Source organism: Magnolia sinica, chromosome 1, assembly GCF_029962835.1.
Source record: "Magnolia sinica isolate HGM2019 chromosome 1, MsV1, whole genome shotgun sequence".
In the NCBI taxonomy this organism is placed as follows: Eukaryota; Viridiplantae; Streptophyta; class Magnoliopsida; order Magnoliales; family Magnoliaceae; genus Magnolia; species Magnolia sinica.
This window is the reverse complement of record NC_080573.1, coordinates 94,035,399-94,107,487: the sequence shown is the minus strand read 5'-3', so window position 1 is coordinate 94,107,487 and position 72,089 is coordinate 94,035,399. Positions and strand designations below refer to the sequence as shown.

General features: G+C 40.4%; 1 protein-coding gene and 1 long non-coding RNA gene across 2 annotated transcripts; both read left to right on the top strand.

Moving 5' to 3' along the window:
* The first annotated feature begins 59,322 nt into the window (after window positions 1–59,322).
* On the top strand, window positions 59,323–61,645 carry LOC131247802 (DNA-directed RNA polymerase V subunit 1-like). Its single transcript, XM_058247746.1, has 2 exons — window positions 59,323–59,382; window positions 61,049–61,645. The coding sequence occupies exons 1-2, from the start codon at window positions 59,323–59,325 to the stop codon at window positions 61,643–61,645; spliced, it is 657 nt and encodes a 218-aa protein (XP_058103729.1).
* A 5,670-nt stretch (window positions 61,646–67,315) lies between these two features.
* On the top strand, window positions 67,316–68,002 carry LOC131252715 (uncharacterized). The gene is made up of 2 exons (XR_009174664.1): window positions 67,316–67,406; window positions 67,495–68,002. It is a non-coding gene; the product is annotated as an uncharacterized LOC131252715 (long non-coding RNA).
* Window positions 68,003–72,089: the final 4,087 nt, after the last annotated feature.

The window sequence follows — 72,089 nt, the reverse complement described above, 5'->3', positions numbered from 1 at the left end:
AATCGGTGTGGCTTACACAATCTTCTATTCCGCCGTCCATCCTGCATTCAATGGTTAGGATTTTACCATGGACTGCATGATGTTAAAATATCACCTAGGCGAGGTTAATACCCCTCCTTTGTACATAATGGACGGTCCAGATTTATGATTTGGATGAGGAGTGGGCCCCACTGTATGGAATCGATGGACGGTGTGAGGACGTTGTGTCCTTTTTTGAATTGGAGAAGAAGGAGTCGGTCAGCGTGCGTTGAACGACTTTGAAAAATTCAATGCACGGCTAGTGCACTTGTGCATCGTGCACACGTGATGTACATGAGGTCCTATGGAGATGTTTGTGAGAAATTCGCTCCATCCATCCATATTGTCAGCTTATTTAACACGTTGAGACCAATTTTGAAGCACATCCAGATAGCAGGTGGGCCCAAAATCAATGGTTTATGGTATGATCTGTCCGTTGGGCCACTTTCACAGGGATCAAATTGATGAAATTCAACGTGTACGGTTAATTTATGGTCTTCAGGCCATGTATGAAGTTTCGAATCGAATGGATGGTGAGAACCCTGTAATCTTACATTCTGGACAAATTTTTGGCCTCTTTAGTGTGAAATATTGGATTTCCTCGAATCCTGGGCATGGAAACTCTTTAATCTCTGTCCCCTGGAGTCCGTCCCTTGCCTTAGTGCTTCTTGAGCGTTAAATCCATGCCTTTAACATTCTTTTCAATCCATGCTCGTAAATCCACCTTGCAACACAAACACGATTAAAATAAGACGTTTAAATGGTATCATGCTCGTAAAATCAGGTAATAACTAGGGTCTAATATGCAATATTTGACCCTCAACACAACTCCCAACCAGCATTTTGCTAGTCCCGAGCAAAGTATGCGAAAAATAAATGGAGAATTACAGGACAATTTCTAAAAACTCGAGCAATTTTTGAAAACAATCTAGATACTAAAAGTCTAAGATTTATGAATGCTGGGCATTACATTCTCCTATACTCAAGCACACGGTAGACAACATAATCAAGATCAAAGTATCAATCCATCAATTAGAAAAAATTCTAAACATTTGGATCCATGAGTGTATAGTGTAATATCGGCTTATCATTAAGGCTCACTTCTCTATTTCATGATATTATTGGTAACCAATAAGAGAATTCATGAAAACCAAAACCTACACCAAAACTTGCCTCACAGATCATCTTTCATTAACCAACCTCTGATTTTTTTCATTACAATTACGCCAAGGAGAGGAATCAAATCTTCACCTATAGGGAGCAAACCTATGGTGAAGACCATTGCCCACCCCTTTCCGAATGGCTACCTTAGGAAATCGAACCTTCACTTATAGGGAGCAAACCTATGGTAAAGATTATTTGCCCAATCCTTTCAATTTTCTCAGGCCGGTTCCTTCCATGCTTAGTGAGTACCAAGTTAATCATTCAATATCGAATTGAAACCTCAATGTGCACGCGAGATGTGTCTTGTGAATTCATGACTCAATCAATATTTAAAACTTCTAATCATGGATTAACTATTCGAATGTACTGTGAAATCTAACAGATATTGAATATAAGAGTTATAAATTACCAACATCACTTATCTTGTAAATCTAAATCCAAGATGGCCGTCAAAATCACATCGAATTTACAAGAAATTCCAGAAAAAATTTGAAAAGTTTTCACAATTTTTGCTCAAGACCAATAAAACACTGATTAGGTAACCTAATCTCCCACCCCCAACCTAAAATTTACATTGTCCTCAACATAAAAGAACTAAGCATATAATGCACATGAGACAATGAAAGTAAATGAGAAGTGATGTGAAGATAATACCTAGATAACGAATCGAGAGATACTTTCCACAATGATCTTAACATGAAAGCAGGTCATCAAGAGAGTGAAAACAACTGAATCACACTATCCTAAAAAAATGTAGGAAGCAAACTAACCTAATAGCATAAAACCATCTAACCTAGAATAGCATAAAGCAAACTACCCTAGTCCTACGAAAGAAGAGAAAAAATACTTGATCATGCTACAAGGTTCCTCTTCCGGCCAGTTTCTTGATAAATTTCTCAATAGGTTCCTCAACATGATCATCCAAAAGTGCTTTTTGTAGTAGGCTTGGATGCCCTGGAGTATAAAATTCTAGATAAATTTATGTACCTCATTAAAAAAATTTCATTGAATCACTTAAGGTATCCAAAGTATATATGATTCAACTGTGACAGAAGAAGTTTCAACGTTACTATCCCATGGTAAATCAGAGACTACAATTAAATAAAGTTCAAAAACTTCTCAGTAAGTGATGTAGTCTCAACACATTCCAAAGTGTCAGACTTTGGTTCAATTTTCAGCTCCTCCTCCTTTAATGGTAAACATTTAGGATCTGTGGAAGAAGGGGCTTCAGAGTAAGGGTTCTCTCGGTCAGTGATGACTACCGAGATGTCATCTTGTAAGGCATTCACTATGTCTCTTATCATGGGATCGTTTGAATTTGCAAAGTGTGTTAAGCAATCATCCAAATAGTTAGGGAATTCAGCTGAGAGTGACTCATTCTTCACATTGAAGTTTGTGATGTGCTGCCTAAGGAGTCCATCGTTTCTAAAAGTAGATGGACACATGCTCTCTTGTTCTTGCCCTACACAAACAGATTGAGGGTCAGTAGACAAAGTATTGATGTGAGGACTCTGTTCATTGAAACTACTCAAAAGAGACATTGAATCATTAAATTCAAATGGTGGCCTCAACTGGGTGGTTTCAAATTCCAGAGTTGTATCGAGCAACTCGTCCATCTCCCAAATCATATCATCATTCAATTCAGGGGAGTGGTCTAAACATATTTCATAAAAGATAGAAGGGTCGGTTGTAAGGATCTCATCCACTTTTAGATCAGACATGTCAGATGAGTAGAGTAGCTCATTATGACCGTTCACTTCGTGTACTTCTCGATCATTGACCTGGAGCAAACTCGAGATTAATTCTAGGGGAACTAGGACTGCACATTCATGATCGTCATCCCAATCCTCATCATATTCTAGTTCAATGCAGTGCACACTTGGGATGGAATCACTTTCCTCACATTCTATACCTAGAATGGGTTGAGGTTCGCATAAACTAATCTCTTCTTCATCATTGAAATCTAGTGTGTCATGTGAGTGAAGTATATCATTATCATTATATTTGAAAGACACCCATGAATCTTGACCATTCTTTTGAACAGTCATTGAGATCGACTCATTGAAAAATTGAACCATATGCTCATTAATGGAATCCAACTCATCATTCCAAATTCCAGAGTTCTCCACAATCGCATCATGTGAACTCCCCTGTTGAATATCTTTTATAAGTTCTTGTAATCTTTGGAGTGTATTTTGTTGGTTGAGCTCTAGAGTTTGGAATGAATTTTGAATTGAGTTCTCTTGAATTATTTCTAGTTGAATTTTAAAGGTTGAGGACCTAAGAGAATTATCACTTGAAATAAGTGCTTCCAAAGTTTTTATACTTTCTACAAAACAGGCTAAGTTACGCTGAAATGAATCCTATTGGATCGTTTCTAGTTAGATCTCACTGGTAGGGTATCCAAGAGGATAATCATCATAACATATTGTTGGTTCATCTTCCAAATTTTGATATTTCCACTGGTTATAGTCATACTAATCATACATGGGAGAATATGATGGTTGCTAATAATCCTCATTCCCATAATTACGATCGTATACAGCCCTATTAACCAATGGAACATAACGTTCTAGTCAGTTCTCAATGTCGGTTCTCGATGGAGAAAAATCTTAAGGTATACGTTGAATTTCACAACCCTCAGGCATTCCCTAATATCTCTTATCCATCTCAGCATATACACGTACCCACGCTTCCATGGTAGAACCATAACTCTGAGTCTAATCCTAGAATAAAAGAAAAATCTTACAGCAAAATGGAACGTAAGCAGATGAGAAGTTAGAAGGATGTTACCAAATTAGAAGTTAATATGTTAAGATCCTGCAAAACAAAACAAACCAAATTAGTATCTAAGAGATAAGACCTAATCTAAAGAATGGAGAAAGTAAAAACAAAATAAAAAAAAATCGGGACGAAGTTACTAAGTTAGAAGATCTATCAACGACCTTACAAAACAGGAAAGTTAGTTCTAAAAATCAAATAGAAAAAAAAATCTAAAACTAAAATTAGTAAAATCCTAATCTTAAACTAATTCAAAAACCAATTAATTTCATAAAAACATAGCCATCAGTCCCCGGCAACGGCACCAAAAACTTGTTCACTCCCCAAGTATAGGGTTGTGATGTAGTAATAAACTCGGTAAGACCGAGGTAGAATCCACAGGGACTAAACCTTGTACGTAATCTGAAAATAACTTGAACTATAACTATGATAAGATGAAATTTAAATTAGGTAAAATGAAAGGAATAATTGTGAATAGATTAATTAAAAACTAATAAAAATAAAGATGGAAACTAGGATGTCAAGGATCCACTTGTAGCAATTGGGAAGCAACCTTGCATAATTCATGGACACAACTGGAATTAGAATCCTATCTTATCCAGTTGGTAAAAAGAGATTTGTCAGATCTCTGAACTTTTCATGGATCTAATCATCAACGGATAAGATTGGTGAAGATTTGGAAGTGATTCTGTCACCTAACAATGCCTAGGAGACGATGGCAAACAACAGCAAGTTACCAATCTCACAGCTAATCATAAGAGAAGTGTGAAGATTAGGAAGGATTCTGTCACCCAACTATGCCCATGAGACGATGGTAAACAACAGGGTTCCTAAGTTCACAATTTCATAATGAAAAGAATATACTCAACACTATTGTAGATCTACTATAATTTGAGTCACAATAAATCATTAAAAACTAAAAGTATTCCTTAAAAATCAAATTTGAGTCACAATAAATCATTAAAAACTAAAAGTATTCCTTAATAATTAAACTAGAATTGATAAGAGTTCAATAACCATGAATCATAACAAAGTCACCTTCCTAATCATGCTACAAGCTTCACCTCTTAGTCCTAGCTAAGAGGTTTAGCCTAACAACATGATTAGGCTAAATCCCTTAAACAAAAAAAAAACAAATATAAAAAAGAAAAGGAAAAAAAAAACAACTCTACTCTCTCTGTCTCTCTGCTCCACGTCCAGCCCCGGATCAGATGATGCTCGTCTCCCTCTTTTCCTTTTCTTTTATAGCAATAGGGAGGTCGGTGGGGAGTGCGTAAGAGGTTACGCCCTCCCTTTCGCAGCGGGAGAAAGCTCCTGACTTACGCTGATTTCTTGGTGGGGGGCTAGGCTTGGTGTAACTTGATAAATCCAGTCTGTTAATTGGATTGTGCACGGAAAAAAAGTTAGACATGACCGTTTTTACTCTGTTTTGGTGCGGCGGACCGCACTTTCTATGCTACCGTTTATTCTCTGTCAGACGGTTGAGATCATCCCAACGGTTTTGCTCTCGAACTTTTGACACATAGGATTGGATGAAATGGCCCTTGTGCTCTTAATGGACGGTCCAGATCGGACTGTTGATGCATGATGGTGGCCCACAAAAATCCCTCTGCAGGCTCTATTATGAAACAGAGCCTACGCAGCGGCGCTGTGATGTTTGGTGGCCCACTGATTAATATCAGGTGAAAAATCCATGCCATCCATTGAAGTATCCTCGGAAAATTGTTAGGAATGAACAGTTTTGGAGCGAAATTGGTGTGACCTACACGATCTTCTATTCCTCTGTCCATCCTGCATTCAACGGCTAGGATTTTACCATGGACTACATGATGTCAAAATATCACCTAGGTGAGGTTAATACCCCTCCTTATACACAATGGACGATCCAAATTTATGATTTGGATGAGGAGTGGGCCCCACTGCCCGGAACCGGCGGACGGTGTGAGGACGTTGTGTCCTTTTTTGAATTGGAGATGAGGGAGTCGGTCAGCGTGCGCTGACTGACTTTGAGAAATTCAGTGCACGGCTAGTGCACTTGTGCACCATGCACACGTGATGTACATGAGGTCCTATGGAGATGTTTGTGAGAAATCCGCTCCGTCCATCTGTATTGTCAGCTCATTTAATGCGTTGAGACCAATTTTGAAGCACATCCAGATAGCAGGTGGGCTCAAAATCAATTGTTTATGGGCTGATCTGTCCGTTGGGCCACTTCCACAGGGATCAAATGGATGAAATTCGATGTGTACGGTTAATTTATAGTCGTCAGGCCATGTATGAAGTTTCAAATAGAATGAATGGTGAGAACACTGTAATCTTGCATTCTGGATGAATTTTAGGCCTCTTTAGCGTGAAATATTAGATTTCCTTGAATCTCGAGCATGTAAACTCTTCAATCTCAGTCCCCTGGAGTCAGTCCCTCACCTCAGTGCTTCTTGAGCGTTAAATCCATGCCTTTAGTATTCTTTTCAGTCCATGCTCGTAAATCCACCTTGCAACACAAACACGATTAGAATAAGACGTTTAAATGGTATCATGCTCATAAAATCGGGTAATAACTGGGGTCTAATATGCAATATTTGACCTCAATAAGAGGGATAGGAAATAGGCCACACATAGCCTCCTCTATCCCTTAGGAGGCCATGGACGTTGGCTCTCCCTTGGGGTTGCTTGGGAGTAATGAGAGAGAGAGATGAGAGAGAGTGATGTAAGAGAAGTGAGGGATGGGTGTGATGGGTGAAAGGGTGAGTGATGTGTACTTGACTTGTAATGGTAAGAGTTGACTTTAGGTAAAGTTGTGTAAGAGAGGGATGTGTTGGGTTACTTGTACTTGATTGATGGATTAATGTGGCGTGTCATAGAGATTCCATCGGGATTGTAAATGTGTAGCGTTTCCCTCGAACTGAACACGGCCCCACATCTCCTGGCCCGAGTATCTCCTCGGCGCGTAATACGTGGCGTAGGAACCACGGTGACGGTGTGGTCATACTGGTACATGTCCTAGGTTAAGCCAACTTAGGAATACATGATACGACTCACGGTCATGCGCAACTGCCGATTATAGGTCGCATGTCGCCAAAATTCGATTGGGAGGACTGGGGAAGCCTAAGGAATGGTACGGGCTAGGATACGGGTCTCACAGCTCTCCCCTCCTAATAAAAATTTCATCCTCAAAATTTAAACCACAACACAACCAATACAGAGCTTACCAAGGGAGGGAAATCCTACCACTATAGATATAATCATCAAACACCTAAGAGATGGGGGCGATGCTCACGAATCTTAGCCCCTTTCTCCTAAAATGCCTCATCGGCACTATGATGACCACACTGAACCTCGGATCCCAGATCAAAAACAATCGAAACTAGAATACTATGAAGACTCACAATCTCAATGGTAGGGAGCTATATCAGAAGATCTCTAAGTTATTCGAACTTGGGGATCTAATCATTCTAAGTTCTCAACAATCATATAGTGTAGGCTAGCTATCAGCAGATATGTGATGTTATCTTCAGGTATTCCCAAGTTATGCTATGATACTAACTTCTATCACGCCCTAAACTTGGAAACCGGGCTCACAAAATTCCCGATCGCCAAATCCGATGTGACACCCTCCGTAGTATCCCATTCTTGGTTCCCAGCGTCCATATGCCAGATTCTGATCCTGGGATCTTATAAGGAGGATTTTCCAACATACATTTAACTCGTAATAAGCATAACCACAAGTTTACCCAAGTCACAAAGGCAACATCATCATCACATATCCACTAATATAAACATTTGAATATAATGCTGAAAGGAAAATACATATGAAAAAAACAAAGCTCCAGAGGTCCGCTGCATGCTCCAAGCTCAACGCTGCTGCAACCTAATGCCACTTGAACGCATTTATCGTGCACAAGCTTATAGAAAGCTTAGTGGGTGGTGAAAGTGTGTGCACAAGGTAAGTGCCAAGTAAGCAATATCAGAGTAATCAGATTAAGTGGAAATATTGATAAGCCCATAAATCATACGATATTAGAGTAATGCGAAAACATACTGATAGGCCCATAAATACCATCAGCCTTATCCAGGCTATGCGATGTAAAAATATAATAAAAATAATATCATATGCTGATGAAGCAATGTAGATCAGCTATGCAATGCAAGAACAGTAAGGCAGATATCAGATGCTGATGATGTAATGCAATATGCGGTGCAAATGAAATGACCAAGTTGGAGTGAAGTCGGACGATAGTACGTAGTATTGCTGGCTATGGGGTCCATCACAAGGGATTTCTATCCAAACCAGTCCCATACCTAAATTTGGATAGCCAGACTCAATGTAGTAGACTCCTGATCTTAGGTTAGTCACGCGCCCAACCGAAATCCTTGCCATTACGAAGGTACACAATAATTAGTTGTGCACCACCAACCCGAGTGGATAGTGAATGAATGAATGAATATGTAACTCCTACTCGATAGGTCCATATATCAGTACGGTTTCTTTCTGGGATCGTCACTGGGGTCTAGTACACTCTACATGCAAATCACCGCCCACTGATGCGGGACCATGCAAGTGGAAGAGACCTCACCATCCGCTTAGCTAATAGTTAGCCAATATCTACCCAGCATGTCGATAGCGGACCCATTCATGAGCTGGTCAAACTCAGCCTAGTAATGTAAGGCTCGTGTCCTAGCCCGTACTATTCCGTTGACTTCCGCGATCCTTTCCGACAAATTTTGGCAACCTGCAACCTATAATCGACGTTTGTGTGTGACCTTAAGTCGTATCTCATAGATTTGAGTCAGCTTAATCTAAGATGTGTACCATTACAACCGCGCCGTTGCCACGGTTCTGACATCGCGTATTATGCACTGATCCAATACCCTGGCAGGGAGATGTGGGACGGCGCTTATTTCGAAGAAACACCATGCATTTGTAATTCCAAGAGAATCTCTACATCATGTCCCATCAATCAATCAATCAATCAATGCTTTCTTTCTCCATAAGTCAAGCAACCACCAAGTCAACTCTCTCTCACCCTCTCTCTTACAGACCCATACATGTCAAGTACATCACTCACCTCACCCATCACTCACCTCACATCCATCACTCCTTACAACCCTCTCTCTCTCTCTCTCATTTCTCAACACATTCCAAGCTAAGCAAAAAAAGGGACGTCCAAGCTCTCCCATGTGAGAGAAAAGTGCATGTGTATGGCCCCCTTTTCCCAAATCCTTCATCCTAACCATTCATCCCTCATCATCTTCCATCAAAGTGAGACACAAGGAGATCGACTTTCCATCGGACCAAGAAGATCAAACGGTGGGTGCTTTTATAGGCTAGTTTTCATGTTTTTATGATGGGCCAAGTGAGGCCTACCAATCGATGGTATGGTTCTCACTTTGGACCCTAAGATGTGGCCGATGGCCCACCTTGATTATCATGATCATTCCATGATGGTGCCATTCTCCATGGAACCCATCATGATGTTTACTTTCTAAGTTTGAAAGAGGTCATCTAGACATTCCATTTTGGTGGAGGAGGAATCTCCAACGTTGATCTTTGATTTGATGGGCCCATATGTATTGGGACCCACTTGATGTATGATTAAATACAAGAGAGGGCTCATAGTGGCGGAGCCCTCCATCACACGTGTCCTTCTCTCTTTCTATCTCTCTTTCCCTCTCTTTTTCAAAAATTTTTTATGTGTGTTATGATGTGGCCGTGTGGCCCACTTGGATGGACCCCACCATGAGGCACGTATTTTATCCAAGTTATTTATAGATGGGGCCCACTTTATGAGTGTTGTATCCTCACCACCCATCATTTGGTGGCCCATGTGGGCAGCCCACTTGAAATGCACAACCGTCCAGCATCCCTGGATGCTGGATGTTGAATGGAAAACACAAATATTAGCTTGGTGTAAAGCATTTGGGGTAGGCCACTTGCGTAGGCCCCACTCTAACATATGGATCCAATCCACGCCGTCCATCCCATTTCCCAAATCATTTAAAGCGTTGAGCTGAAAAATGAAGCTGATCCAATTTTCTGGCAAGCCATACCTTTGAAAAAGGGTGATTTTCATCGTTTAAATCCACTTTAATTTTTCTACATGCTGAAACACGTCGAATATGGGGCTTGTTTGATCTATCTTGAGCCGTTGAGTGCAATGGCTGGAACGGATTCTTCCGCTGTTGGCCCCACATATGAAAAACCATGGAAAAACTGATTTCAAAAAAAAATATAAGAGAGAGCAGTAGCAGTGCCTACTGCTGCCGCTGACTGTCCAGAGGACGTGCACAGTCGGCCAGGGACCATGGGTCCTAGCTATGGGCCCCTCTGTGATGTGTGTAGAACATCAAAGCCATGCATTTGGTGGGTCTCCCTCTAACCAGCGACCACCCCAAAAATTGACCCTATACGCAGCTTAGGGGGCCCACACAACAGGAAACAATGTGACTGAATGTTTGCCATTGAAATCCCTTTTGGGTATCAGAGAAGTTTTAGATTAATATGAAATTTGTTTTTCCTTTCTATCCTGGTCTGTGTGACCCTACCAACGGGTTAGATTGTAGATAAACATTAAGGTGGGCCCCACGTTGGACCCACAATGATGTATGTGTTTTATTGTCATGGACGGTGGAACCCACCATGTATGTATTTTATTAATGTCGTCCAAGCATCTGCTGGATGACCAGTAGGCCCCACCCTTGATGTCTGTTATATCTAAGCCGTCCATTTAATTGGTGGGCTATGTGTGTGGACCCCACCATGATGCATGTGTTGCATCCAAACTGTCCAACCACTTTGAAAGCTCATTTATGGCATGAGTTAAAGAATGAGTTAGATGTAAAGTTCAAGTGGACCCCACTATTTAAAATAGTGGACAGTGACCTCCACCATTCAAACTTCTTAAGAGCCATAGCAGTTTCCACTCATCCTTGGGTATGGCCAATGTGATATGCATGGGGCCCAATTGGTGTGGCCCATTTGATATACATATGGCCCATGCGAGGTGGCCCACTTGTCATATTTATGGCCCGTTCGTTGAGGCCCACCTCGATGTGTATGAGGCCATTGTTGAGGCCCACCTTGATATGAATGTAAGGCCCATGTTATGAGGCCCATCTTGATTTATTTTTGGTTGTCCATTGAAGCCCACCTTAGTATATATATGAGGCCCATGTGATTAGGCCCATCTTGATGTATTCGTGATCCGTTGTTGAGGCCCACCTTGATATAAATGAGGCCCAAGTTATGAGGCCTGTTTGATGTATTGGAGGCCCGTGGGTCAAGGCCTAATGGGATGTACATAAGGCCCATTGAATGTGATTCCACCGTGGTTTATGTGTTGACCTTTATGGCAGGTTATGCCTTGGGAGTAATGATGGTTTGACATCCACATTGCAAGTACAATGTTGGTTAAATGTCCGCATTGTAACTCTCCTTAGGGCCCATTGATAGGCCCATGCTTGTTGATAATTCGTCACTTTATAACATGCTTAGTATAACTTCATGATTCATGTCCATACGCATCATATGTATGCTTGATATGAGGAATGTTTGATCAAAGCTTAAGTCATTAGGCTGAGACATTTACGGGACTCCTTATAAGACGGAGTGCCCCATATGATCGCATGGTACGTGCATGCTTGTTGCATGACTGACAATGTGACTCATGCATTTCGCATTGTGTGTCGTGATCACTACATGCCCTAGTGACATCAGGGCCATGGCCCCACAGGCACATCGTGGATGGTTGTATCAGATATCAAAAATATTGGATCTAGCATTGTGGGCACTTAGGATGTCCTTGGGTGAAAATTTCATAACCTTTTTGGTAGCAGGAGATGCTCCAATATCTAGACCGAGTGGATACACGAGCGCCCTAGTGCCGAATACCAATGGGCAGCGTCTCCCACTGTGTCGTGGTCGGTTAGAAGGGGGTGTGGCCTTATCCGCCCGAGTGAAGGGGCTATAAGCTAGGCTAAGTTTGACCAGCTCGTAAATAAGTCCGCTATCAATGAGCCGAGTAGGTATTGGCAAACTACTGGTCAGGCGGATAGTGTAGTCTCTTCTACTTGCTTAGCTGTGCAGCTAGGGAGGAGGCAGTCAGTGTGAAGTGTATTAGACCCCGGTGATATCCAGAGAGGAACTATACTGATATGTGTACTTAATGAGGACTGACATGCTTACTTTACATCTTGCATATGACATTTGGCTACATAGGCCTCGCATCGCATGGCCTTGGTATGGCTGATAGCATTCATGCCTTGCATCATATAGCTTTAGTACAACTGATAGCATTCATGGACTTACCACATATTTTCGCATTACTCTGATATTGTACACTTGGCGCTTGTCTTGCACATACACTTACACCACCCTCTAAGCTTTTGTAAGCTTATGCACGACTGTTGCGTGCAGTTGGCATTGGATCGCATCAGGGCTGAGGCAGGAGTGCACATCAGATTATTTTGGAGTTTTTGATCACCCTGTATTTCCCTTTCCGCATTGTACTTAAAAGTTTTTGATATAGTGGATATTTGGTGATGTTGTTTTGTGACTTGGTTATGCTTGTGGTTATGCTCCATTACAAAAAAAACATACTGAAAATCCTCCTTATAGGATCCTAGGATCGAAATATGGCATGTGAGTGCCAGGATTTGAGAATGGGGCACTATGGAGGCTGTCGGTGCCGGATTTGGCGATCGAGAATTTTGTGAGCCCGTTTTCCAAATTTGGGGCATGACAAATAATGCCCCCTACCCTCGGGTGGGTAAGGCCACACCCCCTCCCAACCGACCATGACACAGTGGGAGACGTGACCTCCTGGTATTCGGCCTTCATAAGCTCATATATATCCACTCGGTCTCGACATTGGGGCGTCTCCTGGCCACGGAGGTTTAGGGATTTTCACCCAGGGACATCTATGGCACCCGTATGCTAGAACCAAACATTTTCGGTGATCCATCTGGCCATCCACGATATGCCTGTGGAGGCTATGGCCCTGATATCGCTAGGGCATACAGTAGTCACAACACACAATGCAAGATGCATGGGTCATACAATCCAGTCATGCATCAATCCTATGCATACCGTGTGCTCATGTGAGATAACCTCCGCCCATCAGGGACTCTCATAACAACTTGCCTAATGACATATGCAATGGTCAACCATGTCTCATAACACACATGCAGATGATGTATATGGGCATGTATCATGATGCTATGCTGTCACATACTCATAATCGGTATTAATAACCAGCATCAACAATCAGCCTTGACAATGTGGACATTTAATAAACATTGCCCCCAAGGAATAGCCCACATAGATCCTAACATATAATGGACTCATGGCCTCTCACAAGGGCCTAATATACAACACCATGGGCCTTACTCAAGACCTTAATACACATCACGATGGGCCTCTCACATGGGCCTAATATACATCACAATGGGCTTTATCACTTGGCCCTCAAATGCATCATAATGAGCCTCATCACATAGACCTCATATTCATCACATTAGGCCTTAAACACAGGCTGAATACACATCCCAATAGGCCTCAAATACAGGATGCATATACATCACATTAGGCCTTAAACACGGGCTGTATATACATCACAATGCTATGCTAGCTCATACACAGTGCATATATTAACTCAACCGTACCCAATAATCGGCCTAAATATGGCGGGGTCCATAGAAGGATAGTAGACCTAATCCGTAACATGAGGATCGGTCCACGACAATCGAAATTGGCCTCGACAATCGAAATCGGCCTCGTCAATCGGACTCGACCTCGATAATCCGAATTGGACTCAATAATCAGAATCAGCCTAGACAATCGGAATCGGCCTCGATAAATGGAATCGACCTCTACAATCGGAATCAGCCTCGATAATCGGAATCGGCTTCGTCAATCGGACTCGGCCTCGACAATTGGAATCAGCCTCAACAATCGGCCTCAACAAGCAGCCTCAATAATCAGAATTGGCCTCGACAATCAGACTTGACCTCAATAATCAGAATTGGCCTCGACAATCGAAATTAGCCTCGACAATCGGAATCGGCCTCGTCAATCGGACTTAGCCTCAATAATCGGAATCGGCCTCGACAAGCGGCCTCAATAATCAGAATCGGCCTCGACAATCAGAATCAGCCTCGACAAGCGGCCTTAATAATCGAAATCAGCCTCGATAATTAGAATTGACCTCGATAATCGGCCTCGATAATCGCCCTTGACAATCGGAATTGGCTGAATAAGGCCTAAGGGAAGGTCACAATGTGGACATTAAACCATCATTGTCCAATAATGTGGCCATTTAACCAACATTGCTCCCAAGGAGTTGCCCACATAAACATCATTACATACATCACGGCAAAATCACACATCACATCGAGCCTCGAATACACAACAGGTGGACCCTGCACCTGGGCCTCAAATACATCACATGGGTCTCTCATATACATCACGCCGGGCCTCACCAAAGGTCACAAACACAACACAGTGGGCCTTCTCACGTGGGCCATATATACATCAATGTGGGCCTCGCCAAATGGCCCACAAATACATCATAATGGGCCTCATATATGTGCTGCATATACATCACTATGGGCCTCAACTTATAGGCCTTAAATACACAATAGATGGACCCTGCACATGGGCCTCACTAAATGGGCCACATATACATCGTATTTGGCCTCGCCCATGGTTAAAAAATATATCATATTGGGCCACACATATTGGCCTCTCATACATCATATCGGGCCACGCCCCATGGGCCTCGAATACATCGCAATGGGCCACAACCCATGTGCCCCAAATACATCTCAATGGGTTGGGCCTTACTGAAAAGGCCAAGCTATATGTCCTAGAGGGGGGGTGAATAGGACTATGCCAAATTTAAGCTTTAACAGCGGAATAAAAGAATATGATACCCAATTAAAAGAAATTAATTCACAATGCTAAAAATGAAAAGCAACCTCAATAATCAAGAATTGAGTGGTTGATACAAATGCTGTTCTAAGGACAACCTTACACCATAAAAACCAAGGGTTGATGGCAGGACAACCTTATTTCTAGAACGTTCTTTGTATCAAGAACTCAAACTGAAAAGGAATGAATAAATATCAATGAATTGAAATAAATTACAAGAATTTAAATGTAAATTATTACAACATTCCCCACTGTACTTGAAATGTAAATATTCCAACATTCATATCCACATAAACATTCCAAAATTCTGAATGATAAAAGATAGGCAAAATTAAATGAACATTCAAACAACAAGACACAAGAAATTATAGTGGTTTGCCTGTGTGTACACCAACTGTTAAACAATAGCCATACAGCTACTCCACTCCTAATATCCTCACAGGGGATATCGGGTTCACTATCAAAATAGGTTTCATAGGTTCACCTAAAACCTCACAATTGTGTCTTTTAAATGGGCTTACACAATTCAAAAAACCCTTACTTTCTGAGTTTTCAGGCTCTCCTTAGATAACCAACACAATGAGATTTTTCTGGCTTAACCTCGAACAAAACCAAAATAATGGAATTTATAATAAATGTAAAATACCTGGATTTCTCCTTTGTGAGAGCTCCTTGTCTATTTGCCAATCTGGCATTCGTCACATATTTTGTCTACTTTCTGTATTTTAAGTAGACCTCTTATTAGTTCTCTTTTGCTCAATCTATATAAATTATAGTAGTGTACATGTCTAAGGCGTTTATGCCATAATTCTGTTTCATCAGTATGGACAATGTAGCCCAATTGATTAGATGAGCTACCATCGCTTACAATATAGTAGTTTTCAGAAGTCCTGTGACCAATTAATATTACAGAACCCTTTTTGTTTAGAATTTTACAACCTTGATTGTTATCGCATATTTGAGATATGCTTAATAGGTTGTGTTTTAGCCCCTCAACATATAAAACATTCTTAAATAAGGGAAGGTTATAAAGTTGAACCGTACCTTGGCCAATAATCTTCCAGTTGCTACCATCACCAAATGTGATTGACTCATCGGTCATATCTTTAAGGTCAGTGAATAAAGCCTTATCGCCTGTCATATGCCTGGAGCACCCACTATCAAGGTACCACTTTGAATGGCTTATAGCTTTGAAAGCAGTGTGGGCAACTAAGCAGGTAACCTTAGGTACTCATTTCATAATTGTTTTGGGTTTAGGAGTATAGTTTGTCTTTTTCTATCTATATTTTGTAAGAATGACCTACTGAGTTAGATTTTAAGAACTCCATAAGCAAATCAACTATTTTTTTCAGCTAAAGGTTTTGGTTTTGAGTTTTATAGTTGATATAGTTGCTTTTAGGTTTTTGAAATGTTTTAGCATTTTTAGAAAAACTTTGATTAATACTTTCCCTTTTGAGTTAGAGGTTTCTCCTTTCACAAACTTAGGAGGAGTATTCTTCTATTTAGAACGTATATTCTTATCATAGCCCAACTCGGATCTGTCGCCACATTTCCTAGATCTAGATAAAAGTTTTTCAAACTTTGGATCTCCTTGGGTATACCTCCATGTACCCTTTAAACTCAAAAGTGAAGAGTTTTCAAGCTTAAGATTATCATTTTCAGATTTAAGTTTTTCAATTAAGGAGGTTTTAAATTCTAAATCACATTTAGTCTTTTCAAAACAATCTGAAATATGAGATTTTTCTAAAACAAGAGACTTAAAATTGTCTTTAAGCTTTGAAATTTTTTCTTTTTGTAGTTTAAGTTTGACAGCAATTTTACAACTTTCCTTGTATAAGGCATTATAGGCATCTTGAAGATCATCTTCATTTTCACAGTCACTATTCAGATTTTCTTCACTTGTTGAATCATCATTATCTGAGAAAGTGAATTTGGCTAGAGTCATAAGGGCTTTAACTTCATTGCCCGACTCATTTTAAGAATCTTCTGATTCAGAAGTAGCTTTAGAATCAGAGGATTCATCCCAAGTAGCCAAGATGCTCTTCTTTTTAGGTTTGTCCCTTTTACGATACTTGTTTGCCAAATGCCCATATTCTTGGCAATTGTAACATTGACTATCTTTTAAAGATTTCTGGGTTTTAGTTTTAGATCTTTTCTTATCATTTGATTTTTGAAAATCAACCCTCTTTCTACTTTTGAAGATCTTGTAAAACTTTTTTGCTAAAAGCGCCATATCATCTTCAGAATTCTCTAAATCAGAATTTTCTTGAGAAATACATTTAGTAGATTTAAGAGCGATAGATTTGCCTTTAGGAGCTTTAAAATTTAATTCATAAGTTTGTAAAGATCCAACTAGTTCTTCTACCCTCATATTGTCCGTATCACAAAGTTCCTAGATCGCGGTCACCTTTGAGTTGAACCGTTCAGGCAGTGAGCATAGTATCTTTGCACACACTTTACTTTCTAGAATTTTATCACCAAGACCCTACATAGAGTTCACAATGTCATTTAATCTAGTATAGAAGTCCATAAACATTTCATTTTCTTCCATATGTATTTCCTCAAATTTGGTTGTGAGGAGTTGGACTTTAGATTTCTTGACAATTATAGTACCCTCATGTGTCATTTCTAAAATATCCCAAGCTTGCTTTACAGTATCACATGATATAATTCTTTTGAATTCATCCGATGATAATGCGCAAGTGATTGCATTTAGTACTTTTGCATTGATACTACTCTCACTTTTCTGAAGTGTGGTCCAAGAAAAATATGGTGAAATTTTTATTGATTTTGAACCATCAACTCCTGTTACTTCCATGGTAGGAGGGCTCCATTTAGTCACTATGGCTTGCCACACACTCTCATCGATAGATTTAAGGAAAATCCCCATCCTAGCTTTCCAGTAGGCATAATTGCAGCTATCAAATGGTGGAGGCCTAGTGAATGAGAGGCTATCAAAATTTGACATCTTATCAATAGCTTAGATCGATTAGCTCAGGAAATAAATCCAAATATAAAGAATTAGAACGCACTATTAGGCTTTGATACCACTCGAAAAGGCCAAGCTATATGTCCTAGAGGGGGGGGGGGGGGGGTGGTGAATAGGACTATACCAAATTTAAGCTTTAACAGCAGAATAAAAGAATATGATACCCAATTAAAAGAAATCAATTCACAATACTGAAAATGAAAAGCAACCTCAATAATCAAGAATTGAGAGGTTGATACAAATGTTGTTATAAGGACAACCTTATACCATAAAAACTAAGGGTTTATGGAAGGACAACCTTATTTCTAGAACGTTCTTTGTATCAAGAACTCAAAGTAAAAAGGAATGAATAAATAGCAATGAATTGAAATAAATTGCAAGAATTTAAATCTAAATTATTACAACATTCCCCACCGTACTTGAAATGTAAATATTACAACATTCACATCCAAACAAACATTCCACAATTCTGAATGATAAAAGATAGGCAAAATTAAATGAACATTCAAACCACAAGACACAAGAAATTATAGTGGTTCACCTGCGTATACACCAACTGTTAAATAACAGCTACACAGCTACTCCACTCCTAATATCCTCACACAGGGGATATTAGTGATCACTATCAAAATAGGTTTCACATGTTCACCTAAAACCTTCACAATTGTGTCTTTTAAATGGGCTTACACAATTCAAAAAAACCTCACTTTCTGAGTTTTCTGGCTCTCCTCAGATAACCAACACAATGAGAATTTTCTGGCTTAACCTCAAACAAAACCAAAATAATGTAATTTATAATAAATGTAAAATACCTAGATTTCTCCTTTGTAGCAGCTCAGAAGAACCAATCGGAATAGAAGTTCAAATGTAGAAGTTCAATGTCCAATACTCACTTTGAAATGGTTCTAGGTTCTAATTGATTTTAAATTAAACCAGTTGGGCTAGCTATATTTGATTTTGATTCCAAGAAGAAGGAATACAACAATTCCTCTTTTTAAATTATATTAGAATATAGAAACAAAATCAAATTAAATAAGCTAACAAAAGAGAATTTTAAATATGCACAATGTAGCTTAAAATAAGCACAAACTTATCTCAGAGTGATGCCTTAATTTTCCTTGAATCGAATTATCAAACTCTGAAATTCGTGGTCTATTTATAGATGCAAAAATTACGTCTACGACTGGTCTTGGGAACCCTTCGACTAGTCGTAGATGAAACAGATTTTTAAATTTTTAAGTGGGATTGAATCAGATAGTTACACGATCGGTCGTAAGGTGTCTACGACTGGTCCTAAAATACCCACGACTGGTCATAGGACTTAAAGATTGGTTGCTGTAGTTTGAGTCGAAGAACTAGGATTGGTCAAATGACTAGTCGACACTGTTCACATGACCGGTCGAACAAAGTCCAAGACTGGTCGTAGATGAACAGAAAATTTCAAACAATTGCAAGAAACTTAGGACTGGTGTCACGCCCCAAACTCGGAGACCGGGCTCACAAAATTCCCGATCGCCGAATCCGGCGCCGACAGCCTCCGTAGAACCCCATTCTCGGCTCCCAGTGCCCATTCGCCAGGTTCCGATCCTGGGATGCTACAAGGAGGATTTTCAACTTCAGTTTGATTCGTAATAAGCATAACCAAAGGCATAACCCACAAACAACAACCAAAAACTCCATCACATTTCCACTATAATAAAAAAAACTTTACAAGTACAATGAGCATAAGGGAAATACAATGAAGATAGACCAAAACTCCAAAAGAAGATCAGCCACGCGTCCAAGCCTCAGCGCTGCTGTGATCCAACGTCACCTGCACGCAACGGTCGTGCATAAGCTTATAGAAAGCTTAGAGGGTGGTGAAAGTGTATGCTCAAGGTGATAATGTAGTCATGCAGTATCAGAGTAATGCGGAACATGCTGATGAATGCTAAGAATCCCATTAGCCGTACCAAGGCCATGCGGTGCAAAGAATGATGTCGGCCATACCAAGGCCATGCAATGCAAAATGCAAGTCAAGCATACAAATCCTCATCTAAGTCCACATGTCAATACGGCTCAAATCTGGAATATCACCGGGGTCTAGTACACTCCAAGCCAGATTGCCGCCCCATCGCGCGCAATAAGGTGAGTGGAAAAGACCTCACTATCCGCCTGCCAATATCGGGCTCGGCTCGTCAATAGCGGACCCATTCCTCGAGCTGGTCAGACTCAGCCTAGCATTGCCCCCTACTCTCGGGTGGGTAAGGCCGCACCCCCTTCCAACCGACCACGACACGGTGGAAAGCGCAACCGTCTGGTAATCGGCACTCAGCGCTCATGCACCCACTCGGTCTAGACGTTGGAGCAACCTCCTGGTACCATAAGGGTTTAGGGACTTTCACCCAGGGATATCTATCGCACCCCATGTAGAACAGTATTTCCGGTATCCAATCCTGCCAACCACGATACGTCTGTGGAGGCTACGGCCCTGATGTCGCTAGGGCGTACAGTAACCATACCACACAATGCGAATGCATGAATCACACTATTCAGTCATGCAGCAAATCCTGCGCTCATGTAGGGCAACACCCCCTGTACGGGAGCCCCTAAACAATCTGCCCAAAGGCTATGCTATGATCAGTCATTTCTCATATCAAGCATACGTATGATGCATATGATCATGAATCATGGAATTAAATATGTTATATGGGGTGGATGATGTTCATAATGAAGATGGGCCTAGACGGCCTACACACTACACATATGGGCCTAACAGTGGGCCCAAGGGAAAGTCATAATGCGGACATTTAACCACACTACACTTTCAATGTGGACGTCAAACCAACATTGCTCCCAAGGCACGACTGCCACAAATATCATTTCATAAGTTATTTTGGGATCACACATTGCAATGGACCTTAGGTACATCCATTGGGCTCTTAAATACATCAAATTAGCCAAGTCACATGGGCCTTATATTCATTAAGTGGGCCACATCAATGGGCCGCACCAATGGGCCTTATGTGCATTGCAATGGACTATAAACTGTGGGCTTTAGAACGTATCAAATGGGCCTAATCTTATGGGCCTTACATGTGTCAAATGGGCCTCGACAGTTGGGCCCCATATATGCATCAAATGGGCCTACTCACATTAGCCACATTTCATCTTAATGGGCCTCGACCCATGGGCCCCTAATACATTAAATGGGCCTCGACCCATGGGCTCTATATATACATTAAAGTGGGCCTCAACCATGGGCCACACGTACTGAGGTGGGCCTTACCTATATATCAAGGTGGGCCTCAATCATGGGCTTCAACATTAGTAAAAATATATACATAAAATATAGTATATAATATATATAGTATATAATATATATATACATAATACATATAATATTATTTTATATATTATATTATATATATATATATATATATATATATATATATATATACACACACACACGCACACATCACAGTGGGCCCACACACTCATCACAGTGGCTCCACGTCCACCGTCCAGGCGGACGGTGAGACTAAAACACTTACATCACTGTGGGCTCCATGTGGGGCCCACCATAACGTTTATATTCCATCCGGACCGTTGATAAGGTCACCTGGACCCGGTGAAGGGTGGAAACAAATTTCACCTTGATCCCAAACTTCGTGGGCCCGAAAAGGTTTCTAGGGTGGAGTTCAATTCACATCGTTTCCTACGGTGTGGGCCACCCGAGTCTTGAATGGAGCTGATTTTGGGGTGGGCCCACGTCGGTAGGGGCCCACCATATGAACGGTTTAGATAGATATAAACATCAAGGTGGGGCCCACGGCTACAGCCGTCTTGGCTGCACGTCCATAATTTATCAGTGTAAGCCCACTATTACCGACGACATAATTCGTTATTATTTTATTTTTTTTATTTTTGATTTTTTAAGGATTTTGCAGTGGGGTCCACCCCAAGGAATCCACGCCATCCAGTGTTCTTCCATGGCTCACCACGAGCAGTTCAAGTCCAATATCGGACATGTTTTGGCGTATAGGAAGTTAGGGAAGGTTTCAATGGTGAAAACCGCCATTTGGTATGGTATGGCCCGCCCGAAGGTCCGATTAACCCCATCTTTTGGCTCAACGCCTAAAACAGGTTTGGGAAAAGAATGGACGGCATGGATTTAATACATACATCAAGGTGGAGCCTACACAAGTGGGCCATCCCCAAACCAAGCTAACATTTACATTTCCCCTGAAACGTCCAGCGTCCCTGGACGCTGGACTCTATAAATACACTAGAGGTGGGCCTTGCTTATGTGGGCCACCTCATGGAGGATGGCGTGGATACTACACACAAAGTGGGCCCACTTGTAGATGGCTTGGAAAGGATGCATGTTTCAGGGTGGGATCCATCCAAGTGGGCCATACAACCCTGTTATGATCACACATATAAAAAAGAAAAGGAAATAGAGAGGGAGAGAGAGAGATAGAGAGTGAGACCCGCGTGATGGAGGGACCCCGGCACTATGGGCCCTCCCTTGCACTAAATCATACATCAAGTGGGTCCCATTACATGTGGGGTCCATGGAATTGAAATCCAACGGTGGAGATCCTTTCTCCACTAAAATAGATGGTCTAGATGACCCTAAGCATACAAGAAAAATAAACATCATGATGGGGTCCATGGAGAATGGCCCCATCATGGAATGATCATGATGATCCAAGTGGGCCATCGGCCACATCTTAGGGTCCAAAGTGAGATCCAAACCATTGATCGGTTGGCCTCACTTGGCCCATCTTAAAAATACGAAAATCTACCCTATCAAGGCACCCACCACTTGATCTTCTTGCTCCCTTGGCTTCCTTAGCTCCTTATGCTTCTCTTTGATGGAGGAAGATGAAAAATGGATGGTTGAGATGAGAGATGAAGGGGTAGGAAAGGTGGACCTCACAAATGAAGTTTTCTCACCATGGGGGACTCATACGTATGGTGCTCTCTCTTGGATTTGGATTTTTAAAAAAAAATGAATAAGAGAGATAGTTGTAAAGGGAGAGAGAGAGAGAGAAAGAGATGGGTGATGGAGTGATGGGGGATGGTTTGGGTTGAAAATTGTAAAAGGAGGTATGGTTGATGTTGAAAATGGGAAAAAGAGGAGTGGTGAGGTGGAAAGAGGGTAGACTTTTGTAAAAGGTGGAGATGAGTTGTTGTACTTGAGGTATGGGATGCTTTAATGGTTGATTGATGGGACTAATTGTAGAGATTCCCTCGAAATCCGCAACGCGCAGTGTTTCTTCGGAATAAACGCTGATCGGCATCTTCTTACCTGGGTATCGGTTCGGTGCGCAAGTCACGGCGTTGGAACCGCGGCGACGACGCGGTCGCTATGATATAACTTTCGGAACTAGGACTGGTCGAATGACTAGTCAACACTGTTCACACGACCGATCGAACAGAGTCCAAGACTGGTCGTAGATGAATAGAAAATTCTGAACAATTACAACAAACTTAGGATTGGTCTTGGATTTTCTAGGACTGGTCGAACCAGTGCTAGGACTAGTCTTAGAACAGACCAAATACTTATAAAGTGATTCAATTTGAATTATGTATTCAAAATGACCTACCCTGAGGTCAATCTATGGTCTTTCATACCTAGAACATGGAGTATGGACATTGAAATACCATTTCTTCAGATGATAGATGACCTTGGAAGATTGTGAAGCTTGAGATCTCTACTCTTGATGTAATATTGAGCTTAAGATCTTCTAGGGCTTATATTACACTTAATCTTAAGTTGTACTTCCTATAGCTTGAATTTCACTTAACTTGGGTCTTGAACAAATCACTTCTTTGTAGCTTGTACTTGTATTTCTTGAAATGGATTGAAGTAGTTCTTCGTTCTTGACTTGAAGCAAAGTGTTTAGAGTGGTGATGCAATATCTTGATCATATATACCAATGAGCTACACAAGATATATATTGATGTTTTGACACCACAAAATTTGACAACCAAAGGAGCATAAAACCATAGCACTTACACCTACTCATTCCAAATGGGCCCATCAATGGACAACTTGGATAAAACACGTACATCATGTGGGGGGCACATGAATGGACGGTGTGAATATATAACATATATATCACGGTGGGTCCTACATCCTGATGGACGGTGGGAACTTGGATTACATCTAAAATCATTTCAATAATTACAGTTGCAACATGTGTATCATTGTACACATCATTCTATGGGGCACATTGCACCCTAATGATGATCAACACTGCCCAAACATTGTCCAGCATCGTCCAGCATAATCTAGACGGTGTGGATAATATAAAATAAATGCATCAAGGTGGGTCCCACCCGCTGACAGGGAAAAATGGATGGACGTGTAAATATAGAACACGTCATCAAAGTGAGCCCTACCCGTCCAGAACATAGATGGATGGCATGACTAACAGATACATCACTGAGGGGTCCCACGTGGTAAGAGGGTCCACACGTGTGGTTCCCACCAGCAAAATGGATGGATGGTCCTGGATAAAACACGTACATCAAGGTGGTCCAAGACCACACCTAGACATCTGGATGGTCTGGACATAACACATGTAGACAAGGTAGGCCCCACCCCTCACACATGCAGCATGTGTGGGGTGGGCCCACAACTGCCAAATGGAGGGATGGTAGGACGGCATGGAGTACATACATCGAGGTGGACCTACAGAACTTGCTGCGTCAATTCAGCAGCTGTAAGCTGCTGGCCATCCAGATGGACAGCCCAGATAAACACATGCATCATGTAGAGTTCACACGTGCGTGGGTCCCATAACTGTAAAGCTGCACGAATAAAACACATACATCACAGTTGCCAACCATCCCTGCCTTTGGACGGTGGGATGCAACCCATAAATCACTATGGGGCATCCACGTCCCAACTGGACAGATGGATGGAGTGGATATACAATACACAATCCAAGGTGGGTCCCACGTGGGGCCCACCGTAACGTTTATTTCATCCAATCTGTTGTTAAGGTCATGAAGACCTAATTAAAGGGGAAAAACAAATTTCATATTTATCCAAAACTTCTAGGACCCAAAAGGGGTTTCAATGGCAGACGTACAAACTCTTGCTACTTGTAGCATGGGCCACTTGAGCTCCATGTACTGCTGATTTTTGGAGGTGACCCATTAATAAAGGGGACCCATCAAATGCACGGTGTTGATGTTCAACACGCATCAAGGTGGGGCCTGTAGTGGGGCCCACTGACCCAGCGTCCAACCAAGGTGCAGACGCTGCTTGCTGAGCGTTCTCTGAACGCTAACAGAAGCAGCGTCTGCTGTTTGATATATTTTTTTATTTTTTATTATTTATTTTTTCTAAGGAGTTTCGTAAGTGGGTCCCACATTAGGAGGATATACTCCACCGGTTGGGTCCCTGTGTTAGTAACGGGTCTAACAAGCCTAATATTGGATATTTTTTTATGCACAGAAACATCACAGCAGGCCCTAATAATTTTTAACTATTAAAATAATCTTGTAGACGGTGAGGCCTACTAGAGTTTTGGATCAGCTTCATTTTTTGGCTCAATGCCTAAAATGAACAAGGAAATAGGGTGGACAGTGTGGATTAAATCCATACATCAAGGTGGGGCCTGCATGAGCAGCCCACCCCAAAGCTTTGAATCAAACTGATATATATTTTTTGTGGTTTGCATGTCAGTACACCACACCGTCAGTTCACACTTTAGCGTGGCCATGTCCAGCGTCCCTGGACGCCGGATGGTTTGGTTATAACTCATATTTAAGGTGGGCCCCACCTATAGATGGCTTGGATAAAATATATGCTTTATGGTGGGGTCCATCGGGTGGGCCACACAGCCACATCATCACAAAAATATGAAAGAGAGAGGGAGAGAGAGAGAGACACACACATGCGATGGAGGGACCCCGATACTATGGGCCCTCCCTTCCATGCATTCAGTCGTACATCAAGTGGGTCCCAATACATGTGGGCCCTCAAATCACAAAAAAATAAAATCATAAAATCACCCACCGATCGGCCTCCTTCTTAGCTCCTACGGTTTCTTTTGCTCCTTGGCTTCCTTTGGATGAGAGGGATAGGAAGTGGGCCACACATAGCGTCCTCTCTCCCTTGGGAAGCCATGGACGTTGGCTGTCCCTTGGGGTTGCTTGGGAGTAATGAGAGAGAGATGAGAGAAAGTGATGTAAGAGAAGTGAGGGATGAGTGTGATGGGTGAAAGGGTGAGTGATGTGTACTTGACATGTAAGGGTGAGAGTTGACTTTACGTAAGGTTGTGTAAGAGAGGGATGGGTTGGGTTGCTTGTACTTGATTGATGGATTGATGTGACATGTCGAAGAGATTCCATCGGGATTGCAAATGTGCGATGTTTCCCTCGAACTGAACGCGGGCCCACGTCTCCTGGCTCAAGTATCTCCTTGGCACGTAATACGCGGCATCGAAACCACAGTGATGGCGCGGTCGCATTGATATAAGTCTCAGGTAGAGCTAACTCAGGAATATGGGATATGACTCATAGTCATATGCAACTGCCGATTAAAGGTCACGGGTCACCGGAATTCAACTGTGAGGACCGCGGAAGGATACGGAACGGTACGGGCTAGGATACGGGTCTCACAGTATAACTATCCATAATGATATAATTAATATTAATTAAAGTGACACTATTAATCATTGTAATGGGAGTAATACGTTCTACCATTAATGATAATAATTAAGAATGAAGAGCAAGACACTCTTATTTAATCATAGAAATCTGTTTGTATTAATCGATATAGGCATTTTACTGGTGGTTAATCATATGTGCTAGAGTTGACTGGGCTCAATACAACCACCACTCCTCTATTCTCTCCTTTCTTCTTTTCTTCCCTCTTCTTTCCTTCTCTCATTTTCTCTATGGAACCCTCAGAGTTCTGGGCTCGGATGGAGGTCTGGTCAACCCGACCGAGTCGCATAACGAGTTAGCGAAACTGGATGGATGTGCAGCCGTCCCTGCTCTCTTTAGCTCTTCTCCATCTTTCCTTCCTTTTTTTCTTACTTCTCTTCTTCTTACCTACACCGATCAATAGTTACTGAACCAGACCGTACCCAACAGACTCGGTCCGATCCGAGTTGCTTTTGTGCAGCAGAACGGTGGAGAAGAAGGCACCAACATCAATGGCACCTTCCCACCCACTACTCCGTTCTTCATTCGGACAGTATGGGACAGTTCCTGAGGAGGCATTGGAGCTTGTGAATATAGGAAACCAAAGATTTGAGGGCGTTTACTCAATGTGTTTGGAGAAAGGAGAAAACAGTGATTTTCGTGTAAACCCAAAGAACCGGTGACAATCCCTGTTGCACTCGATCCTTAGCTCTTTTATACAGTCCTTCTAACAATCTTAAACCATTGGATTGTAAATAAAAGGCATGGATCACCATGTTGTGCAATGTCTCTAAATACAGCTGGTATTATGAAACCAGCAGCCGTTTCGATTTTGGGAAGCAACCCTAAACCTACCCTAAACGGCCTACATCACGTGGAGGCCTAAGAATGCTCAGGATGGATGGCTACGATCGAGGGGAAGAGAGCTCATGCGGATCGCCAGCTTGGCAAGGAGGAAACAGAAGGTTGCCGTTTTTGAAAAATGCTTCACACCTACCTGTTTGTGCTAGCTATTTCAACTGCCCACATGAGCTTTGTGGTGTGGGACTAACAAGGTTTTGGTCAGACCTCTGCTGTGCACAATTTGGACGGTTTGGATTTGCCCCAAGTGGCCCACCTTGGTCGCACCGAGTTGATTTTGGGGTCAAACACAACCTCGCTTGTTTGCCAGCCTTCTTGCAACCATTGTCGTGCACGTGATCGGGCCCATCACCTTATAAACCTATGAGGTCTAGGTCCCTTGTGAGCCCTCTACCAGATGGACAGATCAGATCATCCCAAATGGTCCTAATGGTGGGCCCCATCTCGATCATATGAACGGTCACTCAGCCATTCAAAATACGTCGAGCGTGGGAGTGAAAAAGGACGGAAGAAAACTTGCCTCTTTGGAAATTTTCAGTTAAAGCCAGTCTGACCAGTTTCTCTAGTCTGGTGCACAGCTGGTGCACCTACATCATGTACACGCATACTCAACGTGGGGTCCACAGTGGTGCTCTGTGCAATCCACACCATCCATTCACCTTGGAGGTCCCAAGTAGGGTCCATGATCAGAGATCAGGCCGACGAAATTCCCAGGTGGGGCCACAACTTGATTTGGGTCCCATTTATGGATTTCCCACAGATCTAATAGTCGGATCAGTCCAAATTTGAATATGTGCGGTTAAAAGGTCCTAATGGCTCATTTGGTAACAGATTGCTAACCAATCACTATCATTGTTTTATAAAATTACATTAATTAACAAGTAAGAATGAGATTTGTTATATATAATTTATGTTATCACAGATTGTTAATATATTTAATTTATATGAATATCAGTGAGAAAGAACGAAGGTTAATATGTATTATTTGGGTGTTATTTGTATAGTTGTATCTGTCTTAAGTTTTACTTTTATATAAAATGTTAAATCGTTTGAAATATGTCATTTATCATACTTATATGTAAGATGTGGGCTACTCATTATGCATCATTTAGCTACATACCCTAATGTTAGGGTTACTTGCATTAAGGTGAGTTACAACTCATGAACCTCTAATTACTAAACCATGATTTGTTGAGCATGCCAACACTCCAATAGTTTGATTGACTATTATTTAATTATCAACAACCCTTGAGATCAAAAACTTGGTGAACGGCGGATTTCGTGATTTAGGGTTGTATATCCGTGATTCGGTTAGGTCTATCCATTAGTGAAGTTGGGATCCTAAGAAAATAAGTCTCTTTAGTGGTATGATGATCCATCTTAGGAATTGACGGATAGATGGCTTGATGTATGGATTAGGACTGTTTTTAACGATTGGGTTTAGACTAGAATGAACGTGAATGTCCACTTGAGCCTGGCTTGTATGTATACTAAGTTTGGTTATATGGTAACACCCGAGTACTGGAAAGTACGGGGTGTTACAACATGACAAAGGAAAGAACCAATAAATGAGAATGAAAGTAGATAAATAAGGAAGTAAATAGAAGAGTAATGAAAAAGAAGTTCATATAAGATCAAGAATATCTAGTAACTAAACCATAAGAAAGCATGTTCAAGCATGTCCAACCCATAAAACAAAAGAAATTCAAGAATGTTAAAAGGTATTATAAACCACATATTCAAATACTAATCTGAACTTGATGAAGAAGCAGGTATGGTAGGATTAATTTGATGAAGTCCTTTATTAATGCGCTTCAAATACTTGCGCATATATTTAAATTGCAAGTCATGGGACACATTCATACTTTCAACCTTCTCCTTAAGTGAGCGCAAACGCGCATCAAAGTCAGATAACTGATAATCAAGATCATCTACAGAATCGGATTCGATTTCGTCAAAAATATCATCCATATTGATGTCATCTGGAGGCAAATCACCCTCCTCTTCATTTGTGGCATCAACTCCACCAGCACCCACATTAACTTGGCCTAGGGCCAACTTTAAATTCATCTTGTTAATATTTGAGTTGTTGAAGGTTAAGCGGTGAATGGGAGCTTCTCCAACAGGCATAGCCACTAAACTATGGGTGGCTAACACAGTCACAAGATAAGCGAATGGTATGTCATTGTGACCTGGATGGAGACAGAATTGAATGATGTTATGACTAATTACAGAAGGAAGACATACAGAGGTTCTAGAAATGATGGAATGAAGAATATGAACCATGAACATAGTAAGTTCAGTTTTGCTACCAGAAGGAGGATAGATATTCGAAATGAAAATCCTATGAAGAATTCTATATCTGGGTAAGAAAAACTTTGAGACAAGTGCATTTCCAGCAGTATTCCATTCCGCATCTATATTGCATAAATATTTAGTGAGCATTCACTTCTCAGTTTCAGATGGTTTTGCCACTAGAGTGCTAATGGGAATACCTTCATCATTGACAAGTATATCCATTAATCCGTAGATAAGATGATGGTCCACATCAACTGGACCTTATCTGGTTGAGATAGTGAATGTTAGATTTTCAGTAGAAAATCAGTAATGCAAGCATACATAGCCTGCACAATTGAGCGGTATGTTGGCCCACCCCAATGTAGTATGTTATCCCATCCTACATACTAAAGGAGAGATACAATATCAAAGGATGCCACATGAACAAGATTGATAGTTCGTTCTACTATTACATTGCGCAATTGAATATCCCGTACATAGGTGGGATCATCTTCGAGCGACCGAAGGTGGCACACTATGATAAGAGTCGACCGAGATGTAGAGGAACCACGAGATCCTTTCTTCTTAGTTCTACCTTCCATTTGCAACAAAGATATCAAGAAAAATGGAGATTATAAAAGAGGTAAAGTGGGTTTCTAGTAGATCAGATTTTTTAGTAGAAAACCACAAAATCCAATAAAAAAATATGAAATAAATCACATAAATGATGAAAAGGAAGTGCAAAGGACTTGAATCTACAAGAAAAACGAAAACAATGCACTAACCATAAAGGAATTGAAGATGGGTTCGACCGGTTGACGTTGGGCTCATTGGAGAAGACAACCCAGATGAGGAAAAAGTGATTTTTCCACCAAATAAAGCACCAAACCCGCAGTTACGGTTGGTCAAGTACATGCTCTACCGGTCGTGCCACGACTAGTTGAGTATGTGCTCAATTGGTCGTGCATAGCCCAAAATGTGCAATTTTTCATAAAATTTAAAATTTTAAAAATTTAAAATAAAAAATATATACATTATGATACAGAAAGACATGAATTATCAATTCATATTGTACATACCAAGATCAAATTTCAATTTAGCAAACCTGCTTTTATCAAGCGGTTTTGTGAATATGTCAGCTAGTTGATTCTCGGTTGGAATATAATCCAAGGAAATTATCTTGTCTTCCACTAATTCATGAATGTAGTGATATCTAATGTCAATATGCTTGGTTTGTGAATGCTGGATTAGATTTTTGGAAATATTAATTACGCTTAAATTATCACAATATAAGACCATAGTATCTTGCGCAATTCCGTAATCGCTTAACCTCATTTTCATCTAAATAAGCTGAGTGCATGCATTACCTACAACAATATATTCAACCTCAGCTGTTGAGAGTGATACGGAACTTTTTTTCTTACCTAGCCAAGAAACTAAATAATTCCCTACATAGAAACAACCACCACTGGTTGATTTTTTATCATCAATGTTACCAGCCCAATCAGCATCAGTGTAACCAGCTAATTGCACACTAGTGTCATGTGGATACCAGAGACCAAGATCAGTTGAACTAGTGACATATCGTAAAATGTGCTTAATAGCAATTAGATGTGACTCTTTAGGGTTAGATTGATATCTAACGTAAATTCCTACGCTAAATGCAATATCAGGTCGGCTCATAGTTAAATAAAGCAAACTACCTATCATACTGCGATACAATTTAGGATCCACACTCTTACCTATAGAGTCCTTTGAGAGTTTTAAAGTAGTACTCATTGAAGTATCAAAATTTTTTCCACTCTCAAATCTGAACTTTTTAACTAAGTTCAGAGCATATTTAGTTTGAGAGATAAAGAAACCATCAGGTTGCTGTTTAACTTACAACCCTAAAAAATAATTCAATTCTCCAACTATGCTCATTTCAAATTTGGACTTCATAAGATCTGCAAACTCAACAGTCATGTTACCATAGGTAGATTCATAAATAATATCATCAACATAAATTTGCACTATAAAATGTGATCATTATGTTTCTTTACAAATAATATTTTATCAACACTTTCTATTATAAAGTTATGACTTAGTAGAAACTTAGTCAACTTTTCGTACCATGCCTTGGGAGCTTGTTTCAAACCATAAAGTGTCTTTTTTTTAGGCGATAGACATGATTAGCATGCTTAGGGTTTTCAAAACCCGAAGGTTGTTCAACATACACTTCTTCATGCAAATCGTCATTCAAGAATGCACTCTTTACATCCATTTAGTAAATTTTGAATTTTTTAAAGCACACAATGGATATAAATAGCCTGATTGATTCAAGATGAGCTACTGGGGCAAAGGTTTCATCCTAATCGATGCTTTCAATTTGAGTGTACCCTTGTACAACTAGCCTAGCCTTATTTTTAATAATATTACCAAGTTCATCAGACTTATTTTTAAAAATCCATTTTGTTCTGATAATGTGTTTATCTTTCGGTCTTGGAACTAAGTACCAAACATCATTTCTGACAAATTGATTGAGCTCTTCTTACATAGCAACAATCTAGTTTTCGTTAATAAGAGTTTCTTTTACGTTAGCCAGTTCTATCTAAGATGTAAAACACACGTAGTTACACATATCTTCAAGTTGTTTACGAGTGCGCTCACCAGTGAGAGGATTTCCAAGAATTTGATTAGTTGGATGGTCTTTAACTATCCTTAGTTTAGTGTTATGTTGACTTGATGAAGAATCTAGTTTATTAATTAAAAGAACTTCATTATTTTCTGAACTTAAGACAGGTGTATTCAAGTGATCATCAATAACCACATTAATGGACTCTTGAATTACACTAGTCCTCTTGTTAAGAACTCGATATACTCGACTATTCAAAGCATACCCTAGAAATATCACTTCATCACTTTTGGTGTCAAACTTACCCAGATTTTCTCGGTCACGTAAAATGTAGCACTTGCTGCCAAAAACTCGAAAGTATTTGACAGTAAGCTTCTTATTAAACCACATTTCATAAGCCGTTTTACCATTTGATTTTCTAGTGTAAACGCGGTTAATTATATAACAAGTAGTATTTACGGTTTCGACCCAAAGATTTTTAGGGAGCCTCATACTATTTAGCATTACATTTGCCATTTCTTGAAGCACTCTATTTTTTCTCTCCTATACCACTTTTTTTTGGTGTTTTGAGCACAGAGAATTCATGTGATATTCCCTGATCATTACAAAACTTCTCAAAACCGTTATTTTTAAATTCTGAACCATGATCACTATGGATCTTAAAAACTTGTGATTCTTTTTCTGTTTAGATATGTTTAAGTACCATTTTTTACTTCATCGAGAGTTTCTGATTTGTCTCTTAAGAAGACTACCCAAGTGAACCTGGTAAAGTCATTAATAATTACCAGAATGTACCTCTTGCCACCTCGACTCTCCATTCTAGTTGGTCCAATGAGATCCATGTGGAGCAGTTCGAGTGGTTTAAATGTGGCATTAGAGTCATAACACCCCGTACTTTTAGTACTTGGGTGTTAGGATATAAACATAATATAGTATAAACACTAATCAAGCCGCCCGTTTTCAAGATAGAATATCGGGTCATCAGAGAAGCTTGATATAGGATTTTGATAACCTTGCTAGGAAATTTAATTCCACGTTAGTTAGCACAGGCCTTAGACCACACGATCCATAAATTGTTTGACTTATGCCAACCCTATGATTGTAAGAGCTATCATAGGTTTAAATTATGCGCCTGTTCAACCAAAAGATCAACCACCCAAAATATTCATTGTAGATCATGGAAAGTCTTTATCAGTCACCATTGACTTCCCTATGAGCAGTCTCCAAGGCCACTTGATTACTAAATTCCTCAATGAGTTTCACCTAAACTAGGCCAAGAACCCTAGAAATCATCACTGATCATATTTTGTAATGATCTGACCGTCAGATATCCATAGATCGTAAAGTAACCTATGTATTTAGAAAACATGGCTCACTTATAAATTTAAATTCTTCCTATTAAGTCCTACAATAAATAAAGGACGTTCATCAACATGCAAACCATGATAAACGCCATAGAAAATAATGATAGTAATAAAATAATAATAAAAACAATAATAATAACAAAGGGGAATAAATAATCAAGTATATAGTTATACTAAAGTAATAATACCAACATTAGTATTAATGTTAATATATAGTTAGTAAATCATTACAAAAGATATACAAGCAGCCAATAGGACCCTTTTAACCATTGACGTTCGATCTCAAGAAGATCCGGCCATCATTTTCTTCTAGCGAACGGACTGACGTTCGTTTGTTTCAATGGTGGCCCACCAGTGGGACCCATATTCATGATCTGAACCATCCATCCGGTTTGGACAATCCTTCTAACCAAACCCTAGTGTTTTTACACATGACTGCATGCACATATGAACACAAACTCAGGCACATCCAGTCTATGGAAAACCAATTTTTCTAAAAACAGAAACTTTCCATTTCTCTTGTTACTGCTAGACGGGCGATCCATGTGAGGATCTCTCCTCCAATCACAGCTCTCCTCCTTGGACAAATCCAAGTCATCCACGTGGGACGGGGTTTTCGCCCATAGCAAACAAAAACCCGGACGGTTTCAGCCTTACAAACGAAATTTCGAAATGGCTTTAGGCCAGTGCGATCTGGGCCGCCCATTCTCCATCCAATGGGTTAACAGCATTAGGTTAAGCCATAAAAGAAAGGTGTTTACAAGCTAGGGCTCTCCATTCTTAACAGCAAGCTCAAAATGAGAAAAATGGCTGTTTCTCCCAACGTCCAAACCCACCGTCCAAACTCCATTGAAGCTTCGATTCATTGATTTCCCAAGCTCCACTACACCCCTAGAAACCATTCCATGTTGCCGGAATGAAGGAAGAATCCTTCATTGGAGATCCGCCATTAATGGCCATATGCTTTTTCTCCGTAAGAGCCGCAGAATTAGGTCAAACTGGAGGATCTTCTGGTCGTAGTAGAGAGGGAGAAAGAAAGAATAAGAAGAAGGGGAAAGGGAATAGAAGGAGGAGGAAAGAAAGAAAAAGAAAAAGAATGAATGAAGAAGAAAGAAGAGAAGGCGTCATGAGGTGCGGCTATTGCACTGCACCTCCACGATCTGACTCGACTGAGCCTGAGTTAGGCCGGGGCCTTGCTCGGTCATTCTAAAAGCTAAAGGAGAAGAGGGTCCGTGGAAAGACAGCCAGGGTAGAGGCCTTTCTGTAGTCACACAGTCCGACCGAGTCGACTGGGCTGCCCATGGTCGAGCTCAGCAACGATTGGCTTGGTCCGAGTATCGCTGGAGTTTTCCAGTTAAAACAGAGAAGGGAAGAAATAGGGAAGAAGAGAAAGACAGGAGAAGAAGGAAAAGAAAAGAGAGAAGAGAGAAAGAGAGTGGGGGAGCTGCATGACGTGCTGCCCTCGCAGCTGCTGAGTCGAGTCGACTCGCTGGTCAGGTGCAGGCCATCGCCGAGTTTGCCTTAGTTTGATGCTGACCTGGTGCTTTTGAACCAGTAGAGGGGAAAGGGAGAAGGAGGAAATGAGAGAGAGAGAGTGGTGGGGCCTGTTGCTTGCCCCGAGTTCACCCAACCGAGTTAACTCAGCTAGTTGCTGACCCTTAACTCTGCTGGATCGAGCCAGGGTTAGGCCTGGTACTGGCATGACTAGAATCCCAACAAGGCATGAAAGACAGGAAATAAGGTAAGGGAAGGAAGAAAAAGAAGAAGGAAGAAAAGAAAGTAGAGGAGAGGACCGAGTCAACTCGGTTCGAACCGAGTCATCAAGGTGAGTCAACTTTGCTCCCCATTTTAGCCTTATTTGGATGCACTGTTATCATTGTTACCATTGTTATTATTAGGATTATTAAAATTAGCCATGGTTAGCCATTAGTAGATCATTATGCTAGGACTAGTTGTTATAAACAAATCACAATTATTAAATGGTAATATTTTATTTATCATCCTAGATATTTATTTTGGGTAGTGGATTGTACTAATCATAATGCCTATCATTGCCATGATTAGCTAATATTAATAATTATGTTATGGTTATAAATTAACATGATAATTGATTTTACATGAATTAGCATTCAAATCCTATGATATAAACTTAGGACCAAACTCTGGGGTGGAACCCTAAACCTAGGCAATCCAAACCCTAAGTTAAGACCCTAACCCTAAATAGTGTGTAAGCTTGGGTCTAATGGTACAACTTTGCAATTGATGGTGGGAATTGATTCCAAGGAAGCACACACTTCTTAGCAATGGTGCAGGCAGTTCAAACATAAGGTGAGGACTCACCCTTTGAGCTTCCCACTTGATTTCATCAATCTAGATATAGATGATGGCATGATTCCCTTGACTGAGTTTCTTACTTTACTATAGAATATGCTAACTTGTGGTATAGCTAATTCATGTGTTGGATGATAAACGTTTCTTTTAAATTACAATATGCATGAATGGTTCGATGATAACATGTTATCCTTTATTGTATATGTATTAATTTATTTATATGCTACCACTTGTGCTTGAATGATGAACTGAATGGAACTTACCTTGGACTTATGATCTTGCGGTCCACATTTGCCCTTTGTGGCTTGGATGTGTCATTGGTGCCCTTTGTGGCTTACTGGTTACATTTACACATCCGTTCTTTCCTAGCCATCTTGTGGAGTTCAGTCGTACCATGATTTCCAGGTGGAGTTGAAGTTCGCTTCTCGATTTTCTAGCCATCTTGCGGAGTTCACGTACGACATGATTTTCGGGTAGTCTAGGGTTTGTATGTTGTTTGTCTCTTCATCTGCGGTGTCAGTTGTACCATGATTTTCGAGTGGAGTTGAAGTTCGCTTCTCGATTTTCTAGCCATCTTGTGGAGTTCACGTACGACCTAATTCCCGGATGAAGTGGGGGTTTAAAGGGTGCTTTTCTGTTCGCCTTGCGAATTCCACTTGTACCATGATTTCCGGGTGGAGCCAAAGTTCGCTTCTCGATTTTCTAGCCATCTTGCGGAGTTCACGTACAATGTGATTTCGGGTGCAATAGAAAATCATAAGTTTGATTGTTTGATTATTTGGACATGTTTTCTTGTATTACAACTGCCATTATATTTTGCCTGTGATGAAATTCCGTTGATTGGTTCGATTTTCTTAATATGAGTATGATTATGAAATGCCCTGTTTAATATATCCATTTTCATGACTTACGATCTATATTGGATTATGAATGATGAGTGCGTAATCTTAGAGGGTGTTCCTCACTGCTATAGCCATTGACGCTATCAAACTGTAATAGTTGATGCAGGTGTAGAGCAAGCCGATGCTGTTCATAAGATTGCTATAGGATTTCACATCCCAAGATTATTGTAATTTACTTTATTTCACATGTAATATTATTTCATTTGTATTGTAAGAGTGGGGACATTGGTTTGTATAAGTCATTATGGGCAGCTTCTTGTATATTCCAAATATAAATGAAATTTTCCTTTATGTTAGATTTGTCTATACTACGCTCAACTGCTTATTCTGATGGAAAAAAATATATGTGGACTTTGACTCTTTATAAGTTAACACTCGAGTTTTTGGGAAATGGGTCGTATACTCGGGTCTTGAAAACTCGGGGCGTTACAGGAGTTCACCTTTTTATGAGTACTCCTGGTTTGTTTGCCAATCTGGCATTCACCACATATTTTGTTTACTTTATGCATTTTGGGTAAACCTCTTACTAACTCTCTTTTGCTCAATCTATATAAGTTGTGGTAGTGTACATGTCCGAGGCACTTATGTCATAATTCAGTCTCATCGATATGGACCATGTAGCACGATAGATTAGATGAGCTTGAATCACAAACAATATAACAGTTTTCAGACGTTTTGCGACCAGTTAATATTACAGAACCATTTTTATCTAGAATTTCACTTCCTTGGTTAGTAAATTTTACACTATGATTATTATCACATATTTGAGAGATGCTTAATAAGTTGTGTTTTAACCCTTCCACATATAAAACATTCTCCAATAGAGGGAGGTTAAAGAGTTGAACCATACCTTGGCCAACAATCCTACAGTTGCTACCATCACCAAATGTGACTGAACCATCAGTCATGTCTTTAAGATTGGCGAATTAACCCTTATTACCGGTCATATGTCTGGAGCAACCACTGTCTAGGTACCACTTTAAATGGCTCGAAGCTTTGAAAGCGGTGTGAGCAACCAAGCAAGTTACCTTAGGGACCCATTTCATTATAGTTTTGGGTTTAGGAATATAGTTGGTCTTCTTATATTTGTAATTGATATAAGACTGACCCACTGAGTTAGATTTTAAGAGCTCCTTAAGTAAGTCAACAATTTTCTCAGCTAAAGGATTATGATTCAGATTTTTATGGTTGATATGGTTGCTTTTAGGTCTTAAGTTTTGAAAAGTCTTAGCATTTTTAGAATAATTTTAATTTATACTTTTCCTTTTGAGTTAGAAGACTCCCCTTTCACAAATGTGAGCGGAGTATTCTTGTATTTCGGAGGAATACTTTTGTCGTAGCCCAATCCAGATCGATCGCTACATTTTCTGGATCCGAATAAGAGTTTTTCTAACTTAGGATCACCTTGGGCATACCTCCAAGTCTCTGTGAAGAGACTTCTAGTTTTATCTTTTCATTTTCAGATTTTAGGTTTTTAATAAGGAAGGTTTTGAAATCTAAATTGCATTTAGTTTTTTCAGAACAATCTGAAATGTGTGATTTTTCTAAGACCAGATTATCAAAATTTTCTTTAAGTTTTGAAAACTTTTCTTTTTAAAGTTTTAGTTTTACAACAATTTTTCAACTTTCCTTGTATAGGGCATTATAAGCATCTTGAAGATCTTCTTCATTTTTATGATCACTATTCAGATTTTCTTCACTAGTTGAATCACTATTATTTGAAAAAGTGAACTTGGCTAGAGTCATTACGGCTTTAATATCATTACCTGACTCGGTTTCAGAATCTTCTGGCTCAGAAGAAGCTTTAGAGTAGGAAGATTCATCCCATGTAGCCAAAATACCTTTCTTTTTTCGTTTGTCCTTTATAGGACACTTGTTCGCTAGATGCTCATATTCATGGCAGTTGTAACATTGACTGTCTTTTAAAGATTTCCAAGTTTTAGATCTAAATCTTTTCTATTCATTAGGTTTTTACAAATCAACCCTCTTTTTACTTTTGAAAAATCTTATAAAACTTTTTAGTTAAAAGGGCCATATCATCTTCAGAATTTTTTAAATCAGAATTGTTATTTTTTTGAGAAATAAGTTTAGAAGATTTAAGGGCAATGGATTTACCTTTAGGAGCTTTAAAGTTTAACTCATAGGTCTATAATGAGCCAACTAATTCTTCTACCCTCATATTATTCATATCACGAAGTTTTTGGATCACAGTCACCTTTAAATTGAACCGTTCAGGCACTGAGTGTAGTATCTTTACATAGACTTTACTTTCTGGGATTCTATCACTGAGACCCCACATAGAGTTGACAATGTCATTCAATCTTGTATAGAAGTCTATGAAAGTTTCACTTTCCTCCATACATATTTCCTCAAATTTGGTTGTGAGGATTTGGACTTTAGATTTCTTGACAATTGTTGTTCCCTTGTGTGTCATTTCTAAAATATCTCAGGCTTACTTTGCAGTATCACAGGATATAATTCTCTTGAATTCATCCGGAGATAATGTGCAAGTGATTACATTTAGAGCCTTTGCATTGGCACTACTCTCACTTTTCTGAAGAGTGGTCTAAGAGAAATAAGTTATGCCTTTCATAGTTTTAGATCCGTCGGTACCAGTTACTTCAGTGGTAGGAGGGGTCCAATTGGTCATTATGGCTTGCCACACTCTCTCATCCATGGATTTTAAGAAAATCCTCATTCTGGCTTTCCAATAGGCATAATTGGAGCCATCAAATGGTGGAGACCTAGTGACTGAAAGGCTATCAAAATTTGACATTTTAAAAAGCTCAGATCGATTAGCTCAGGAAATAAATCCAAAGAAAATAATTAAAGTGAGCTATTAGACTTTAAGACCACTTGAAAAAGCCGAGCTAAGAGTCCTAGAGGGGGGGGGGGGGGATGAATAGGACTATGCTAAATTAAAAATTAAATGTGGAAATAAACAAATATAAATAAAGATAGAACTTAAACAATCCCACAAAGCAGAAATGAATAACAACCTTAAATGTACAAGTATTAAGATGTTGATACAAATGTTGTTCTAAGGACAACCTTACACCAAAAACCAATGGCTTATGGTGGGACAACCTGATTCCTAGAACGATCTATGTATTAAAATCTCAAACCGATACAGAGGAATAAAGAATAAAATAGTAAAAAAAGAAACTAAGCTATTACAACATTCCCACACTTGTATAAAAAGAATTACAACATTCTCCACAAATGCATAAAGGAAAATTACAACATCCACAAAAATACTACTATCAAATAATCACTTAATCACCACAAGACCAGAAATTATAGTGGTTCGCTTGTGTGTACATCAACTGTTTAGAAAAACAGCCATACAACTACTCCACTCCTAATATCCTCACACAATGGATATTAGCATTCACTATGAAATAGGTTTTTTAAGGTTCACTTAAAACCCTAACAAATGTGTCTTTCAAGTGGGCTTACACAATTCAAAAACCCCACACTCTGAGTTTTCTAGATCACCTCAGAGAAACCAAAAGGAAGAGATTTTTCTGGCACAATCTCAAAGAAACCAAAAGAATAATTGATTTAAAAAACTGTAAAATACTTATTTGGATATTCTCCTTTGTTGTAGCCTGGTAGAACCAATTCGAAGTAGAAGTTTAACATAAATGTTCAATGTTCAAACTCACTTATGAAATGGTTCTAAGTTCTAAATGAATTTTAGATTAAATCACCTTGGGCTAGCTTGATTTGATTTTGATTCCAAGAAATGGGAAAACTTCAATCCTATGTTCAAATAAAATTGGAATGTAGAATACAAAATCAAATGCAAAAAGCTAATTGAAGAGAATATAAAATGAGTACTAAACAGCTTAAGAATATCACTAACTTATCTCTCAGAGCGGTGTCTTGATTTTGCTTGAATTAGATATCAAACTCTGAAAATTTTACCCTATTTATAAGTGCAAAAATGGTTCCTTAGACTGGCCCAAAGGACAACTTGACTGGTTGAAGGACCAACAAACTTTTAAAAATTTGGGTGTGATAAGATCAGGCCATTCCACGACTGGTCGAAGGACCTGCTCAACTGGTCTAGTGGCCTCCACGACCGGTTGAGTCCTATCCATGACTGGTCGTGTGGGACTCATTTTAGTTGCTGGACTTTGAGTCGAGCCTACTGGACTAGTCGAGCATTGTTCACTCGACCGGTCGAGCAGTCTCCAGGACTGGTCTAGGTAATAACAAAAAATTTCAAAAATTAGTAACAAACTTAGGACTGGTCGAGGAATTTCTTGGACTAGTCGAGCCAGTACTAGGACTAGTCGAACATAGTCTAAGACTAGTCGAAAAAGAGACTATGCACTTAGAAAGTGACCTAATTAAATTATGTATTCAAAATGACCTATCCTATGGTCAATCTAGGGTCATTCATACCTTATAAGCGATATATGAACATTGAATCTTCTTTTGCTTCAATTGATAGTTATTCTTTGAAGTTCATGAAGCTTGAGATCTTGACATATGATGAAGTTTGAATTTGAAATACATTGAAGCTTGAGTTTGAGGTACTTGAGTTGTACTTCACTTGGGTATTATACTTGAGCATGTATATCTCTTGATCTTGCATTTGAAGTTCTTGAGATAAAGACCTTTGTTCTTGTACATGAGATGCACAGTCTTGAATATGTAGATGAGCTACATAAGACAGATTCCAAGAGGTTTTAGCACTACAAAATTTAACAATCATGGGAGCTAGAAAGCATAGCACTTATAGAAACTGGAAGAGATTGAATCTTATTTAGCTATTTGCACTAACCGCAGCTGGAGAAAATGGAAGATTCCTTAGTGTACTGTGCGCTACGTGCGTTTTTGAAAATTTTTTATTTAAAAACTATCCTCTTTAGAGCTAGACTCCTTGGGGATTTTATTTAAAGAATTTTTTAAAATTTTTAGAAAATTTCCATTCGATCTCACAGGTGGGCGTCGTCGTTCAGTTTTTTATTGATCAGTTCAGATCAAATAGTCAGATGGCCTCCACTAATAAATTAATGGGCCATTAACTATGATTTGTTGCATATTCTTGAGATTTTCTCCTTTTTTAACTTGATTTTCCAGCAATATATCTGTTCATTTTTATTAAGATTTTCAATTTCTCATGAGATTTTGAATTTCTCGAGAGATTTTGAGATGAGAAATCACTTTTTATGGTGAATCTTTTCTTTCCTCTTTTTGTCTTTTCTTGGGCTATTGTCTAATGGACCAAGGAGAGATCTAGACGTCCTATCTCATGAAAGGGACCATCTCGCTAACCCATGCGAATCCGGTCAAGGGAGGCAGTCTGACTGCCACTGGCGACAGTCCGATTACCGCCAGTCTGTGTATTTGTCTACTGGTTTAGCCTGGACACTGGTCAGATGGGTGTGGCCCCCTTCCCTATTTATTTTCACTTCATAGACATCCAGGGACACCATTGTTGTACATAGAAGCTCTCTTTGGCCATTGATCTCAACGGTTTTTTTTTTTTTATTTCTCTCCTTCCTCATTTTTCAGGTGGATGATCCATAGATTGTGTCATGTTTTGCTTTAGTTGGATCCTCTTTGTAGGATGTTTCTTGAAGGAATTTATTTAAGGCCTTGAATCTTCTTTTTGGGCCTGGGTGAACCATGATCGGGACCATTGGATCATTTTGGCTAGATCTCAACCATTAGATATTGCTGGATTTTTATTTTGGGCCAAAGAGTTAGCTGGATTTTTTTTGTGTTTGTTTATTTATTTTATTTTGTTAGAGGGGTGTGATAAGAAAGGGAGCCCCACTCTTTGATTTGGCTTTTGTCTTTTCTTCTTTTTTTGTGACGATCTGGACCATAGGATGGATGATTTAGGGCCCACTTGAGCACTTTGATGGTATGGATCTTAATGGCGGGCCACCACTTGTGGAGTGGGTCGCCCATTAGCTTGATTTTTTGATTCCATGGATAAGTCTTTCAAGTGGGCCTCAAATCATGATCCTGGTTTGGTCAAATTGGAATGGACCTTAATTTGGGGTATGTGGGCCTAGGAGATGGGCTTGTGAGAATATAGACTTATGGAAGTGGGCCTGAACTATGGACATGTAGGCCGAGAGAATAAGCCTTGAAGAAGTAGGCATGAGCCTTAGCAACCTGGGCTTTTGAAAATGGGCCTTAATGGGTTTTTTGTATTTATGCTTTGATGGGCTTTGAGCATTTGGGCTTTGATGGGCCTTGAAGAAGTGGGCTCTTGAAAGTGGGCTTGGGCCTTGGAGACATGGATTTTTGAAAATGGGCCTTGATGGGTTTTGAACATTTGAGCCTTGACTGTTGACTTGGCGCTTTTGTCTTTGGACTTTGACCATTGACTTGGACTTTTGGACTTTTAACTTTGACCATTGACTTGGGCTTTGACCATTGACTTGAGCTTTAGGCTTGATAGCGAGAAAGGTACTTACCTGTAAATCTTGCTTGTGCAGCACGCCTCGCCATAATAGGAATGAGGCTAGCCCTTCCCGTCAATCTGCTGATCCATGTTACGTTCCTTGCGAGGGTCGTCACTTATCTAACGTGGCTAGGGAGGGTGGTGCTCCAGCGATTTTGACCGATCGTGGAGTCAGGATGCATTGGCTCGACTGGTTTCATGATCCTCAGCCTCTGTTCTTTGACGTACTAGAGCGCACGCCTTTTACTGACCTATTCCAAGTTCATCTTAGCAAGACGAACATGTCCCTCTTGTCCGTTTTAATGGAGCAATGGCACGCAGAGACCCACACTTTCCATTTACCCTTTAGGGAATGATGGATTACCCCATACAACATTTACATGCAGTTGGGTCTGAGGTATGATGGGGGATCCATCCCATTTGAGGATGATCTCCCGATACCCTCTCCTGACGACTGGATGAGCCTGCTAGGGATGATGTCATATCCTTCTAATTTTTTTGGCCTTCGTTTAAGCTACTTTAGTTGTCCGTCAATTTTACCTGACGTATTCCTGAGACCGAGGCCGCGGTCATTGTGAAGGCCCTGCCTTGATATTGTACACCATGGGGGTGATGATTTTTTGTCACGAGAACAAGTTAGTGAGTTCCTGTTTGTTGACACTCATGGCTAACATCACTTTCCCTATGCCGTATAATTGGAATGCAGCCCTCCTCGCTCATTTGTATGAGGGGTTAGATAAATCCAGTCGCTGCCTCAGTAGGTCCTTGACTGGTTTCTATCCAGTCATCAAGGTACGATCAAGATCTTTTATCTGTACACTCCCCTTGAGATGATTGTTTGTAGTTTCTGATTGAGGCTCCGTGTGGGTCTTCTTTTTAAACCATTTTTCGGATCTAGCGTCCACTTTGATCGACCGTTCTCCTCCCTTTTCACGTATGATGCTGTGGTATAAAGATAACAGTAGCTGCACGCGAAGTTTCCCTAACCTTGCATGGAGGTCAAACATCGATGCCCTCGTCCCTGATGATGTAAGTGATTGTTCTATCCCCTTGTTAGTTGTTCCTTCTTATTTTGCTTTGTATCTCTGATTTCCCAATTTTCTGCGATTTTGCAAAAGGCCGTATCTCCGGTCAAATGCGTCACTTACTCCTACAGCTTTGGAGGCTTTTCAAGCTTCGCAACGGCGCCGCATCATGGAAGATCCTAGAGTGAAAAACTGGTATCTCGGAGAGAGGTTCTTTTAGCTGATAGGCAGCCCTTTAGTTCCGCTTAACCCTCCTATTGGTCCGTCAGAGTGGAGGACGGTGCCCAAGCAGGAGTTGACTACTACTTTGGAGGGGTTTTTATGCTAGTGCCTTTGTCGATCCAGCAAGGGAGTACAGCTCACGGTGTGAGCAATATGGTATTGGCCCGATCTTGCAGCCTACCTATGCTCTGGGCATCAGTGCACGTTTTCCTGGAGGGGGCTTTTGTGGCCGCATGTTCGTCGGAAGGATACAAACAACTATGTACCTGATGATGATTAGTTTCATTATATCATGTGATCACGTATCACCAGCTGTATAATCTTCCATATATATGAAATTTTGGTTGCTTGATGTTACTTCTTGGATTGTCCTTGATCATTTTGCCATCTCACTTTGACTTTTGGGTAGACATTTCAAATTCTAAGGCCCTTAAGGTGGACCTCACCTTGATTTCACTGAAAAGTGGGCCCGAGCGGTAGTCGAACTACCGCCGCTGACCTTTTTCCTGACCGAACTGTCATGTCAGTGGTGCAAGATGTCAGGGTCTGACGGTGGTACTCGGATTACCGCCTGTGATAATTAGATTACCGCCTTCGTTCGTCTTTTCTTCCAGCAAGCTCCCTTCTTCTCTGTCCGTTTCTCAACCCCTTTTACTTGTTATTCTTTCCTTGCTCGGACCGTCTAATCATTCTCCTTTACTTCTCTTTGTCTCCTTCCTTTGTTGTCCTCTTCTTCTTTGTCCTTTATCTCTTTTGTCCTTTATTATGGCTGGATTTGGTGAATCCCACATCAATGATGATGGTATGGTAGGTTGAGACCCATTTATGCGTGTTGAAGATGGTTGGATGGAGGTTAATGGCGGATTAGTGGGCTCTCTTGAGGAAGTCAATGCTATTTACGGCATTACTCCCATTATTAATGGTGAAGATGGGATGTGGTTGGGAGGATTTGATGGGTTGGGTGGGCTTGGTGGGTCTATGCCAAGTGGGCCACCAGGGTTTGTGGATGTTGGTGGGGTGAGGATGGATGGGTTTGATGGTGTGGATGGTGCGATGATGGTGATGGATGATCTGATTGATGGGCACATGGGAGTGATGGGTATGGATGGCGTGGATGATAGGATGGTGATGGTGGATGGTGCGGATGTGATGGATTAGGCTCGGATGGGTGGTGAGTCACATCTTGATAGTTTGGATTTGGTGGGTAATGGACCTCCTCCAGCTGGCTTAGGTCAGATATTTGGAACGAATTTTGAGGCAGTGATGGGACAGACTGTCGTTGTCAGGGATCAGGGTACCAGTCCAGTCAACTACTGGGGTACTTTAGATGTTGCAGCTCCTGGGGCATGTACTTTTTAGGCTGTTCTTGACGTGGCGGTCGTTGGAGGCTCGAGCCCACCTATTGCAGCTTTCCAGGATACCCTCCGGGGTGCGATGGGTGAGTCATGCTTCTTTCGGCACCATGAGATAGATATATTGGATGAGGGAATGCTTATTTTTGACGATCCGCATGTTGGCTCAGGGTTCCAGATTGTAGAGGGTGCACCTGTCCGGACTTTTCGACTGCAGCCACACGACACAGGTTCTGAGAGGTTACACATCTAGATAGAGAGTCTAACCAAGTCTGAGTTCTTTGAGCTAGGCTCCTTGAGCTTCTGAGGTTCTTCACTTTCACTAAGTTCTCTTAGACTGGCTACTGTTGAGCGCGGCATTATATGATTGGGTCCCATCATTGAACTTGTTTTCCTTCAATGATTTGGAGTTAGGCCCGTCTTTAAAGGAGTTTGCGCACCTTTCTGGTCTTCCTCTCCTTCGGGAGCCTTATGTTCCTTCATTTGGGCCGGTTCGTCCAGTCGATTTGATCGCTTGGTTTGGATTTTCAGTTGTTTTTCCCACTATAGAAGGTAGGGTCGGTCAGCTTTCGCTCGAGCTTTTGTATAATCATTGTTTTATTGCTCGAGAAGGCCTTGGATCCGATCGCCAGCTTTAGTGCTTGAATGCACTGATATTCTGTGTTCTGGCTGAGCTACTCTTTTTAGGCTGGCGGCAGTCCTCTTTGGTAGTTTTTTGGGATGTGTTCCGTCGCGTTCCGGGCCGTAGAAGTATCATTTTTGTGGTGCTGGCGGAGCTCTTTTTGGGCCTGACCGAGTGCTCTCTCGGTCACACTCGTATCCTCTGGGGTTGCTGCTCATTCCTCCAGGTATTTTTTTCTTTTGTCCTTTCCTTTTCCCTGCTTCATTATTTGGTTGCAACTTGAGCTCGACTTGTACCCTTCTCTAGGTATGGTTGTGAGAGTACCTTTATATGACCCCTCTGCTTTTGCGGCCTAACTCCCATCGTGACGACGTGTTGTCCCTATTACTTGATGGTCTTCCCTTGGGTGCGGAGGCCACTGAGTCACTTTACCGTCGTATGCTCTCTCAGCTCCACGGATGGGAGATTAGCTGGGAGGCTCCATGGCTCTGTCGTACTCTTTTAAACTATAGCGCAGCTCACACTCCTCTATTGTTACTGGGCCTCCGAGGGTACTGCTCTTATCATCCTACTCATTTTCTCCGACAGTTTGGCTTCTGGTAGGATGTTCCCGACTTCGCCTTTTTTGGATTTGGACATGCTCCTCTTCCTTCTGGCTTGATCGCTCTGTATCGACGAGTCTGGATTTCCTGGCAAGGCTCTTTGGATGCAATAGCCTTGGTCTTTGAGTCTTGGGCTCCACCCTTGTCAATAGTACTATACCAACGATGGGTGGCAAAGCAGTGGGGAGACATGGTTGGCAATACTTCTTCATCCTCTTCATGTGTCGATGATTCATTGGAGGCTTTCGAGGAGCGACCATTCATTGATCCATTGTTTCTACTCACAACGCATGGCCATCTTATATTTGAGATTGCCGTTCTTCGTCATTCCTGTAAGGATATGGCCCGTCGGCTAGCAGTGGGGAGGCGATATGACGAGGGTATGCTTACTGTGCATCGCCTGGAGAGGGATGAGGTATTTTACCTTCGCATGGAGATAGAGCAACTCAGGTAGAGATTGTTGATGTATGAAGGATAGGAGCTTACCTGGGATCTCTGATTTGACCAGCTGCTTATCTTGTATGGATGGATAATTTATATATATATATATATATATATATATATATATATATATATATTGGTTTTTGTTTTTTGCAAGTAAGAAAACAAGTGATGTAAAAGACTTCTGACAAGAAAGAAAAAAATTTGTGTGCCAAAACTTGTGAATACTAGCTTAGGTTTGGATTTATGCTTTGGATGATTGGGATCAGAATATTAGGCTCAGCCCACATTGTGTTCAGTGGCGTGGGTTGTGTACTAGAGATCTGGAATCCTTGAGGGTGTGTTCGGGACCGTGTCCTTTAGTTTTGGGTAGAGTTTGATAGAATATTGATCCAGAGTTAGTCCTTTCCTTATATCTCATTATTGCGCTCGTTGCCTTGACTTCTTCTATACCTACACTTTTTCTTCTTTTTTTTTCGTTAGCCATTTTTGCCCGTAACGCCCTATCGGGTTTTCACTACGACAACCTTTTCCCGTCGTTTTCTCTGGTAGCATCCTTTTAGATTTTCACTACATCCTGGGTTTTTGATCTTGTTTGCCCCTTGGCAGCTGTGCTGCTTTTACCCTTGGCACCGTTTCAGGTTTTTGCCAAGTCCGCTACATACCCGCCTTTTTTTATTCAAGTTGCCTTTTTGGGCTTTCAACTCGCCCTTCTTGCTTAGGCATGCTTTCTTTTTTTCTTTTTTCTTTTTTTTATTTGAAGTGCCAGAAAAGATGGAGAGGTTTCCTTCATAGTCGGCCGAATAGTTACCCTCCAGTCCTTGTCTTTGATCACAATCGTAAGTAATTCTATGTTGATTGGATAATTTGAGGATGGGGATGACCTTATTTTCTTCTCCCTTTTTGTCTTCTTTTGGAATTTTCTATCTATTTTTTTATATGGGAGAAGTGACTGATACTCTTTAGTAGGGGAAGTGATAGGTATATATTTTTTATTTTTGACAGATGAAGGGTGCTTTTCTCTTATCTTTTTTTTTTTGGTTGGGGGAAGTGATGGGTACAGCTTTGCTATTGTGATCATTGACAAGGTTAGGTATTCTTACTCATAATAGATGTTCATGTTGCCGGTGTTAATGGGCTCAGGACGATCTTCTCCTCTCAGACTGGTGAGCCGAAGAGCGCCTCCTGGAAGTACCTCCCGAATGATTAGTGGTCCATCCCACGAGGGTTTGAACTTTCCTATGGGATCTGGCAAGTACAGCGGTAATATATGCTTCATGACCATGTCATCGACTTTAAAACTTCTTTTTTGGACCCTCTTGTTGTAGGCTCCGGCGATCCTTCTTTGGTAGCATTGTGAGTGACTTAATGCATGCATGCGCTTTTCATCTGCCAGATGTAGTTGATCGTATCTTGCTTATTGCCACTCGCCTTCCTCGATTTCGCTTTCTAGCAATACTCAGAGCGATGGGATTTCTATTTTGACTAGTAGCATTGCTTCCATTTCGTATGCGAGTTCGTATGGAGTTGCGCCTATAGCAGACCGTACGGGCGTCTTATAAGCCCAGAGTGCATATGGGAGCATTTCCAACCAATCGCGATACGTTTTGACTATTTTCTCTAGTATGCGGATGATAGTCTTATTTATAGCTTCGACCCCACCATTCATTTGGGGATGATAAGGGCTTGACTAATGACATTAAATCTTAAATTTGTCAAGGAAATTGCCCATCCTTTTATTGACGAACAGAGTCCCATTGTCTGTAATGATGGCATGAGGAACCCCGTACCAACTGATGATATTGTTCTTTATAAATTTAGTTATTTGAGATGCTATGATGGTGGTGTAGGATGCTGCCTCTATCCATTTGGTGAAGTAACCTACTGCCACCAAGATGTAATCATGCCCGTTTGAAGCTTTGGGGTTGACCTTGCCGATGATGTCAAGTCCTCACATGGAGAAGGGCCATGGTGTCGTCAGGTTGTAGAGTTCGAAAGCAGACGCATGGATCTGGTTCGCATGTTCCTGGTACTTGAAGTATTTCCTAATATGTTTGTAGCAATCTGTCTCCATCGTTAGCCAATAGTAACCGAGCCATAAGATCTCTTTGCCATCATATGTCCGTTCATGTGTGGGCCACATAGTCCTTCGTGGATTTCTAACATGACCTGTGCTGCTTTTGTTTCATTTACACAACGGAGAATGACTTGATTAAAGGATTTCTTATAGAGGATACCCTCGGTGATCGTGACCTGGGCTGCTAGCCATTGGATAGTACAATAATCGGTTGATGTCTCTCCTTCTAGGCACTTTTGATACTCGAGATATTCTTTAATATCTGTGTACCACGGTTGATCATTCGGAGAGGTTTCGACTTCATTGATCTATAGGCAGAATGCGGGTTCTTCCTAGAGTTCAACGGTGAGTTCCCATTCAGTAACTCCTTTTGGAATTTCCAACATCTAGGCAAGGGTAGCCAAAGCATCCATAAATTGGTTCTTGTCTCGGGGCATGTAAGAGAACGTGATCTCTTCAAATTCCTCAGTTAGATTTTCAAAATAGATGTGATACGAGATCAGCTTTTTATCCCTAGTCTTCTAGTCGCCATTTGTCTGATTGATGAGTTGTGAGTCTCCGAAGACTCATAACTTCTTCACGTTGAGGATTATGGCTTCTCTTAGACCAGCAATACATGCTTCATACTCAGCCACGTTGTTAGTGCATTGAAACGCCAATTGCCTGAAGATGGGAATTGGCACATCATCGAGAGAGTAGAGTATTGCTCCTACCCCACTCCCTTTTGCATTTGTAATGCCATCGAAGAAGAGTATCCACTCTGCTACCTTCCTTTCTTCTTCTTCCTCAATTAGGAGAATGTCCTCATCGGGGAAGAAAGTCTTTAGTGGTTGGTAATATGGCAGAGAGTGTGTTGCTAAATGGTCAGCCAGTGCTTGCCCTTTGATTACTTTCTGAGTGACATGGGTGATGTAGAACTTGGAAAGTAGTAATTGCCATTTTGTGATCCTGCCTGTTAGCACAAGTTTCCCAAACAAGTACTTTAACGGGTCCATACGAGCGAGCAAAAGGATTAGGTGAGCGATCATATATTGTCATAACTGTTGCATTGCCTAGACTAGGGTGAGGCACGTTTTCTCTAAGTTGGAGTATTTGGCTTCATAGCTTGTGAACCGTCAGCTTAGATAATAGATCGCTTGCTCCTTTCTTCTTGTATCATTGTGTTGACCGAGAACACATCTAATCACTTCCGCTGCGACAGAGATGTATAACAGTAGGGGCCTACCTGGGATAGGTGGCATGAGCACTGGGGGATTTAGCAGGTACTTCTTGATCCTATCGAAAGCCACTTGACAGTCGTCATCCCATTCCTTTGGCGAGTTCTTCCTTAAGAGCTTGAATATGGGTTCACAGATAGGTGTGAGTTGTGCAATGAACCGGCTGATGTATTAGATCCTTCCGAGGAAACACCGAATTTCTTTTTCGGTATTGGGTGGTGGCATCTCGATGATTGCCTTGGTCTTGATCTCATCCACTCGGATGCCATCTTCACTTACGTTGAAGCCTAACTGCTTACCTCTGGTTATGCAGAAGACACATTTTTGCGGGTTGAGGCAGAGCTTTAACTTTTTTATACTGGCGAAGAGCTTCTTGGGGTCTTCAAAATGTCCTTTGATTGTGCGAGATTTGACGATCATGTCATCCATGTAGACTTCCATTTCCTTGTTTATCATGTCGTGGAACAAGGCAGTCATGGCTCGCTGATATGTAACTCCTGCATTCTTCAGCCCGAAGGGCATAACCTGATAGCAGAAAGTTCCCCATGGCGTGATGAAAGAAGTCTTCTCATGATCTTCGATGGCCATCTTGATCTGATTGTAGCCGGAGAAGCTATCCATGAAAGAGAAGATCTTATGTCCAGTAGTATTATCTACCAGCGTGTCGATGTGAGGTAGATGAAAATCATCTTTAGGACTTACTTTGATGAGGTCCTTAAAGTCAATGTACATCCTGACTTTGTCGTCCTTTTTTGAAACTGGTACGATATTTGCGAGCCATACCGGATAGTTAGAGACTACCATGAATCCTGCATTGTATTGCTTGATGACTTCATTAAGGACCTTCAAAGCCTATTATGGCATCATTCTCCATAGCTTCTGTTTGATAGGCTTCATGTCTGGCTTTATTGGTAAGTGGTGTACCACCAAATCTTCATTGAGCCCTGACATAACTTCATAAGAGAAGGCAAAGTTAGACAACCTCAGTCTCAAGAATTCCATCATCCTCTGCTTGTATTCCGGAGACAGTGATCTACCGATGCTCACTTCTCTAGGGAGTTCCTGTGATCCCAAGTTCACAACTTCGAAATCGTCTGCCACAACATTGGCCTTTGTTTCGAACCTTTTGAGGGAATCCTCAAGTTTGTGAGAGCTATATCATCATTTTCCTCATCCTGGGCTTCATCCAAACCCATGAGCTCGAAGTCCAACTCTAGATCGAAATCATATGAGTCAACCTCGAACTCTGGTGCTGCATGTGGAGTGTTTGGTATAGTGATTTTTGCAAGTTTTTCTGTTGTTTTGGATTTATGAAGATTTTCTGATGTTTTATGATTTTGAGAAATATTTGATGTTTTTGTGGTTTTTGAAATATCTGTTATTTGTGTGTTTTGAATGTTTTCTGATTTTTTTGTGTCACTAAGGGATCCCAAGCAGGATGGTATTACAAACCATGATTGATCCTGTCCTGATTCAGAGTACCAACTGTTATTTACATTGACCTTTTTTTTAAGCCCAGCATCCGTGGCTGGCTTACCAGCCAATTCGATCGTCAAAGGGATGGCTATCCATCTTGGTTGTCACGCCCCAAACTCGAAAACCGGGCTCACAAAATTCTTGATCGCCGAATCCGGTGCCGACAGCCTCTGTAGTACCCCATTCTCAGCTCTTAGCGTCCATACACTAGATTCCGATCCTGGGATCGTACAAGGAGGATTTTTTAATATACATTTAACTCGTAACAAGCATAACCACATGTTTACCCAAATCACAAAGGCGACATCACCATCACATATCCACTAATATTAACATTTGAATACAATGCTGAAAGGGAAATACATATATCGAAAATCAAAGCTCCAGAAGACCGCTGCATGCTTTAAGCTCAACGCTACTAAAACCTAATGCGCACCTGCATGCATCTGTCGGCATAAGCTTATAAAAAGCTTAAAGGGTGGTGAAAGTGTGTGTGATGCACATGCCAAGTATATAAATATCAGAATAAGTGGAAATATTGGCAATCCATAAATCGTACAATATCAGAGTAATATGGAAACATGCTGGTAAGTTCATAAATAGCATCAACCTTATCCAGGTTATGCGATGCAAAAACATAATAAGCTAATATCATAAAGTGAGGAAACAATGTAGATCAGCTATACAATGTAGAGACATAGTAAGCCAAATATCAGATATCGAGTCTACGAATGCCATCAACCTTAATTAGGTTATGCAACACAGAAGCACAGTAAACCAAATGCTATGTGCTAAGGATGCAATGCAATACGCGATGCGAATGAAATTACTAAGCTGGAGTGTGTAGTCGGGATGATAGTACGTAGTATCGCAAGCTATGGGGTCCACCACAAGTGACTTATATCCAAACCAGTCCCATATCTAAATTTAGATAGTCAGACTCAATGTGGTAAACTCCTGATCTCAGGTTAGTCACGTGCCCCAACCGAAATCCTGGCCATTGCATGCACCACCAGCCCCAGTGGATAGTGAATGAATAAATGAATGAATATGTATGCAACTCCTGCTCAATAAGTCCAGGTATCAGTACTATACAGCTCTAGGATCATCACCGGGGTCTAGTACACTCTACATGTAATCGCCGCCCACGGGACACACAACCATGCAAGTGGAAGCGACCTCACTATCCGCCTGACCAGTAGTCAGTCAATATCTACCCGGCACGTCGATAGTGGACCCAATCACAAGATGTTCAAACCTAACCTAGCTATGCTCACTACTCTCGGGCAGGTAAGGAGACACCCCCTCCCAACCGACCACAACACAATGGGAGATGCGGTCTACCGGTATACGACCTTCATGCGCTCATATATATCCACTGGGTCTCGACATTGGGACGTCTCCTGGCCTTGGAGGTTTAGGAATTTTCACCTAGGGCAATCTCTAGTAGCCCAATGCTAGTAACAGATTTTCGGTGTCCCATCTGACCATCCATGACATGCCTATGGAGGGTATGGCCCTAATGTCGCTAGGGCGTACAGTAATCACAACACACAATGCAAGATGTATGAGTCATATAATCCAGTCATGCATCAATCCTGTGCATACCATGTGCTCATGTGAGATAATCTTCGCCTATCAGGGAGCCTCGTAACAATCTACCCTATAGCATATGCAATGATTAATCATGTCTCATAACAAACATGCGGATGATACGTATGGGCATGTATCATGGTGCTATGCTGTCGCATACTCATAATCGGTATCGATAGCCGGCATCGATAATCGGCCTCGACAATCTGCCTAACAAAGGGCCTAAGGGAAGGTTACAATGTGGATATTTAACCATCATCACCCATTAATGTGGACATTCAACCAACATTGCTCCCAAGGAGTAGCCCACATAGAGCCTAACATATAGTGGTCCCATGGCCTCACACAAAGGCCTAATATACATCGCAATGGGCCGCATATAAGGGCTACATACACATCACTATGGGCCGCATCACATGGTCCTAATACATGTCACAGTGGGCCACATCACATAGAGCTCGAACACATCACAATGGGCCTCACTTATGGGCCTCATATACGTAATAGTTGGGCCCTGCACTTGGGCCTCAAATACATCACACGAGCCACAACCCATGGGCCTAATGCACATCATAATGGGCCTCATTAAATGGGCTACAAAAATATCACAATGGCCATGCCATATGGGCCGGAAATACATTTCAATGGGCCACGACCCATGGACCCCAGTACATCATAGTGGGTTGCAACCCATGAGCCTCAAATACAACAAGTGGGCTGCATCAATGGGCCACACCAAAGGGCCTCATAAACATCAAGTGGACCCCATTAATGAGCCTTATATACACAATAGGTGGGCCCTTTACATGGGCCACAAATACATAACATGTGGGCCCTACACATGGGTCTCATATGCATCAAATGGCCCACGTATCTAGGCCTCGAATACATCAAATGGGCCACGCGCCATGGGCTTAATACATATCACAATGGGCCTTGCCCATAGGCCACGAATACATCACAATGGGCCTTGCCCATAAGCCTCGAATACATCACAATGGGCCTTGCCCATAGGCCTCGAATACATTACAATGGGCCTTACCCATGGGCCTCAGATTCAAGCAGGTGGGCCCCATCATATGGGCTTCAAATACAAAATAGGTGGGCCCCATCTCATGGGCCAAAAATACAAACAGGTGAGCCCCGCACATGGGCCAAAAATACATCATGATGGGCCTCATGGATGGGCCGCACCAATAGGCCTCAAATGGGCCCTGACCACACTAAATATCATTTCAATAGTTATAGGTGTAACTTGTGTATCACTGTACACTATCATTCCATGGGGCACATGGCCCACTAATGATGATCAACACTATCCAAACATTATCCAGGTAAATCAACACCATCCAAACATTTCCCATGTAAATCAGCACCATTCAAACATTGCCTATATAAATTAACACCATCCAAACATTGTTTATGTAGATTAACACCATCCAAACATTGTCTATGTAGATTAGCACCATCCAAACATTGTCTATGTAAATCAGCACCGTCCAAACATTGTCCAGCACCATCCGGATATGTGGACAATGTGGATGAAATGCAAACAACATGGTGGGGTCCCACAGAACCTACTGACGTCAATACAAGTGGGATCCATAGAACTTGTTGACGTCATGACAACAACAATGTAGCTACTGTCAGCGCACGCCAACCAATCCATTTCAAAAGCAGGTGGTCCCACATGGGGCCACCAGATATACATGTTATAAATATACCATATATATATATATATACTATAATATCATTTTATATTATTTTATTTATTTATTTTGCATGCTAGCATCTAGCGTCCTGGACGGACAACCTGGATGCAAGACATATACATCATGGTGCACTTCACCCGGCACCGTCCAGTTGGACGGTGTGGATGCAAGGTATGTACATCAAGGTGGCCATGTGGTGTGGCTCACCATAGTTTTTAGATCAGCAGATATTTGTGTTTTTCCATCCAGCATCTAGCGTCCAATCTGGACGAACGGTTCAGATATACCACATACCTTATGATGACCCACAGACCTTGTTAACGCTGAACAACAGCAGCAGGAGGTGGGGTCCACATAGATGGACGATCAGACCCCACTTGCTGACGTCGATACATCAGTTAAATAGCTGCTGGGACCCGTTGTCCACGGACAGTGTGTAAAATTCATACATTGCAGTGGATCCATCGTCCTGGATAGATGGACAGAGTGGACATAGAATAAATACATCAAGGTGGGCCTTGTCCATGCCTTGGGCAGCTTGGCCCCCGACACGTCATCGGGTGGGCCACAAACATCATCAACATTAAAAAAGAAAATGAGAAAAAGGGAGAGAAGGAGAAAGAGAGAAGATGAGAGAGATCAGATGGTGATGGAGGGACCCCACTAGGAGATACAAACCATACATCACATGGGTCCCACCTCAAGTGGGCCCTAAAATCATCAAATCCAAGTAATAAATCGCAATTCGAATCCTAGAAAACACCCACCGTTGAATCTTGGACTCCTCCTTCCACTAACATGATCTAGAGCTCCAAGGGGTGGACTTTAATGGTTGAGATGGACTTTGGATGGTGGGATTGGGTGGTAGGAAGGTGGGCCACACCAAGTTCTCTCAAGGAAGCCATGGACAGTTGCTTGGAGAATGAGGGAGAGAGAGATGAGAGAGAGGTTATAAGAGAGAGAGCGATGGGTGAGTGATGGGGTCTGATGGGTGAGTGAGTGATGGGTAGAGAGAGAGAGAGTTGACTTTAGGGAAGGGGTTGGTTGTACTTGGGGATGGGTGTTGTACTTTGACATGATTGATTAATTGATTTCATATGTTCTCTTGGGATTGCAACGTGCGGCATTTCCTCAAAATGAACGCAGGCCCACGTCTCATGGCCTGGGTATCGCATTGGCGTGGGAGACGTGGTGTCGGAACCATGGCGACGGCGCAGTCTCACTAGAACAAGTCTCGGGTCAAGCCAACTCAGATTGATAGGATGTAACTCAAGGATGCGTGCAATTGCTATCTACGTGTCGTGGGTTACCAAAATTTGATCGGGAGGACCGTGGAAGCCTATGGAATGGTACAGGCTAGGATACGAGTCTCACACTGGTTCTTTTCCCCTTTCGATCCTATTGCTTTATTCTATTTATACCTGTGGGTCATCTGTCCTGATGACCATGGGTCCACATTGTGGTGGGATTCTAATGTCCATCCAGTCAAGGGAAGGCCATTTCCCTTTGTTGACCCAATGGATGGGCTACTCCTACCCCTTATGCTGTTGAGTTGTTGGTGGGGTTGTTTCCCCTTGACTGTTGGTGGGGATGGGTGCCTCCCCTCTCCTGCCTGGGTGACTTGTAATAGGCACTCCTGGTCCTAATTCCTCTTCGGATGGCCCTGTTTCCATGCCCCTGGTTTCATGTGATGGGTCCGAGGGTTCTGCCCCTAGCATTGGGTGTGCTTTTAATCACTACCAAAAAAATGATTAAAGGCTACGGACTATACTAGTTTTTAGCTACGGATATAGACCGTAGCTAATTTGTTATGGCTTAAAATCGTAGCTAAAAGATCCGTAAACTATAGCTAAAAGGGATCACTTCTAAACATTCAATTAGCCTGTGATAGCCCCATAAGGGACTCTATGGGGCCCATTAAAATGTGTATGCTCCATCTAATATGTCTATCTATTTTAAAAGAGAATTTCAGGGCAAGAGTCCAAAAAATGAAGTAGATCGAATGCTCAAGTGGACCACACGGTAGGAAACAATGGAGATTAATACTTACCATTGATTGATGGTGTGGTTCAATTGAACCTTCAATTTGCCTAGATGTTGGTGTCATTCCTTATAAAAAATTACAAAATTAATGGACGGAGTGGCTATATCAAATGCATCACGATAGACCCCACAAAGCCCTTGACAAGACCGTCAGACGTACGAACGCGGAGGGGGCTACAAAGAATGGTATAATAGCTACGGTCCCTTGGGGAACGTTTGTGAAAGGCAATTTTGAAAAAGTAATAATTTTGCACTTCAAAATTTCTTTGAAACACTTGTGATGCATTTGTAAAACATAAGAGAAACTCATTTCAGACTTCTTTTTCTTTTCGTTTCTTTTTTTTTTTCCTTTATCGGCAACATAAGCAAACCTCTTGTGAGACGTTTCTTAAGAGTAAGTTAAACATGAGCGAAACAACTGTGAAACTCAAGAAAAACATCTGACATGATAGTGAAACTTTAAATTAATACATTATCATAGTTTCTTAGTTTTCTATAAAATTCCCCAAACAATTTAAATGTGTTTCTAATTAATTTAAAGGTTTTCTTATTATTTTTGAGACATGGGTAGCAAGAGACCATTCAGCAAATAATGTTCACGCTTAATTCGATTTCGATCGTTAAAGTTACACAATTCAGTTAAAGAAACGAAAATGCCAGGAAATCAGCTTTTGAAGGAACAAGGTGATGTTTAGGACTGTACTTGATTTCTTCACAAATCTCTGTCTATGAATTATTATTGAGCTCTCTTACTCTTTGAAGTTTCTTCTCCAAACTGTTAGAACTTCTACAGTGAAATTTCCAATGAATGTTAATTACAAGTCTACACTTATTCAACTACTTTGCAAGTAGAATTCAACTCAACTTGGTAAGACTCAGCTTTTGAAAAACCTAGTGGTATCTGATAAAAAGTTGCCAAGCACTTGAATAACTCTAGTGATTTCTTCACAAATACTTTTGGACTTTCTGAGGCTTGGATATGGTCACAATCGACCCTCAGTCACACTCATCTATCCCTTTTACACTTTAATCCTTAATTTTTCCCATCGATATGATTTTCTTGTCTTTTTTTTCCTTTTCTAACGTAGGCAAGAAAATCTTCTCTAGAAGTGTTTAACAACCCTTTCGCATTCCCATGCCATAATGGGGCTTTAGGGAGCTTTAGGAATTCCAGCGACAGATTCACTGATTTTTTCAAGAGGAAATAATGTGGATAATTGCCCACCAGAACAGACCCCATCCTCCAGGGAGCTTAGTGAAGAACAACCTCGGGATTTCCCTATTTTCTGTATCTCCATAGATTCAGAATATTCTGCTAAATGTCTCTGCATATTCTTCGAATTGCGACATTGAACAGATTTCAAGCTTTTATAGCATTTGCCATGCTTTTTGCTTGTTTTTATCATTTTCTCTTTCTTGATTTGTGAAACCACAAATCTCTTGCCCGAGAAAGGCTCCAAATAGGGATCCTCCACCATTGGCTGCTTTAAATGCTGCAACAAAACGATCATATTTTGTTGATAATTTAAACACTCACCAGGCTACTTTGGCATTCCCTAATAAGCTGCTTTTAAGATAAGATAGTTTTCTATCACTCTCCCATTCATTGTAATGCGAACCAATTGCTATGTCCATTACATTTTCCCAAGCAGAAATTTTTGCTGCTGCAGTGGCTAGCTTGTTGCATGTAAGATAGACTCCTTTGTCATTGACTGGTTTAGTCTAAACTGAATCTAGTCTTATCTCTTGATCAATATTGCCTATGTTGGGCTCATGATCTTGATGAGATTTCATTCTTCTTTCCCAAAGTTTTTATTTTTGATAACTATTGGTATAGCTATCAAACACTTTGGCTGGTTGTCTCCTTTTGTTATAACTGTTTCTTGGAGAGTGTCGACCATGATATGTTATTGCTTCAACCAATTGTTCTTCAATTTTTTGACTGGGAACTGGTAGTTCAGCTTCAATTGATTCAATTGAATTTTCAATGCTAGGTATTTCATATCCATAATCTAATGGATATTCTAGCACACTAGTGACATATGTAATTGCTGTGTTAACAACTGAGTTATATGGTCACATGTTTCCCAATCTTTTTCAAGTTTGGATTTTGTTATCCTTAAATCTTCATTTAAGGGTAATTGTAATTCTTGCATTCTCAATTGATGAGATTGCTTCATTCTTCTTCTCAATTTGGATTACTTAAATCTTCATCGAAAAGATCTTGCTAGAATCTTCTTGAAGGTCCAGCTCTCAAGCTATTTGGCCTTAATAGTCTTATGGTAAGACCATCTCGGGTGTTTAGCTTGTAATCGACTTCATTAGTTTCTCTTATTTGCACAGGAACTTTCTGATGCTTGAAGTCAAACATCTATGTTTGCCCAAAACGTAAAGTTTCACCTTGGAAACAAGGAATACTTTTATGATTTTTGGCAACATAATGTCATGAAGCACGATGTTATTATCGGCAACAATTTCTGGACTGACCAAAGTAGACATACAATGGTAATTTCTAATTGTACCATTACTATTGGGAATAACATTATTTCCTTACTTTTCGGTCCACAGCCAAGTCTATCCATAGAATTTCCTTGGCTTCAGCACCAGTGCATTCATTACGCACCAAATGAACGTGGTGAGATATATAATATTCAACCCACCAAAAATAGAGTTCAAGAAAAACTTCTTGAAATCAAGCTTACCCTGAAAGACAATTTTAGTGATAACCTAGTATCGAAGATGCGAAAAAGAAGCACCATACGCAATCGGATCAGTCTAATGCATGGGGTGGCTGGGGCGGTAATAGTGTGGGAGATGCGGAAATGATGCACCAGACGCAGTAGATCAACCTAATGCTCACGGTGGCTGGGACAGTAATAGTATGGGAGATGCGAAAAAGCACCAGACATAGTCAGATCAGTCTAATGCATGGGGTGGCTAGAATAGTAATAAAAAGGAAACACAGGTAAGTGAATCTAAAAGACCAACAGCAGAGGAGTGTCCTGGATTTAATTCTTGGAATATAATGGAAGTGCAAAAGAAGCAGCCCATTCAATCTGATCAATCTACTCCCTAGGGAGGTTGGAAATCAAATGATGCAGGAAATGAGAGGGTTAAAGATGCTAAATCCCAAGATGTAAATTGTTGGAACCAACCAAATGATTCATCTGCCAAACCACATGTTTGGGATAAGGACAAGATGCATGGTCAATCTAATTCTGTCTGGGGTAGTCAAAGCCCAAAGGGTACCCATACGGAGAGATCTTCAGACATTGGTGGTTGGATGAAGACAAAGGACAAGATGAGTTGAATCAACCAACAAGATCTCGTGTTTGGAGTTCTTCCCTATTCAGAAGTCTTCAGATGGCAGCAGTTGGAAAGAAAATAGAGCACACAATTGGTCAAATCGACCGACTAGAGCTCTTAGATGGGGTTCTTCAAGTGTGGGTGACCAAAGAAACCAGAGAAGTCATTCTACCCAGTCACCTGCACCTGTGGGGCCTGATGGTCAAAATGCTAATGGGATTCTCACTACCACTGGAAGACGCTTGGATCTATTCACATGTGAGGAAGAGAAAATTCTTAATGATGTTGAACCAATTTCGCTGTCGACAAAACGAATTCTACATAATTCCAGCTACAATGACAGTGATTGGCTATCGGATGAAGATCAGTCCTGGGTACTCGATAATGTTTTTCAACACCATCCTGACAAAGCGACAAAAATGGGTGAAAAGATTAACTATGTCACGGTTGGTAAGCACGACAAATACCAAGGTACCAGGTGCTTTTTTGTTGTCTCCACAAACGGTTTTAGAGCGGATTTCTCTTATCTCAAATGCCTGGAGAACTATGTCAAGGAGAAGTACCCTGATGGTGCTGAAGCCTTCAACCAAAAGTATTTTAAAAAGCGCCGCTCAGAGGGCACGAACCAGCAACAAACACAGTAGCTATAGATCCAATGCCCTTGGGAAGATAGAACAATGAGTTTGTGTAGTGGGTTTTTTACTGCGCATTGGTCATATGTATATATTTTCTGCCATCTGCCCTTCCCCAAATGTTGTTAACCTCTTGTTTGCCCCTTTTAACTACTGTATATATTCATCATCCCTCTGATGAATGCACAGCCCAATTTGGGAGCGGTTCGACCATATGGCTAAGCAGTTGGCTTCCATATGTTTAAACAGTTTTTTTTTTTTAATTTATCAAATCATCTGAATTAGGAAAAATCACTTTAAAAGGCCTATTTCAGTATTAAGTATTGAAAACAAGTTTTAATAAATGGACCGAAGTTCTTGATCTGCGAGATGTTTGTCATTCTGATTATCAGGATCATTGCATTCAATTTTAGAGAATGAGTTGCTCTCTTTAATTTGATTATTTGTAGATAGGCATGCGCTAAACAATGGGAAGTGACCAATGATCAAGGCAGCCATTGTGTCCAGTCCTCTGCAATCAGCAATTTGCTGACAGCCATCAAGATTCTCATTTGTTAGGTTCATCAGAACCTGCAAAGAGGAAAATAAATTCAAAGTTTAAAACTTTTGAGAATTCAATTCCATGCTCTACCATGACACACATATACTGAAGTGGGTCCCTGCTGAATTTAATAAATAAGGATATATAAGATGATAAAATAAATAGCCAAAAAAAAAACCAGCAATCAGGAATTGGAGGAAAAACTAATAGGCAAACATTTTACTCTCATGTAACAATCTCAGCTATAAAATGGAAGCACAATCAAGAAATGTAATGATATTTGGCTTGTTCCTTTTCTAATCCTGAACTAATTTGGTACTCTATTGTTCAACATATTGCTAGTCTGCATGTTTTTTCTAGTTACTCTGTATGATATTTGGCATGTAGGCTATAATAAATAAGGATGAGTTTTATCATATTTTTTTCCATTTTTTTGAAGCTGTTGTAATTTTTGAGTTTATTTTTGCTTGCAAGCTGACAGATTTGCTCGCATATGTTGGTGTATGGCCTTACAATTCTTAGAAGTACATTCGGGCTTTGACTTCTCAGAGGTACATTCAGGCTAGCAGATTTGCAGGCTGGCAGATTTGCTAGATTTGAAGCCTCTTTAATATGTTGTTGAAGCCCTTGCTGATTTGTCTACTGTCTGGTTAAGACATTGCTGAAAATTCTTATTCTATTCATTTTTTGAAGAATTTTTCAGAGGGATTTATTGTTTTTGCTGAATGGTTGGAGATACTGCTGGATGTTCAGGTTTGGTAGCTTTTTAAGTAGTTTTTTCTTCAGATTTTCAACATCTGGTTTGCAGTGGTAAGAGTTTGCTGGCTATTGTCATTTAGGCTTCTTTTCTGATTTATTTGTCCAGCCGTAAGGCCCTTCCTCTCATCTTTAGTTCTCTCACTCTGTTTTGAGATTATATATGGCGTCTTAGTTGACTTTTGAGGCACTTAATCCTGTTAACTCTAAGACGAAATGATTGATTGCTCATTTTGAAAATCCTGGTTTACAGATTACCACATACACCGACATAATATAGCACTAATGAAATTTGTGGATTCTCCACGTGATTTTTAATTGGTTGGTTATTTGTTCCAATGCAAACTAGTAAATGTATGCAGAATTTCGCTTCTCATTTTGTTTTTTGCAAATGCTAAAGTGCTTCATTGTTGTATGAATCATCAAGTATCCAGTGCTAGGTGCTAATATCTCAGTTATCTCAAATACGTAAGGCACATATGTTCATACATACATAAATTTGTATTTCATTGATAAGTAAAGAGAATTTTATTAAAAAGAACACCAATGGGCTAGCATATTACAACATATAGAGTAAATATGCAACACCATTGGAGAAAGTAACTAATGGGCTAGCATTCGGTCCAAAATCGCTTGACAATAATAGGAAACATGGAAAACTATCATCTTCTTGATTGAACAGGGCTTCCGCAAGCATAATTATGACTTTTGATCTACTTTTATGGTGGTGATCTGCTTGGTGTCAGTCAATTGGTAATAACATGACACAGTGCATTTCTTCTGTTCTACCTTATGAGCATCTTGAAGGAATCTAAAGATGAAAATTCTGTTAGCTTCATTATGTATTCAACAATGTGGTTAAAACTCAATTCTAAAGGAAGCAAGTTTGAAGTGGGATGATCGATAGAACATGATTTAATGGAGCAGCTTTTTAATGATTGATGTGACATTGTTCTTGCACATGCACATCCAGCTTGTAACCTTCATGCAATTGAAACTGAAATAAGTCTCGACCTCCTTGGCATTCTTTATAAATTATTATTAGACAATTTAATAAATATGTAAAATAAATTCATATAGCATAAGTAGTATAAAACATAATGTGTAACAACAATTGAGGATGTATGCTTTGCTGGTTAGGAGTTCTACTTAGTTAAAGGGAAGATGGGCTTCAATTCTTTCTCTTTGCTTATTATTTTTTTATAAAACCAAACAAAGAGCCACAGCGAGTCGCATTAAGTTGCTCCTACTACTAGGTTTCCTGATGACTTGGCTAGAAATTTTGCTGAGTCGAGTTACTTAACTGAATTTTGGGTTGATTTGGCAAATTTTAGAACTATGATTTCATCTGCAGCTGCTACTCATATGTCATCTCTTTGTACTTGCAATTTAATGGATTCACAGATTTGCTGTGTTCTGAACAGTTGCCACTTTCTTACAGATTTTGGTACCAATTGCCAATGGCTCAGTGGAGATGAAAGTTGTTATGAGAATTGATATTCTGCGGAGAGCAAAGACAAATGTGGTGGTAGCATTTGTCAAAGATAAATTAGAAATAGTGGTAGCTAGAAAAGTGAAACTAGTGGCTTGTATATGTTTAGTAAGCACCTTGTAGTGGGCTGTTCTGCAAACTACCTCTATTCTAACCTTATTTTTTTTAAAAGATACTAGGCTGACTAGTTTTTTTGAGCCTAGAGGATCGAATGGGTGTTCGTAGATAAGGGCAGACATGATGTATTTGCATGTGTTGACTCAAAGTTAGCTATACCACTAATCAAGTTGGGTTGTCAGTGATATCAATCAAATGGGACTCCTTAATTCAAACAGATGGTTAAGAGAAGAAGAAAAAAGAAAAAGATAAGAAAACTTGTCTTGCATTTTGTTTTTCAAAACACCCTGGACAGGGAAGGAACATTTGGCACATCTGGCGCATGTGTGCATTGGCAAGTTGGCACATGTTGGCCACTTGTGAATCACTAGTGTCACATGTGCACATTGGCACATGTGGGATGGTTGAAAGTTAAATGTGGCACATGTAGGCAGTTGAAGGTTGACAGTGGCACATGTGGTACATTGTCACATCTATTGTGGTACATGTGGCGGATATGATCCATGCGTGCAAAAAAACATATGCCTGGATTTACTGTAATGAATCGCTGCCCAAGATTTGTTATCCCACCTTTCTTTAAAGGACAAACTATCCTCAATTTTCCTGGAAACTATGCAGAAATGGTGTTGACAAACTAAGAATAAAGCTAGTTATGTCGTATAGGCTACACAGGATTGAATTTCTGCTACTTCCAACCAGACCTTGGTGAATCCTTGTATTTGTCTGCTGACAAACTAAGGATATTGAGTATTAGGGCTTTACTTTCAAGTTGGACTTGAAAGGAGAGGAACTATATTTTGATTTATGCCTCATTATGGATTCTAAGGAAGGTAACTTCAATTTGGTTATTTCCTTTCTTCTCAATTGAGCTAGTTATTTGAAATTTAGGCAATGGTTTGTCCAAATGCTTGCTAAAATTTTCACTTCGTGATAAGTTGAATCTATGTCAATTGCAAGTCGATTAACTCTTACTGATCATGCACTTTACTTTGAGCCATTACGGGTTGTGTCTTATGATAAGGCAAAAACGTATGACTTATTAGATGATTTGAGACAGCGTGTTAAACCTACGTTGACTGGGCCATGGGGCACATAACTATTTGACAAGGCAGTCTTGTATAAATCCATCTCCTTGTGAGTCACCTCATCCACCAACCTGTGGTTTATGTATGTCTTACTTTCAAACCTGTGTAATTTTGTTAGCCTTGGTAGGTTTACATGTACATCTCTGCTAGCTATTTGATGTGCGATCCAAGTGCTAGGACTACATTGATATGTGTGAGGCATTCGAGCTGGGCATCAGGCAGTCCCAACCATAAAGTTACCTCACATGTATTTTGAATGTGGACTAAACCATCTTGTGTTTCCATATGTGTGGCTTCGCTGATGAGGCAACAAGCAAGGCCCATGTGATGCATAGCTTGGATGTGCACCATGTGTCAGGTTGGCACATACAACTTCATGTAGAGTTGCTTCAAGGTAGGTGCTCACTGATAGCACTATGTTTTGGTCATGAGGGAAGGTGGCAGGGTGTTGCTCATTTTATGCATCTTTATTGATTTATGTTGGCATTCTTTTATCAGATTTTGGTTTCAATTGGCTATTGGTCATACTTTTTTTTTATTGATATAAAATGTTTCATTTTTAAATTAATCCATTATACTTTATTTTCATCAAACAGAATGTAAGTATAGATTTGGGGCTTTGCAGGGGACCTCTATCCTGTTTGTTCTTGAATTTAGGGATACATAACCAAGCATTCATGCACACTATGGCAATGGATGTACATGGTAGTATTTTGCTCGTGTCCCAAGACTAGAAATATAAAATACCCTGTATCCACACATTAGAAATCCATCCACAATTAGAAATCCAAAATCTATTTGATTGGAGACCTTTTCCTCCTTTAAACCATCTCTATTGTATGCATTGGTAATCTCACTATCTTAAATCATCTTTTTCCATTTGAGTTTTGAAGTTTCTTTCCTTTATTGTGATGTACATATTTTTATAGTGTTTGGGTTGTGGATCTCACACAGATTGGTTTGGTTGAAATACAGGCCATCTCCTTGGAAGACATCAAGGAATCTACGTCTAATATGTGGCCATTGTCCTCTATGAATTCTCTCAAGGAATCATGTCTACTTTATAATTGTATGTGTATAATGAGAGAAGCACTTGGTTGTTTGTGAAATTTCATAAAGGATTGTTCCATTGTTGTATAGCTGACAATCCTTTTGCCAAATGTTAGCTACCATTGCTCCTTCAAAAAGCCTTTTCCACACAACAATGGTAGCAGATTTTCTATACATTAAATACCATTGAAAATCCTTTTGCAGATTTTTTAAGGAACAATGGGACAATGGAAGTTGTTGTTCCAAACTGACAGTTGTTGTTTAAATATATCTTAATGCTGTTGTTTATAGAACAACGGTAGTAGATTTTTGAAGTGTGTGGAACAGTTGTTGGGGTATGAAGGGTTTAGTTGAACAGTTGCTGTTGTATAGAACAGTTGGTGAAGAGTTTTACAGATTTTCATAGAGAGATTGGAATTCAGCTTTGTTCTTTTGCTCTTTTTTCTTAACTTTGAGGTTGGGAGTTTGGAATTTCAGGTCCTCGAGGAGAGCGATGGATTTCAATATGATCTTTAGTCTTTCTTCATAAACTGGAAGTGGGTATTTGGAATTATAGTTTTCTTTTTTTTCCAATTGAGATTTGAATTTTAGATGTGCTGCTCTTTCCATGTGAATCTGATTTTCTTCAACATCTTTCTTATTGTAGACGGGGTGTTAAGAAGCCTCAAATCATGGAAAATTCTATCACGATCTTATCGAATGTAGGTCTTGGGATGGCCATGTTCAGTCTCGGTCAGATCATTGATATGCTTATCATGATTGTTATTTTTCAAGTGTTTTGAATTGACTTGAACTGCATTTGAAATTTTCAAATTTTTAGGACTATTCATGGCCTTGCAGCCAAGAATCATAACTTGTGGGACTAAACTCGCTGCATACGGATTGGTTGTGAGGATTCTCGCTAGCCCGGCTATCATGGCGATCGCATCTGTTGGGGTTGGCCTCAGAGGCACAATCCTCTCAGTGTCCATTGTTCAAGTGGGTCCATTGCATTTTCAGCTCAATCTCCAAAACACACACAAACACATTTTCAGCCTCTTACGTATAATGTCATAACATGCAATTTCTTCCATTTTGTATGATGAAATTGATTTTTAACCATGTGCAATAAGCTTTTGGATCAAAGCGAAGCTGTGAATAGGGTGTTAGTTGATGGCAAATTAATAACCAGTAGATGCACATCCATGGAGTTTTCGCTTGCGATTGTTGAGAAGCTATTTGGCTGTGAGAAGGCATTAGATCTTGTTGTTAATGAGAACTTTAAATAAACATATAACTACTATGTTGGCATTGTACTTATGTGAATGGAAATGAATGATCGTATATGATTGAATGAATGAGTGATTGTGTTTGATTGAATGAATGAATGATTTAGCCATGAAGTATTTATCTATATTAGCTTATATGAGTTATCAGGGTGTAGTATGATGGTAAGAGCTGCCATGATTATTTAAATATTTTATTAACAATAGGCATTTTGCTAATTTCAGCCTTTTGTTATGGTTCTCATTCTACTTTTAGTAACAGATATAATCCGTAGCTATATATAATTTTGAATTACGAAAAATATTGCTATGGATTTTATCCGTACCTATAGTTTAAATAGCTACGGATATTAACCGTAGCCTTTTATTTGAAAACCGTAGTTGTTGCTGATTTAAGCCTATTGCTACGGTTCTCAATCAACTTTTAAACTATCTGTAGCTGTAGATACCTTAGCGTTACAAAGGCAATGGCTACGGATTTAATCCGTATCCATTATTTATATGGCTACGGATTTAATCCATAGCCATAACTTTTAGACCTATGGCTACGGCAGCAATGGCTACGGTCGTGCGACGGACTTTAAGCGTAGCCATATGCATTTAGCTACAGTTTTTATCCATAGCCTTTGCCCAGTTTTCTGGTAGTGGATGCCCTGAGGATCTTATCCCACCGTACTGGTGGTCAAATGGATTCCTAGCTGGAATGTTCTATTAGTTTATGCTACTGGAGGTGATCTTCGAGAGAAATCATCGCGTCATCATGGACTGTTCCAACTTTAAGAAACTCGATGAGTGTGCACTTGAACGGTTGCCGCTTTTTTGACCTTGTAGCCTGATCTTCCGGTGTTGGTTGATAACCCAGTCCAAGCCTTTGTACATTGGCATGAGCCGACTTTACTATACCTTTCTCATGGAATTCAGTAAGGTAGTTCAGGATTAGTCGTTCGGTAGGAGGGATGACATATTTGACTGTGAGTGGGTAGGGGTTGGCAATGGAGTTCACAATTTTGAACTCAAAACTATGATATGATATGATATGTCACCCTCCGCATGTTGGACGTCAGTCACTGGAATGTCAATTTCTGGGGAATTGACCACCACTGGTAGAGTGATTTCTGGTTCGGCCAACACTGAGATGAACCGATTCCCCGAAGGGAATTTAAAGAGTGGACACGAGAGCTCTAACAACATGGAGCCATGGCTGTCCTAACAGAAGGTTAAATGAGGTAGGAATGTCGATGATCTGAAATGTGACAAGAGTCATGTCTGGTCTGATTTGTAACTCAATGTCTATTTCCGCATCTACTTACCTTCGGGAGTTATCAAAGGCTCTCACACTCATGGTGCTGGGCCTAAAAGAAGATGGTTCGATCTTCAAACATTCAACAGTCCTCAAAAGGCAAACGTTCAGGCTTGATCTGTTGTTAATGAGTACAAGTGGTACTTTGAAATTCTGGTAACGGACGGCTATGTTAAGTGAGCGCATGTTTGGACCTTCAGGTGGTAATTGCTCATCAAAGAAAGTGATAGCTCGCTGTGCGAGGATTTGTCCGATCATGTTTGCACCATTTCAGGAGGTACGTCGGAAGAGAAATGTGGATCGTTTAGAGTTTTCGCAAAAATTTCTCGATGCGATCTTGATGTGCACAAGAGTTCCCAGATAGAAATTTATGCGGGAATGGATTTGAGCTGAGCCGTTATGTGATAGGCAGCATCGGTTTTGTGGGTTGTTCCCAACAAAATTCCCTAGGTTTCTTTTGGGTTCTGATTGTCTCTCCTGAAATACCTACCATTGTTGCCCACTTCAGCGCACTCTGGATAGTGGCATGGGACTGCCTTTGTGTTATAGGAGGGGACCATCCTTCCTTCAAGGTATATTACTGTAAGTGTGTTGTTTTCTAGCTCCTTTGGTTGTCAAATTTACTAGTGCCAAAATCTATTGGGATTCTTATCTTGTTCAGCACCTCTACATATCTAGGTCTATGCATCTCATGTACAAGAGTAAAATTCTTTACCTCAAGAGATAATGCAAGTCAAGTTCTTCGGTTTCAAGCTTTAATATACATCAAGTGATGTATAGAACACCATATGATATTTCACTCCTTCAAGTTTTAAAGTACAAGATGTCAAAGCTTCGTCTAAAGGCAAAATACAACTCATGATCAAGCTTCAATAAATGTCAATTTCAAGTTTCAGAAGTCTCAAGTTCAAGATTCTCTACATGACAAGACATCATGCTTCATGAACTTCAAAGAACGACTATCAACTAAAGGAAAAGAAGTTTTCAATGTTCATACTTCATGTATAAGGTATGAATGACCTTAAATTGACCTTAGGGTAGGTCATTTTGAATACATAATTCAATTAGATCATTTTATAAGTGAATAGACTGTTTCTCGACTAGTCTTCGACTCTGTTTGACTAGTCCTGACATTGGCTCGACCAGTCCAAGAAATTCCTCGACCAGTTCTAAGTTTGTTTCAAATTTTTGAAATTTTTTGTTAAGCCTCGACCAGTCTTGGAGACTGCTCGATCGGTCGAGTGAACAGTGCTCAACTCGTTCTCGACTAGTCCTGCAGCTATGACTCAAAGTCCAGCAACTATTTCACGTTCCACACGACCAGTCGTGGAGGTCCCTCGACCGGTCGTGCAGTGCCTATGACCAGTCATGGAACGACTTTATCTTATTGCGTCCAAATTTCAAAAATCTGTTGGTCAAATGACCAGTCGTGGTGTCCTTAGGACCAATCGTGAACCTGATTTCTTCACTTATAAATAGAGCACAAATTTCAGAGTTTTTCATTCAATTCAAGATAAATCAATACGCCACTCCGAGAGATAAGTTAGTGTTCTTTTTAAGCTATATTGTGTTTATTTAATATTCTCTTAATTTAACTTTATTATATTTGATTTTGTATTCTTTATTCCAATCATATTTGAAGAAGGGATTGAGAATTGTCCTTTTCTTTGGAATCAAAATCAAATAGAGCTAACCCAACTTGATTTAATTTAAAATCAATTTAGAATCTAGAACCATTTCATAAGTGAGTTTGGACATTGAACTTCTATGTTGAAATTCTACTCTGATTTGGTTCTTCTAGCGGCATCAAAAAGAGAATATCCAGGTATTTTACATTATTGTAAATTTCTGTTTTGATTTTTGAGATTGTGCTAGAAAAATCTCTATTTTGGTTTGTTTAAGGTGATCCAGAAAACTCAGAGTGTGGGGTTTTTTGAATTGTGTAAGTCCACTTGAAAGACACAATTGTGAGGGTTTTAGGTGAACCTAGAAAAACCTATTTTCATAGTGAACGCTAATATCCACTGTGTGAAGATATTAGGAGTGGAGTAGTTGTGTGGCTGTTTTTCTAAACAGTTGGTGTACACAAAAGCGAACCACTATAATTTCTGGTCTTGTGGTTTGATTGTTTATTTCTTTTTGTGGATGACTGTAATTTTCTTTTTACATTGTGGAGAATGTTGTAATTTCTTTTATGCAAATGTCGAGAATGTTGTAATAGCATAGATTTCTTTCCTTGCTATTTATTTATTTATGCCTCTATATCAAGTTTGAGTTTTTGATACACAAACTGTTCAAGTAAGGTTGTCCTGCCATAAACCCTTGGTTTTTATGGTGTAAGGTTGTCCTTAGAACAACATCTGTATCAACTTCTTAATACTCGTACATTTGAAGTTGTCTTTAAGTTCAGCATTGTGGGATTGTCTATTGCTATCTGTATTTAATTTATTCAAATTTCGTTGTTATTTTTTAATTTGGCCCTATTCACCCCCCCCCCCCCCCCCCTTTAGGACATATAGCTCGGCCTTTTCAAGTGGTATCAGAGCTTAATAGCTCATTTTTAATTATATTATTTGCATTTATTTACTAAGCTAATCGATCTGAGCTATTTAAGATGTCAAATTTTGATAGTCTCTCAGTCACTAGGCCTCCACCATTTGATGGCTCCAATTATGCTTATTAGAAAGCCAGAATGAGGATTTTCTTAAAATCCATGGATGAGAGCGTGTGGTAAGCCACAGTGACTGAATGGACCCCTCCTACCACTGAAGTAACTGGCTTCGATGGATCCAAAACTATGAGAGTTACACCTTACTTCTCTTGAACCACTCTTCAAAAAAATGAGAGTAG

Excerpts from the sequence above, each read along its gene's own strand:
- LOC131247802 (XM_058247746.1), top strand. The coding sequence starts at position 59,323 with ATGTCCATTACATTTTCCCAAGCAGAAATTTTTGCTGCTGCAGTGGCT. Across the intron at positions 59,383-61,048 it reads CAGTGGCTAGCTTGTTGCAT|AAGTCTTCAGATGGCAGCAG; the intron begins GTAAGATAGACT and ends TTCCCTATTCAG.